Source organism: Podarcis vaucheri, assembly GCF_965113315.1.
Source record: "Podarcis vaucheri genome assembly, chromosome: 1".
Lineage (NCBI taxonomy): Eukaryota > Metazoa > Chordata > Lepidosauria > Squamata > Lacertidae > Podarcis > Podarcis vaucheri.
The window spans coordinates 92844110-92916198 of NC_138759.1; the positions used below are offsets into that span (position 1 = coordinate 92844110).

Sequence of the window (72089 nt, forward strand, 5' to 3'; positions counted from 1 at the left end):
ATTTTTCGCTCTATAACACGCACTCGACCATAACACCCACGTAGTTTTTAGAGGAGGAAAATCCATAGGCATGCCACCCGTAGGCATTCCCTCCATAACACGCACAGACATTTCCCCTTACTTTTTAGGAGGAAAAAAGTGAGTGTTATGGTGCAAAAAATACGGTAATTTATATCTTGCCCTACCTTCAAAAGGCACCTAGGGTGGCAAGCAACAGATGACAAAACAATACAAACATATCAAATACAATTCCTGTAGAGATGCAGACTGGGAAAGAGCTCAATTCCTGGAGACTCAGTTCCAAGATGGAGACTGCAGGCTGAATAAGTCTTTCCCATGTGCTACATATATCAAGTTATACACTCAGGATTCTGGGATAAAGAAGCAATGGCTGCTCCCCATATCAGATAAAATTAAGCTTGTAGCCAGATCTCTCTCAGACTCAAACAAAGCACATTTCTGGGGTAAACACAGAGCAGAGTGAGGATAAAGGCAACAGTCTTTAATTTAAACAAGCTGACTTCATTGTTACTGCACTGTATTGTCTTTTTCTGTTCACACATTAATTCATAATAATGTGTGTTTAAAAAAAGAAATCAAACTTTATTCTTGACAAGGCCTGAGAGCCTACACCAGGGGTCTGCAACCCGCGGCTCCGGAGCCGCATGTGGCAATTTTACAACTTTGCCGCGGCTCCGGGGCGGATACTAGCGAGGGGAGGAGGCGCATTGTGCGCCCCAACACTCCCCACTGTGGCGGGTGCTGTACTGGCTGTGACATCACATGAGGGCGTTGCGTGCGTTAGTCCCGACGTCACCTTCCCGCCCGCTGTCAGATCGCAGCTCTGGAGATATATTTGTTTTAAATGTCGCAATGGTTTTGCGGCTCCCAGGTTTTTTTTCCTTTGGAAACAGGTCCAAGTGGCTCTTTTTGTCTTAAAGGTTGCAGACCCCTGGCCTACACAGATAGTAATTAACTTCTCCAGTCAGGCCACACATCTCCAGGAACTGGCCTCCTGGGTTTTAGCTGTTCCTTTTAAAAGGGCCAAGCACCAGGTATTTATTTGCATAGACCACACACATCAATCTGATTTTGGAATTTAATTTTTTGCTCATCATCCCCTAATTCATGTACTGCCTTGCCTAATAAAAGAGTTCAAGAGAACTCTAAAGCTTGCCCCACTTCTGTGACATTTTGGTTGGTTCCAATAAAGCTTTGCCCAATCGGATTTTGGACGCTTTTAGAATTATGTACCAACAAAGCTTCTTTTTGATTCTTTAAATATAAAATATTGCATGTTCTTCAGTATGAACATAGGCCATTTTGGAGCTTTACCATTTTGGGACCAATTCCAAGCCCCTGCTTTGCTGCAGAAGTGAAGGCAGGACTCATCTGTTTGCCCCTCCAAAGTGCTTCCAAACCTCTCCCTACATTCCTTGTTTTGGAGCTAAATCCACTTTGATACCCACACCCTTTAAATGCTATTCGAACATCACTCTGGTGCCACATCAGTGGTGCTTGCAACTATCACTGCAAAGCCTTTCTGGCTCCCCCCCCCCATTGCATGGCTTCAGAGATGAACATTTCCATTACTGGACCTTATGCTTACTGAGATTACTTTGAAAAGTCATCAAAGATGCACGATAAGCTGATTTTTCTGAATAAACCCTTAAATGTGTGCAAGCTGGCCAAATGCATGTTGCTTACCATGACTGCAGTGTAAGAAAAACACTGGGGCCTCATTTGATTAGTAAAATGTATGGCATCTGGTGGGCGGGACTTTTGTGCTGTGCTCTGGAATCGGCCCCTCCCTTGGGGTGTTCAGTTAAATTCGGTCATTCTCGCCTCATGATGTTGTTTTTAGTTTCTCTCAGTATGTAATTACATTACAGTTTTCTGTACTGTTGAAGCTTTGTTTGGCATATACGTAAGATGCTTACTTTGCTGAAAGAAAAGAAACTCTGCTGAAGAATGGTGGGATATCCTAAACTGGGTGAGTGAGGAGATATTCCCAGTCTGACAGAAGGATTGTTTTCTTTAATCACCCCCACCCTCCACAACACACAGAAGACCCTAGCTCTGCACCTTAGTCAAGATCTGTCTAGCGATTAGTTTTAGGATAAGGAACAAAAATAAGGTGTGTTAGGATCCTATTGTGAGAGAGGTGGAAAGACAGGATGCAATTGTATTAAATATCTGAAATACAACTTAGTTGTGCATGGATCAAATCTCCTACAGAACATGTCTCTCAGAAATCCTAAATAGCTGGGGTTTTTTCAGCAGGTCCATCAAGCTATGTGCTGAGTAGTAAGCCTATTACAGAGGCTGCAATGGCTGATAAATGTAGACATAGACCAGTTCCATTTAATGGTTTGAATGAATCTCCCTGGTAATTAAAATCTGCTCGCTTGATTAAAAAGTGATTAAAAAGCCTGTGCCCCGTGAGCTTTTCCAAACATTTTCAGGTGTTGTCATATTTATTCATTTAAAGGAATGTGGAGTTACTATTGTTGCATATCACAAGGACCCTGCAGGATGATGGTGAGTGGTTCCCAAAAATTGCACTTGAGGAGTTTTTGGTTTTTTTAAAGCCCTGCAGTAGAGCTGAAAGATCTGAGCACAATGTTTGACATTGTTTCATGTCGCTGATGCGATCCCAGCTGCATCAAAGAGTCTTTGGAAAAGCAAAATAAAGTACTCTGTGTTGTTAGTCATTTACGTATAAATGGAACTGATGCACGGGAGAAGGAGTTGTGTGCTCTATCAAAGATCTTGAGCCATGTCCAAAATCTTGGATGTGTATAATAAGCACTTTAGGTGGAACAAATTCATGAGATACCCATTAATTGTTGGGAATGTGCTTGGAAATATGATGGACACACACACACACACACACACACACACGCACACGCACACACACACACACACACACTGAAATGATGAGCAGAATCTATCACTTTGCCTCCTATCCCCTATCAGTCACCACACTGTTTGCCTATAGCCCTGAACGGTGTGTATTTATTTTGCTTGTGCTATCACATTTCTGACTTCTGTATGTCTGCATTCATATTGACCTTTTCATTTCAGCGGAGGCTCAGTGGTAAAGCACCTGATTTTCATGCAGAATACCCCCTGTTCAATCTCTGGCATTTCCAAGCAGGGCTTGGAGAGTACCTAGTCCAAGAGTACCCTGGAGAGTGGCTGCAAGACAGTGTAGACAATATTGAGCTGACCCAGTATAAAGTAGCTTCCCATGTTCCATATCTTACATATGGAAATTATTGCCTCTTGCATACAGGTTCCTTTCAAGCATAGTTGTTTAAGTGGGCACTCATCACAGTGGAATGGCGATCTGTAAATACGAGACATAAATCATTGTTTCTCTGCTTCCGCCTCCAGATCATCTCAGCATATTGATTAGCAATCATGTTTTAACTGTTATAATTAATTATATTATGCTGTTGCTTTCACTGATCCTCAGGGGAGCAGGACACATAGCTGCCTAAGTGCTACAAAAATGGGGGGAAGCCAAGGCAAATATGAATAGGGGGTTTTATCTGAAGTGGGGCCAGTTGTTCACTATGCAGGCTTTTGAGAAAGCAGCTGCTTATCTGGGGCAAACTACGTGTGACGCTATCTGCTTTACACAGTGCAGCTGCAGAGGCTGTAAATTAAAGCAAAAGATGTGCGGCGGGGGAGGGGATTCTTAACCATTCCCGCTTTTTGCTTTTGTTGCTCTTAAATCTTACATTAAGGGGAAAAACATACCTGTTATCTTTCCCCCTTCTCAGTGTTCTTTGCCCATAAGGGTAAATCTTCCTCTTTCTGCAGAGCAATTTCATGACCCAAAAGGGTTAAGAACCCGCATCCTCGTCTTGCACATTGGTTTGCAGTCACTGTGCCTGAATAGTTGTGTAGTTGGCTGTAAGTACTGATAATCTTGCAAATGGCTGTGATAAGAGGCAATGGATTGGTACAAAATTTGAGAGATCCCATTTGAGGGTACATGAATGTATTTACATGTGTGACTGTAGTTGAAATACTGTCCTCAACACTGCTTGTAACTGGGCCGATAGGTCAATTAAAAGAAGAAGTTAGGACCACTAATCTCCAGCAGGAAACTAGGTGCATGTTTAGATTCTAACTAAATATGCAGTGCTTTCAAAAGAACCACTCCACTGCTTTCTGTTCATGTCTTTGGAAGCTAGATGGCAGAATGGTCACATGGGTAATGGTAGTTTAACACAATGTATTTTCACTGAGCAATTGAATCATCTTGTAGAAACTCCTTCAGAGTTTTGATTATAGATATGGGACAAAACATATTTGAAAAATATCTCCATTCCCTGAAAGCCCTGATGAGATGGGCCTTGCATATTTCGTCTAGTCATTTGTTTTGTTCTTACGTTCTCAATATTCATTATTCATTGTCTCTTACTTTATTCTAGGTGCTTTGCATTGCATGGCCTTGAACCCTAAGATAAGTTAGCTTAAGGCACCGTATTTTTCGCTCTGTAACACACACCCGACCATAACACGCACATAGTTTTTAGAGGAGGAAAATCCGTAGGCATGCCACCCGTAGGCATTCCCTCCATAACATGCACAGACATTTCCCCTTATTTTTTAGGAGGAAAAAAGTGAGTGTTATGGTGCAAAAATACGGTAGTTCATGGAAGGAAAGGTTCTCATAGCTTCCTTCTCCCTGCAGTCTCTGGCACCCCATTCTACATTGTTCAGGGATGCTTCTTTAGAAGCTCTTTAGAGAACCTGAATGGCTACAGGAGGTTGGAGGAGACTATTGATGCAATATTCAACACCATTCACAGCGCCACAAGCAGCCTCACTTCTCTGAGCATTTCCAGATGACCTGTTTGTTGAGCATTCATCCTTATTTGACAATGTTGGCTCTTTAACAAGCACACATTCTGATATTTTGTGTAGAGATTAGATGATGGGTGTGTTCAGACATGGAGTTAATTGCATTGCTTCCCCAGATTATAATGCTAGTGCTTCTGTCCTGTTTTCTAACGTTCCTTTCACAGTGCAGTACCTGTTGCATTATGAAACTGTGGCTTTTGGACCACCGTGTCACACTAAGATTTATTCACACTAGTGGATGTGATGTGGCACAACAGTGTACATCATTGGACATTTTGCCACTTATGTGCACACATCCTTCTGTTCCCCCATGATTCTATTGCAGATGTTAATATTGCACAGCATGAAGTGACTGGATGCATAAGAACGGACTCCTTTTGGATATAAAGCATTGTCCAAACCTATGAAAAATATTCCAATTTTACTTGCAGAGCTTTCTATTAAAATGTAATAGAAACATCAAAGATACATTCAAAACATCCATGCAGTGCTTCTGCTGTCTAACAAAGGCTCAGTATCTTAGAAATAAAAGATAATTCCAAAAATCTAAACTGTGTCTCTCTTTCAGAACCTGCATTCCAGCCTCCATTGGCCTTAGGCTATGCAGCTGTTGGAGAACCATTTACTTTACTTTGTTCCCTGTGGCGCTCAAAGAAAGACTAACAGCCACCACCCTTTCAAGATGGCCATTTTGCAACTCAATACCTTTGTCACTTGATCTAAGGTTACAACACCAACATGTTAGCTAGCAGGAAACAACAACGGTTATTTATCAACTAGTTAAGGCTCAGAGACAGCTCTTTTCGGAAGTCCCCATGTCACCTCTCTATCATCTATAATTGTTCAACTTGAATTTGTCCGCATGTGATTAACATCCCCCTCATAAAAAATAACAGCGGTCTGAAAGTGTCTTTTGAAAGTGAATGCAAATATAAATGAAAGGTGGGACAAAGAGAAGGGATGAGAGAATTTTAATTTTCTCAGCTGATGGGCAAGGCGTGTCTTCCATGCAGCTTGACAACAAGGATGAAGTGATCTCCCTGCCAGTCTGCAGGCAGCACACAGCTAGTATCAGCATAGTTTTCAGAATGCTAAAAGAATCATCAGGCTAGAGTTAGCTACGCTTGGCAGAGATTTTATTGTTCTCTAGTGACCCCCTGTGGATAAATCATATGCCTGATGTAATCCTTGAGACACAGCACCAAAAAGGGTGAATTCTTACCACATGTGATGAATAATACTGAACATGATATCTGGAAGGTTATTATAACCTTAAGAGTTTGAAAACAGGTGGTAGTTCTGTAACAGTCACTTGGTTTTTTGTGTAATCACAGTTTTAACCTTACCTCCCCCCTGCCCACCTTTCATTTTTATTTCGTCACAATTTCTGCATGTGAAACACTTGGTTTTGCAAATGAAATTGTTGTCAAAGGCTGACCAGATGTGCATGCTTGATTCTGCATTATGGAAAATGAGAAGCTGCTAAACATAGTAGGAGTCTGCAGTCTTACTACTTTATACCTGGTGCATCCTCAAATTGGATGGGATTCACCTAACAAACCCCGTCTGCCTCAAATTTCCCCACTGCCTCAAATTTCCCGTCACAGGCAAGTGCCCTGTTTGCCCTCCCATAAATATAACTCTGAATATCCTGGAAGATGATAAGATACCCACATAGCAGTAGAGCAAGAGACTTTTAATCTCGGGCTCATGGGTTTGAGCATCATGTTGAGCAAAAAGATTCCTGCATTGCAGGGAGCCGGACTAGATGACCCTCATGGTTCCTTCCAACTCTATGATCCTGTGACTAGTTGACAGCAGCCCTTGGAGCTGGGCCTTGGAGTTCCCTAACCTATTGGTATTGGGGGACTTCAACATCCATGTTGATGCCACTCCCTCCTCACAGGCTCTGGACCTGGTGTCTTCCATGGCGACACTAGGGCTCTCCCAGTTTGTTTCGGGCCCTACACATCAAGCAGGCCACACGCTGGATTTGATCTTTGGCATAGGTATAGATGTGATCATGTCTCCTTCGATGAAGGTGCCATAGTCTGATCACTACGCTCTGAAAGCCAGGATTGACTTTCCACCCCCACCCTGCTTAGGTGGCGAGCTGATTTGGGCTCACCCGCAGAAGCTGATGGACCCTGATAGATTCCGCCAAGCCTTGCGGGACCTTGCTCCCCCTGGCGACTCATTGACTGAGCTTGTTGAGGGCTGGAATATCCAGCTCCTGGCAGCCATTGATGAGATCACACCTAAGCGCCCTCTGCGACCCCACAGAAACCGGGCTCCCTGGTTTACCGAGGAGCTCCGGAAAATGAAGCGGAACCTCAGACGACTAGAGCAAGTATGGCGGGGTGCCCATGACGGAGCCTCAAGAACATCTTATAGGGCTTTTATGAAAACCTACGAGATGGCGGTGAAGGCTGCTAAGAAGTCTTACTTCTCGGCCTCCATTGCATCCGCTAGCTCTCGCCCAGTGCAATTATTTAGTATAATTAGGTCTTTAACGTCCCTTGAGGGACAGCCAAATTTAAATAACAATTTGACACACAGCTGTGAGGCATTTGCGAGCTTTTTTGCGGAGAAGGTCTTGTTGCTCCACCATGACCTCCCTGCCAATTTGGATACAATAAAGGAACTGGAGGCCCCTCAACTGTCCTCGGGTCCAGTATTGGACCGCTTTGACCGGATATCCCCAGCCGATGTGGACAGACTCCTCCAAGCTGGAAAACCCACCACCTGTCCTCTCGACCCGTGCCCGTCTTGGCTGATTAGAGCATGTCCAGATGAGGTGCAGACCCTCCTAGGGGATATCATCAATTTGTCCCTTGGCACGGGGACATTCCCAGGGGAACTGAAGGAGGCAGTGGTGCGCCCGCTCTTAAAGAAAACATCATTAGATCCCTTAGATCTAACCAATTACCGCCCAGTTTTGAATCTTCCGTTTCTGTGTAAGATGATTGAGAGAGCGGTTGCTGAACAGCTTGGTGGGTTTCTGGATGAAACATCGGCTCTGGATCCATTCCAGTCCGGCTTCCGCACTGGTCATGGGACCGAGACGGCTCTGGTTGCCCTAACAGATGATCTTCGTAGACAGCTGGATCGAGGCGGGTCGGGGCTGCTGATTCTTCTAGACCTGTCAGCAGCTTTCGACATGGTCGATCACGAACTCCTGGACCATTGCCTTCCCAACGTGGGGATCCAGGGCACAGTCCTTCAATGGCTGCGCTCGTTTCTTTCTAGCCGGGGACAGAGGGTGGCGCTTGGGGGGGGGAATTGTCATCGCGCCACTCCTTGGTGTGTGGAGTACCTCAGAGTGCGATACTCTCCCCGATGCTTTTCAACATCTTTATGCGCCCCCTCGCCCAGCTTGTCCGGAGTTTTGGGCTGGGTTGCCGTCAGTATGCTGATGACACCCAACTCTATCTGTTGATGGATGGCCATCCTGACTCGGCCCCAGACACACTGACCAGATGTTTGGAAGCTGTGGCTGGATGGTTACGTGGGAGCTGGTTGAAGTTAAATCCTTCGAAGACAGAAGTCCTGTGGCTAGGACGGGACGATACGGGATTGGGGGGGCAACTCCCATCTCTTGCGGGGGCGCAATTAGTGCCAGCACCGTCCGTTAAGAGTTTGGGTGTAATCTTCGGCACCTCCCTTTCCATGGAGGCGCAGATTGCAGCTATAACAAAGGCTGCATTTTCCCATCTCCTCCAAGCTAAGCAGTTGGCTCCTTACCTCTCTCGCCCTGACCTAGCCACTGTGATCCACGCGACGGTCACCTCCAGACTGGATTATTGTAACTCACTCTACGTGGGGCTGCCCTTGAGACTGACCCAGAAACTCCAGCGGGTGCAGAATGCTGCAGCGAGACTCCTTACGGGGTCCTCGCTGCGAGATCACATTCACCCGGTGCTATACCAGCTGCACTGGCTCCCGGTGGAGTACAGGATCAGGTTTAAGGTGCTGGTTTTAACCTTTAAAGCCCTATACAGCCTAGGACCCTCGTACCTACGGGACCACATCTCCTGGTTTGTCCCACAGAGAAACTTACGGTCTTCAAATAAAAACATCTTGAAGGTCCCAGGCCACAGAGAAGTTAGGCTGGACTCAACTAGAGCCAGGGCTTTTTCGGCTGTGGCTCTGATCTGGTGGAACACTCTGTCACAAGAGATTAGGGCCCTGCGGGACTTGACATCTTTCCGCAGGGCCTGCAAGACAGAGCTGTTCCACCAGGCTTTTGGCCAGGGCACAGCCTGACTCCCTCCTTCGGCAATCTTCGCGGAGCTCTGGCCCAGTGGTTGCCATTGGTTTGATTTGAATTTGTTATGTAGTGTAGTTTCACCCTGGGCCAACAGGGGGATACTGTATATAGTTTTCACTCAGGTCTGTAGATAGTTTTCACTCAGGTCCGCGTCCGTTATTTTAGGCGGGAACTCTGAGCTGTTATGGTTACAATGTTGACAGCCGGCTGACTATAAATACAGGCCGGCTGAGCTGTTCGCTGTCAGTTTATTTCCAGCTTACCAGAATAAAAGAGCTACTTGAAGAAATCGCTGTGCCGGCTGCTATGTCAACCCACAACCTAACACTGGCGACGAGGATGGGATTGGCACTTGTGGCTGGAGTGCAGAGGTTCCATGAATACCTCTATGGCAGGACTTTTGACCTCATCACTGACCACAAGCCGCTCCTGGGCCTCCTCGCCGGTGATTGTCCAACTCCACCGGTCCTCTCACCACGCATGCTGCGATGGACTGTTTTCCTGGCTGCCTACCACTACCGGCTCATCCATCGCCCGGGGAAATCGATGGGCCATGCCGACGCCCTCAGCTGTTGCCCTCTTCCAGCATTTGTGGAAGACCCGGCTCCAGCTTCATCGCTCCTTCTGATTGAGGATCTTCCGACAGCGCCTGTATCGGCTGCCACTGTGGCCTCCGCGTCTGCCCAGGATCGCATCATCAGCCGGGTGCTCAACTGGGTGTGGAGGGGGTGGCCACAAGGGCCTTTTGCATCGGAGTTCCAGCCCTTCGCAACCAGACAACATGAACTCTCAGCTCATCGCGGCTGTCTGCTGTGGGGAGACCGCGTCGTGATTCCCCAGGGACTCCGTCAGCGCGTCCTGGAGGCTCTGCACGTTGGCCACCCGGGAATTGTCAAAATGAAGGTGTTGGCTCGGTGTTACGTCTGGTGGCCTAATATGGACGATGCCATCACTGCCTGGGTGTCTGCCTGCCAAGCGTGCCAAGAGTCGAGGCCTGCACCACCGGCAGCTAAGGGACACACCTGGGAGACGCCAAAGACACCCTGGTCGAGGGTGCACATCGATCTGGCTGGCCCCTTTCACGGCCGGACCTTTATGGTAGTGGTGGACGCCTATTCCAAATGGCTGGAGGTCGCCCTGATGCCCTCCACCACTACCGAAGCTGTCATCCGGGTGCTGCGAGGCCTGTTTGCAACGCATGGGTGTCCTGATGTCCTGGTCTCTGACAACGGACCGCAGTTCACGTCAGGCACGTTTGAGCGGTATCTTTTGGGACTGGGCATCCGCCATGCCCTAACGGCACCTTTTCATCCATCCAGCAACGGGCAAGCAGAAAGAATGGTGCGCTCGACAAAAGAGGCACTGGCGCGCCTGGACCGGGGAGACTGGCATGAGCGGGTCGCCGAATACTTGTTCGTGCAACACATCACCCCTCATGCGGCCACAGGGAGGAGCCCTGCTGAACTGCTTATGGGCCGCCGCCTCAGGTCACCGCTCGACCGGCTACACCCAGACTTTGCCGTGGCTGAACCCCCAGGCTGTGCCAACGCACCACGGTCATTTGTCCCAGGAAACCAGGTCTTTGCCCGGAACTATGTGGGGGACATCCCTTGGGTGCCAGCCACAGTAGTGGGAGTCACTGGACCTCGCTCATACCAGGTGGCACTCGAAGACGGACGCTTGTGGCGACGGCACATAGACCAGCTTAGGCGCAGGGTTGGGGACTTGGACACTACCGAGGTGCCCCCAACTGTGCTTGCGGCTCTGGAAGAGACACGTACAGATGGCGAGGCCCCACCTACACCTCCCTCGCAAACTGCCAGCGTGGAGCTGAACCAAGCCGTTTCAGAACAGACTCAGACCACTCCACTTGTGGAGGCTCCACCCACAGCAGCGGATCCAGGGGAGTTGGTTCCAACGCCACCTAGGGTCGCACCACAGCCTCAGCGAGAACTCTGTGGCCCTCCGGACTTGGCTACCAGTCCCCGGCGGTCTGGCAGAGTTTCCAAGCGCCCAACTTATTTAAAGGACTATGTTGTTGGACAGGTATCACTGTTGGTCTAAGTAGGGGAAATGTAACCGATATGCTTTTGTGCCTAATTGAACCATTACGCGTAGTGCTGTATATAAGGAAACCATTACGATTGTAACTAACGCCTTATCTCGGTGGGGAGGGGTGTTATGTAGTGTAGTTTCACCCTGGGCCAACAGGGGGATACTGTATATAGTTTTCACTCAGGTCTGTAGATAGTTTTCACTCAGGTCCGCGTCCGTTATTTTAGGCGGGAACTCTGAGCTGTTATGGTTACAATGTTGACAGCCGGCTGACTATAAATACAGGCCGGCTGAGCTGTTCGCTGTCAGTTTATTTCCAGCTTACCAGAATAAAAGAGCTACTTGAAGAAATCGCTGTGCCGGCTGCTATGTCAACCCACAACCTAACAGAATTAATTTTATAATGAATGATTTTAGAGTGTTGTGTTGTGTTGTACTGCTGTACTGTTTTATTGTTGTTAGCCGCCCTGAGCCCGGCTTCGGCTGGGGAGGGCGGGATATAAATAAAATTTATTATTATTATTATTATTATTATTATTATTATTATTATTATTATCATCATCATCAGTCAAAAATCCACCGTTCCACAAGACAATTAGTACCACAGTGTGAAAGGAACATTAGAAAATGGGACAGAAGCACAAGCATTATAATCAGGAGAAGTAACATAATTTTCATGACGTTTGAATGTACCCTCAGTAAATAACGGCTCAAAAGTTCAAATTGTATGAGAGACGATTCACTCTTCCTGCTCAGTACGTCTGCACTAGCTCAGCCTCTCTAACACGTCCCCATGGCAGCCATTTCGTTTTATGCCACACCATGGCAGCCATTTTGTGACAGGCACCCACAGCACTTTCTCAAAATTCCAAATGTGCCCACTGACCCCCAAAGGTTGGCGACTGCTGCCCTAAGCCTGCCACTGCACCAGTCTTGATGAGATGCAGTCTTGCTATTTTGCCAAAGTGAGCATACATGCCACAAATCGTGCCTAATTTTGCTTGTGCTTATCATGAGATATATAAATTCGGAATGCTTGGCAGTCATTTAGCACCCATGCTTCTCCAAGGTAAACAAGAGACTTCACTTTTCAGCACAGTTCATTTTTTAACATCAATGCTAGCTAATGACTGCACTTTTGTTTTAATTGGAAGCGTATATAAACCCTGCAGCATTTACATTTTGGCAAAACGTCTCTGAAGAAGCCAATTTTGGTGGTTTCAGTGGTTCCTTTTCCAATGCCAGCCCCACTACTTTTCACTCCAAGGCAAATGAATTAACACAGAGATACCTGTAGTTGCATCCAATGTGCTGCAGGAGCCACTTAAAATGAAGGCCTTTTGATTTTGTCCAATTTCAGTGGAATAGACCACGTGTGAAAATCTCTCCCACTGAATGGAACTAGTAATTCAGTTGGGCTTGTTCATTCTGTGAGTGGGAAGAATACCCAGTGTGTCGCATGTTTCCTGCCTGTTATTGACTGGGCACATGAACAAGTGCAACACCTACATACATACCACTGTCTGTTTTGGGAGGCCTAGGTGTGCCTCCCATGTGTGCAGTTCCAGCAGCTCTGTTCTTCTCAAGGGTCAAACATACAAGTTATTCCCGCATAGGACACAAATAGCCTCTGTGTGCATCTCTAGGCCCAAGTTAGAAGATGACTGAATTTCTCTTTATGAGGAGCATATGGACTTCCCATAAAAGGTAATGGCTGATGCAGTGCACCCTGTATGCGCCTGGTTGAACACTCATGGGAAAGTGGTGTGCAGGAGATGATGGATTTCACTCATTGTTTGGTGTAATTTCTTCCGTAATTCTGCAAACAACAGGGCATTTTTCTTTTTTAATTTTCTGATGTTAGATCTTCCCATTCTACTCTAATACAGTAATACTAGATTTTTTGTGACAATACTCAATAGTATGGAGTAACTGCACCTCTTTTTTTGCTGCCTATGGCAGCCATTTTGTGTTGGCACCCCCAACACTTTCATTATTTTTACCATAAAAAGCACTTTGTGTATAAAAACAGCAAACAGCACTTTACAGAACCTTGCTCTGAATCACTTTTAGGATTCAGTTAAACACAAAAATAAAATATACTGTACGTGTTGCTGTGATTAACAAAACAGAATTGTTGTTGCTTTATTTATGTGGCAGAACATTTCAGCTTCTGTTTCCATCAGCTGTTCTGGTAAAAACGAAATGATGCTGTTTCCAAGGTGGCATTTCTAAAACTCTGAGGAGGGGATGCTCAGAAGGGCTTCATTCACTGATGCTAAGCAATGCTTAGGCTCACTGAACACATCCTTTTTCTTGATGTCCTCCTCACCACTGAGAACAGCAAAATAGCCACTGACCTCTATAAGAAATCCACTGATGCCCACAACTACCTATATTGGGAATCTTGCCATCTCAAACACATACAGAAAAGCAATGTCTACAGCTTGATTCTCATAATCAAATCCATTTGCAATAACAAAGATGAATACCAAAGAAGAATCAGTGAACTTTATAAAAAAAACCACCTTCCTCACAGAGGATATCCAGTATTAACCCATTCATTGAGTATCGGCTGCAAATTACAGATTGAGAGCAACCATCAGCCATTTTGGTTATTATAAAATTAATACCTGCTCTTTTAAAAAAAAGGTTCTTTGAAGATTCCCCCGCTCATGAAGAAGGGGATCCAAGAGGGTGTGGAATGTGTTGAGGTATCTTAGGTGTTGAGGAATGAATGGCAGACCCAACTGCATGCCATCTGCAATTAAGGTTTGAACTCGCCATGTATACTAATAAATCTCTCATCTGCGGGAACATTGGATGAATAAATCATATTTCGAGCCACTTTATTAATAACCTATCTTCCATGAGGTAGTAGTATTGGAATGTCAGTAATGAAACTTGCTGCTAGCAACTTTGGATAAAATAAAACAAAACATGAAATGAGAAGTGGCTCAATATATCAGCCAAAGATTTATGATGATAAAATAAAAACTTTGTGATAGAAGTTAACTGGTGAAGTTGACATATTTGTGCTGACTTTGGTGATACTTACAGGGTAGTTAGTGAGACAATGGGAACTGGTTTGAAAGAAAGTCAGGATAGAACAACCTTTGCCAACTTGGTGCCCTCTGGATGTCCTGAACTATGGCTTCTATCAGTGCCAACTTAAACAGGCAGTGGTGCACCCACTTCTTAAGAAGTCCAGCCTGGGCCCAATGGAGTGTGGTAACTACAGACCAGTAACCAACTGCCTTTTCTTGGCAAAGGTGGGAGAGAGGGTGGCTGTGGAGTAGGTATTCCTGGATAAGAGTGATTATCTGGATCCACTACAATCTTGGTTCTGACTCATTTTTTACAACTCAACCTGGTGGATGACCTATATTGTGAAAGAGGCAGGGAGCGTGCAGCCCTGTTACTTCTGCTAGATCTCTCAGCTGCTTTTGATACAATCAACCACGGTATCCTCCTGGACCTCCTCAGTGGGATAGGTATCAAAGGCATCGTATTACCTTCATGCCCATGTTCAGCAAATGCTGCTCTAAGCAGTCCGGGTTCCTGCTTCACACCAGGCTAGAAGGTCTTTTCGGAATTAGCTTCCAAATTGCCTCTCACACTCCTGAGCGTTTGGTTAGAATCACCAGCTCTTATAAACTCACTGAGCAGGGAAATTAACCTGGGAGCCTTTATCTGGCAGGGTGGCATGGGATATTTGCATATTCCCAACTTTTACAGTAAAGAAAATCTGGTGCCCTCCAGATATTGTTTGGTTCCAATATCCCCAGCCAGCAAGGCAGATGGCCATGGATGATGGGAATTGTAGTGCAGCAGCATTAGGAAGGTCCATAGCTGTCAACTTACAGATTTGAAAATAAGGGACCAGCAGCCTCAAAAATAAGGGATCAGCAGCAAAAATAAGGGATTTTAGACAACTAGTTGAAATGCGAAGTTAAAAGGGACCAGATAATTTTGGAGAGCAGCGCTGGTTTTTAGCTCTTCATTTCCAGAGGTTGCTGCTCAAGACACCAGCTGATGAAACACTCCAATTAAATAACTACAAGCAGCAACCACTTTTCGCGCAAAACGAAGTCCAAGCTACGAAGATGCTGCTGCAGTTCTGTATCTTTTCTCTCGCTCCATCTGCAGCTCTCAATTCCATCAAGTGGGGTGGGAGGAAGAGAGGGGGGCAGAAATAGCGCCCAAAGTAAACCCGCAGATCAGAACATCTGTGCTAGTCTACCACTACAAATCTATGGGAGAAGCGCTTTCTGTCCTTCCTCCGCTTTTCCTCTCTATGGTTAGCCCTTGGAACACCTGCCCTTGCCTCAGCCTCCTCCTCCTCTCTTTGAATTGCTTTCTCTATGGTTGCCCTTGCTCTCCTCTCAAGGCTCCTCAGCAATTCATAGGCCATGCCAGGCTTCCCATCTCATCCAGGTCCTTCGGCGGTGCAGCCGCAGTACGGCCTAGTGGGAGCGGCGGTGGTGGGCAAAGGGGAGGCCCCAGGCAGAGACGCTCAGTTCAGTGGCTGTGAGGAGGATGGCGGCGGAAGGGCTTGAAGCTCCCACCAGTCCCGGCGGGGAGGGGCTCCCGGGGGCCGAGGCTGGTGAGAGGAGGCCGGAGGGGGGGTGGGCCGGGCAGCCAAGCAACACAGTTGGAACCTCCCTCCTCCCTGGCCAGCAGGGAGGGAGGGAGAGGAGCTGCTTCCTTTGAAACTCGGGAAATTTAAGGGACATCATCAATAAGGGACAGCAGCGGGACATGGCGCTGGGATAAGGGAGTTTCCCACCAAATAAGGGACGGTTGACAGCTATGGGAAGGTCACAGGTTCCCCATCCCTGCTCTAAAATATGGGGAGAGAAATGCTTTTTATACCACATCTGAAATAACACCCATAATCAGGGAAGAAGCCTTCAATCACTTGCTTTCCAGTGTAAGAAATCCCTGAAGCTGAAATATGAACCTTCAGGAGACGTCTGTCCAGACATTGACCATTTCCCTTCTCTGATTATCATTCATTGCAGCAACACATTTCCACCTTCTCTTGAAGCATGCTTCCCTAATTAACTGTAAATACATTTCCCCATTGGTCACGAATCTGATCTTCTCTATTTCCGATTTAATTTTTTAAAGTCTTTTAGCATTTCAGTCTGCATTTAATGAATCAGGCAAGCATGACCCTGAATAAACTGAACACCAGGCAGCTTGAGATTGCATGTGCGAAGAAGGGGGGGAAATCCATACTTTCTCAGATTAGTATAGCACAGTGAGCAACCTAGGAAAGTGAAAGGGTGTTGGGGAGGAGGCGAGGAGAGGGGAAACACCAAGAGTGCAAAGAAATCATCCTGCTAATAGTTCGGCTTCTGTGCATATGCAGGAGATTTTGCCCTGAGGGAAAGTGTTGAAAATTCAGAGGAGGCTTGAAATTAGTCTTCTTTTTAAAGGGCACTTTCACATTTCAAAAGACCAAGTTGGGCCATTTCATACCTGGGAGAATCGGGTGCTGCTGCCAAATTAGAAAATGTGTGTGCTTTTTTGGGGGTGGGGGTGGGAATCTGAGAATAATTCCTTTCCAGATTAATGGAGGATATTTTTTCAGATCTGCAGGAGAGTGTGAATGTGAGTGTGTGTGGTGGAAGCTCAGAGTCAGAGGACAAGCTTGCAGGAAAAAGGCCCCAGGTTGAGTTGTCAGCATCTCCCCTTAAGCTTGGGAGTGTCCTCTGCCTGAAACCCTGGAGAGATGCTGTTAGTCTGTGTAGGCAGTACTGAGCTAGATGAGTCTGATTCAGTATAAAGCAACTTCCTATGTTCTTATGGAAAGCATAACCGGGGTGGGATCTGGTCTTAATTATTATCATCTTGGGGGTCTCAGTATTTAACCATTTATTTGTAATATGTTAACATACAACAAAGACCTATTAAGACCTATTAATGTTAATTAAGAAAATTAACATTCAGTTTATTTTTACACGTTTATTCTAATCAGAATATATCTACCACTGCTATAGCAGGCTCCAGAATTCCTCAGATTTATTTATTTTTTGCTGTATATTTGTTTGAATTGCCTCTTGGCCTTGTTGCTAATGCTGAATGACAACCTGTGAGGAGCTACAATGGGATGTAATGGAAGCATCAGGTCATCTGTTGAAATTCCACCCCTAGTAATCTAGAGAAAACTAGTTCACATAAACATGTTTCTACTATGACCTATTAAGAAATCGTTTTTCATAACCCTTTTTTCACTGCATCCTACAGATGTGTACCAAATCTCCTTATTCTGTTTCCAATCAACATTTTTTTAATTGTAAGACATCCATGCATCTGAGGTTGTGATCCTGTTACCCTTACGTGAGAAAAGGTCTTATGGAGGTCAATGGGAGTAGACATGCACTGGATCGTGCTGTTAAAACTCATGAGCTACATGTATATGTCTGAACACAATGATGATATCAGTAGGTTGTCTTGACAGTTATCGTATTTTTTGCTCTATAAGACTCACTTTTTCCCTCCTAAAAAGTAAGGGGAAATGTGTGTGCATCTTATGGAGCGAATGCAGGCTGCACAGCTATCCCAGAAGCCAGAACAGCAAGAGAGATTGCTGCTTTCACTATGCAGTGATCCCTCTTGCTGTTCTGGCTTCTGGGATTCAGAATATTTTTTTCCTTGTTTTTCTCCTCCAAAAACTAGGTGTGTCTTATGGTCTGGTGCGTCTTATAGAGCGAAAAATATGGTATATCTAAATGGTGTGCCAGGAGTGACTAGCTTCCAGCTCTGGTGATGGATCAGAGAACCCAAGCAATTTTATCTCCCCTGTTGCAGGCCACAAATTGCGGTGGCAGTGGCAAAAATGAGAGAAAAGAACAGATGCAAACTTAGGGTGGGCAGAGAAGTTTGAACTCTCAGTCCAACATCCTGATGGGGATGAAATCTCCCCTTCCCCAGTCATCAGACTGACCAAGGTGAACCAGGATTTTTTAAAGCAAAGACAGGACTAGAATTCCAGTCCTTTTCGAAAGAACCCATTTCTTTTTTCACAGGAGCATTGCTAGTGTTCCTTCTTGGCTTGCTCCAATGATATAAGCAAACACTTCCTGTATCTAGATATATTATAGACACCCTGCCCTCTGGCAACATAATTTGATGAATGTGTAAATCATGTGCTCCAACAGGAAAAAGATGTGCAAAAAAAATCTAACACTGTTAATGATGTGTCTAATTTATTAAATTGCTTATGTTTGCTTTTCTATCCTCTCCGTGATTTTATGGCCATAGATGCCTATCAACCTCTTTTCAACTTCCTCCTTGGCCAAGTTAATAAGAAAGTATGAACCCTAAGGGTACAGTGGTACCTCGGGTTACAAACACTTTGGGTTACAAACTCTACTAACCCGGTAGTAGTACCTCGGGTTACAAACTTTGCCCCAGAATGAGAACGGAAATTGTGTGCTGGCAGCACAGCAGCAGTGGGAGGCCCCATTAGCAAAAGTGCGCCTCAGGTTAAGAACGGTTTTGGGCTAAGAACAGACCTCCGGAACAAATTAAGTTTGTAACCCAAGGTACCACTGTATTGCGCTCAGATTCCCAATCTAGACTCAAGAACAAGGTGAAGAAGAGCCTTGCTGAATGGCCCATCTAGTCTAGCATCCTGTTCTCACAGTGGCCACCCAGATTCCTCTGGGAAACCCACCACAACCAGAACCTGAGTGCAACAGCGCTCTCCCCACTTGTGAGTCCCAGTAGCTGGTATTCCGAGGACATGCTGTCACTTGATTACTCATAAACTTGCTGTTTTATTCAACAGCATTGTCTGTGGATAGGGGGCTTGCTACATACGAAGGTGCAAATCTTCCACAGATGATTCAGAAAAGCAGGAAGAAGAACCAGCTATATTCAATTCTGTAGCCATATCAAGATCCATCCTTGGGCCACTAAAAATACCACAAAATAGTGTGAAAGCTTTTGAGTTCTCCAGAACTCTTCATCAGGCTGAGGGAACCTCAGGACCAGGGGTCAGATACGACCAAGTCTTCTCTGACTGGTCCTCAGAACTCTCCCCCCCCCCAGGCTACACCTACCTGCTCCACATTCTCCTTGAGTGCTCTTGCTTGGCTGGATTGTGTCCTTGAACTGTGATAATGTCTCTAACTTAATGGATGGAAAGAGAAAGAGAAGAAACCTCTGATTTTTGCATGGCTCAAATGTAGCTTATTGGATATATCCGTTGCTCCACCACCGGCTAGGTGGTAGGCAAAGCCAGGACAGGGAGAGGAAAAGGTAGCAAATGGCAAAGTCATGGGAGCTGCATCTGGTCATGGTTCCAAGATGGAATAGGGGAGGAAGTAGCAGAAGTTCAAATGAGGCTCTGTTAGGTTTCACATTGCACCAAGGGATGCTGGGAAGAAGGAACATGCAATCTAGTTGTTACCTAACTAAAGATGGGAGAGAAATTTGGTTTGGGCTGCATTTTGATGTGAACCTGTCCAATTCTTCAAAGTTTGTACTTCTTTGAATTTTGCAATGCAGGTCTCTCCCCAAATAAATCATGCAAAAAATGAATAGATGCATATACAGTATTGGAGAAAGGCTGCATAAAAATGCAAATATTGGTGAAAATGAAATACAAACATGCATTATACAGTGGGAATTTCTAGCAAAAATGTGTGTGTGTGTTGGGCACAATTGCAGACAAAAATGTCTGTATTAGGAGAACTATGCACCAAAATGCTGACAAATTTTCATGAGGACTAATAAAGAGAGAGAGAGAGAGAGAGAGAGAGAGAGAGAGAGAGAGAGAGAGAGAGAGATGCAAACAGATGCAGAAATGTGGAGGACTAAACATCCTCATTTTTCATTGGAAGAATGAGAAACTATGAGAAACCAAAATGGACAGGTTCGTCTTTTCCTATCCCTAACCCAGGTCAGTCTCAATGTCTGAGAGAATGAATTCAAAGCAAGGAAGCAACTTAAGAACCGTTCTACTGTGAAACAGACTCCCTTTCGGAAGGTGGTGGATTCTCCTTCAAAGGAGGTTTTAAAGCAGAGGTTGGATGGCCATCTGTCATGGATGGATTAGTTGAGATTCCTACTTCAGAGGCTTGGACTAGATGACCCTTGGGGATCCCTTTCAACGCTATGTTTCTGTGATTCTAACTTGGATTTTTGAAGCAAAGAAGAGCAGCTCATCTCTCAGAGATGAATCTTAAAGGACAAAAATTCCAGAGTCCTCTGGATAATATTATTAAGTGCTCTCACATGAATACAGGACCGGAATCTTGTTCATAAACACAGACCATAATTCAGAGGTAAATCTTCCAGAGTTCCATAAGGATTACTCCGAAATGAGTGTGGATAGGCTTAAAGCCATCCCATACCCTAGTATTTATGAAGACTCAAGTTAGATTTCAAGAGTACACAATATTAAAACCAAAACCTGAGCCTACTGGTCACTTTCAACCACAGTGACTCATCCATCTGATCAATATGTAAAAAAGTATCATGACATTGATTTATTTGGATTTTCATGTTGGGATATAAAATGCCAGCTTTTGTATTTGCTATATGAGCTGTAAATTAGATTACAGATGTGTATCTGCAGAAGCTGTTAATACTTGCAAATGGGGCGTCAAAAGGAAAAAAATGGGTGGGGGTGAAGATGGCAAGTCCTCAACTAGACTAGAAAATGAAATCATATTGAATGATATTAGAACCTGCAGCAGAAGTGATAATTTCCTAAGTGTATCAATATGTAACAGCAGCACAGCAAGGCAGCCAGCCACCTTCCCCTCATTTGTTCCTGACAAATCAGGTGCAATGTATGCTGATGTTAGAGGAAAATGAGAAGTTGGCAGGTTTCAGGAGGGGAAAATCTTCTTATGATAATATATTTTGAATCTTGCATGGTAAACCTGGCTACCCTTGCCCTGTTTCAACCAGTCCTAAACAGGTATTTGTTTCCATTGTGATTCCATTGAAATGTATGTGATGCACAGTGCAAGCCTAAGCATGTTTACTCAGCGGTAAGCCACTGAATTCTTTATGCCTAAGAGAGTGTACGTAGAAGTTCCTCCTTAGAGCAATATCTCTCTTTTTTTGTGCCCATGGTTTCTGCCTGCTTGCAATCAGTGGATGATCTTGTTTGCTACAAGCACTGAACCTTTGCACACACTGGGCAGGGGGCACTATCCATTAACATGGTGTGCATTTGTTTGTTTTTCCAAGTAAATATATTGAGCACCAAAGCATTAGCCTAGTTGGCTAATCTTGTTTGAGTGTGGGATGGCATCATGCTGTGAAGGATCCGAAACTTTTACCTCTGTGTGCAACACAGCAAGGAATGGAAGTTATATGGAAAGTCATAGAATGGTACAGTTGGAAGGGACAACCAGGGTCATCTAGTCCAACCCCCTGCAATACAGGAATCTTTTGCTCAACAAGGGCCTCCAACCCACGGCCCTGAGATTAAGAGTATCAAGCTCTACCAAGCAATGGACCAGTTTCAACACCACTAAACTACACTACTTATATAGACATTGGCCTCATGCATTTCTTATTTCTCCTCTGCTGTAACTGCAAAGAAGAGCTCAGAAACACTGGCCTCAGCTTTTAAGTTCTCTATTACATGTGAGCTCTGGTTAGGCTAGGCTTAGTGAACAAGCCAAGAGAACAAACCATGGTTTGATCCTGATTCACTGATTGTTTAATGATTGTTTAAGCTGATTGTTTAAACTGGCCAGAGTTTCCCCAAGTTCAGATGTAACAAGGAACTCAGATAAGTTTTAAAGCTGAAGTGAAACTTTCCAATCTCCTCACGGTGGTTCGAATCCGCGCAATGGGGTGAACTCCTGTTGCTCTGTCCCAGCTTCTGCCTACCTAGCAGTTCAAAAGCATGCCAGTGTAAGTAGATAAATAGGTACCGCTGTGTTGGGAAGGTAAACGGCGTTTCTGTGTGCTCTGGTGTACGTCACTGTGTTCCATTGCTCCAGAAGCGGTTTAGTCATGCTGGCCACATGACCCAAAAGGCTGTCTGTGGACAAACGCTGGCTCCCTTCGGCCTGAAAGCGAGATGATCACTGCACCCCATAGTTGCCTTTGACTGGACTTTACCATCTAGGGGTCCTTTACCTTTTTACCTAAACCATAACTTGGTGCTGTGTCTGAAACTGGCACAAGAGGACACAATGATGACAGCATATATCCAGCTAACCTACACTGGTTCTGTAGTGACTTCTCTCTGCTGAGCAGGTGGGGGATTAGTAGACCCATAGTCTCAAAGGGACTGTGTAGTCCTTGTTTCCTAGGTATAGGGAACAAGGCCAGCTATATGCACAAGAGGGCAGGCATCTTGCAAAAGAGGGAAACTCAGCATGACAAGCTACAGCTATTAAAGGTTTGGGAGCCTTGTGTCCACTTTTGTGGTAGAATGTTCAGCTTTCTTTTAAAAAAGTAAATATGTAGCCCTTTTATTTGTGAATGAGTAAGGAAATGTATGTATGCAGTATCCCGCCCTGGGAAGTAATACAACACTAGCACATATATTTGAAGGGGAAGGGTTGTAGCCCAGTGGTATAAGCATCTGCTTTGCATGCAGATGGTTGCTGGTTCAGTCCCTGGCATCCCCATGTAAGATTGAGAGAGGCCCTGGAGAGTCTTTTGCCAGTCAGTGTGGTCTGGACAATACAGAGCTAGATGAAGTGATTGACCAGGTACGAGGCAGTTTCCTACGTTCCTTTATTCACCTTACCTGTACACTCAAGCCGTTACGCAACTATTCCTCACCTTTTATGCCCTTTCATCACAAAATTGTTGGCTCCTGGCCAGGGAATAAGCAAGCCTGGAGGTTCTAGGAAGATGCCAACGATCTGGGCTTCATTGGTTACGCCTCTAACCCCTGTAAAAATGCCTTTGGTGTATACACCTAATAGTGTTTATATTTTTCATCTGTTTCTTTCTTGCAGTTTCAGACCCCAAACCTCAACGTATGCCAGGGGGTAGCAAGAGAGTGCTGAGCTTTCAAGGTGAGGAGGGGCAACGAGGGGCGGTCTGCTGAAATGTTGCTGTGGGCTGGAAGATAGTCTTAAGAAGCTTCTGATCAGATGTGATTTAATCTGTTTCTGTCAAGTGAGTAGAAATCTGATCTGGAGATTGGAGATTAACCCAGATTTCTGCTAGGAGGGTCATAGCACTTGACCCAATTACCTCATGCAGGTGGCACCTCTGGCACCATGACCATGAAGGAGGCTGGGAAGACCCAGTTTCACCTCTTCATCTTCCTTACATTTTGCTGTGTTGTTGGGGGCTTCCTGCTGAAGAAAGTCAATAATAATAATGTAATATGCATTGCAAGAAGCTTCCTAATGCAGGTTGCTGTCAGAGAGCACTTTTAGGAGTAAGTCCGTGGGACTTTTAAAACCCCTAAGTGGTGCTTCTAGTGAAATGACACAGAAAAGCATGGGAGAGGGATGGAAATGGCACCGGGCTGCCTCTGCATCAGGAGTAGCCAACATCTCTCCAGATGTTGCACTCCAGCTGCCACCATCCCAGACACATTGGCCATATTGGTTGCAGATCATGGGAGTTGTAGTCGGGAGAGCACCACCTTGGCGACGCAATCCAGAGGGTTATTAGATTGCACAATGAGCGCACGTGTGTTCACGCGCGTGCAACTTTATTATGAACATATCTGTTTGCCATCACACGCCTTGACGCGGCGCCGATGCTAACATAAAACTGCCCTAGAAGGAGAGGGAGAAAAGGCGCATTCAGACAGCTGGCCCATTTCCAGCTGTAAGCGACAGGCGGAGCCCTTTGCCTAAAGTTTCCATGCCAGAGGCTGCCTGCCGCCGCCGTGGTATCGCGAAGACGATCGCTCGCCTGCCTATGCCCGGCAGCGTCGCTTTCACCTGCTTTGTAAAGCAATCACCCCACCCGGGCCGAGGCTTGAGCCCCAAAGGGAAAAGGCGCCTGCCCTGCCCACAACAGCAGGTGAGCAAACTGCTGTTTCTACAAGCGCAGAGCCTTGGCATACTCTCTCCCCTGCCTCTCTTACCTAGCAGGTGTGATCGCAGCTCTGTCTGTGACGCAATATGTGCCCCTCCCCGCCAAGCCTGTCCCGGGAATGCCCTTTGAGTTATGGGCAACGTGTGTATGTGCGTGTGAGGAGAGAGAGAGTGTGTGTGGTATTTCTTCGGTGTCATCCTGCCTGTGCGTCCTTCCTGGTGCTTTGTGTTCTGTGGCGGCCTGTCCGAGGGAGGCGCTGCTGGTGATGCTGAGAACTGGAGCGCGCGCCAAACAGATCCAAGCGGCAAAATGAAATAGCCACGCGAGCGCTGCCTGACTCCGGATCAGCTGAAAGCCTCGAGACAATCCGAGGCATATTTACTTGGAAGTAAGTCCCCTCGAACTCAGTGGGGCTTGATTCTGAGTAAACGAGCTATGGGATTGCTCTGCAAGGCTCTTTCCCTAGGCACTGAACCCGGGAGAAAGCCCCATTGCGCTCAGTGGGCCCGTACTTCTGCGTTGACCCGTGGCATGGACTCCGTGGCATGTCTGCTTTAAATCACAATGGTGGGATCATTTCTGAAAGGCGCATAGACGGAGCCGAATGATAAAGAACGACCGTAAAAGTTCCAGCACTTTGGTTTAACTCACGTGCGTGGTTAGTTACAGGTAGCTTCCTCCGGCATGAGCGTAGCCAGGATTTTTGTGGGGGGGGGGCAGAACCTCAGGCTTGTATTAATTTGTATTGATGGGGGCAGCTGCTCCCTGCCCCTCCCCCGGCTATGCCCCCCGGTGCTAAATGTGGCGATTATAATATCAGCCACCCAACTTCACTCCCCTAGAGAGACGGATGCCAACCATTCTACTAGCCAGAGTTGCCATACTGCAGGGGAGGGGGAGCCTGTGCGTGCAATTGGTCTGATGTTGTGTTTAGGCTGTGCGCTCTTTTTGTTTTTATTGTGGCTCGTAAATGCTGCTTTGCCGGGAAGGACTTGGTGAGAGAAGCCCTGTTGGGGAAAGTAAACTGGAGGGGGAAGCGTGCTGAGGATGTGACGTTGCACCGTGTGTGTGTGTTCGTTTCTGGCCAGCGCTCTCTCTTCGCCTTCGGGGAGCGCTCGCCTTTGTGCGGTGTTTTGTGCGTGCTGGCTTCGTGCGCTCGCTGGGTGGGTGTTCGTTTCTTTTGGCTCGCTGTCGCCCGAGCTAAGGGCAAGATTCCCACTGGCGGTGCCAGGTGCAAGCGCAGCGCCGCCCCCCCTTCCCTGAGTTTCTCGGCCGCCCCCTCGGAGCTCGAGGCTGGCCATTAAGGATTCCGCTAGGCAAGCCAAAGGGACGCACAAGGCTGCACAGCCCAGCGCGCTGAGGCGGTGCCAGGCTGGGGGTGGGGTGCACAAGCAGGCCAACCCCTCCGCCCTCCGCATTAGATAGGGGGAGAAAAGGACCGGCGCTGGGTTCCAAGGAGGTGGGGGAAGCACGGCGGAGAGTTGAGAAAAGCCAGGGATTTCCCCGAGGAGAGAGGAGAGGCTCAAGAGGCAGCGGCGACTGAAGCGAGAATGTCCCCAGAATATCAACAAGCAGAAAAGGCGCGCAGGGCACCAGTCAGCCCCTCGCCTTCTCTTTCTCTTCTCCCATTCTCCAGTCTTCCTCTCCACTTTTAGGAGCCTAGCAGTGGTTCCTCCCCACGCTTTCTCGTTGCATCTGGATAGGTAGGGATATCATTCTCGAGGTCAATTCTGTGAGCAAAAGCGACCAGAAAAAACGGTCCTCTGCAGGGAAAAACAAAACTTTGGCGACCCCTTTGCCCAGTGCCAGACCTCCGAGTAGCGGAGGATTAATTCCCACCCTGCTATTTTCCCATAGAAAGAGGCGGTATATATAGATCTCATGCTGAGCGCATCCACCCACGTGCAGTTGCGCCTTGTTGCACTTCCTACATACAGGCAGCCTTTGCGCACCTGCGTGCAACGCATGGGCGAGGCCTTATTCGGACACTGGCGATGAGCTTTCCAGGCTTGTAATGCTCATCTCCAGTCAAGAAGGGTAGGGGACTGTTATTTCTATTTTGACATATGGGGAACAAGGCGGAGTGACGTGCTCCAGGCCACCCAAGCTGCCAGCCCCCGCACCCCGCTGCAATGGGATTTGCACCCAGGTCTCAGTCTCCACGTAACCATTGATAGCATGCCCGCGCCGACACACGGGTCCATAGACCGAAACATCATACTGAACATACTTCGGCTGGAACTGCACTTATCAGTATGGGGTGTGTGTGTGTGTGAGAGAGAGAGAGAGAGAGAGAGAGAGAGAGAGAGAGAGAGAGGAGAGAGAGAGAGATTGAGGGGCGGGCGGGCATGGATATGTTTGTTTAGAAGCAGGAATATACACTACATTTGAAACTGCTTTTGCCAAACATGCTCCAAAACAGACAAAAGCAGCGCTCCTAGAGAGAGGTCCCAGTCCTGAAAAACTCAAGGGGCAGCCGGATGATCCCCTCCAGATGTTTCTGGACATCTGCAATAAGCCCAATGCAGCATGGCCCACGAGATCAGGGGGCTTGTATACCATAAGAAACTGTTTTAAGTTCTGAAAGTGCCACGGACCTCTTCCACGTTTTAGCCACCCCTTTGGGCATTAGCTCAGCGATGGGAGCAATAAAACTGCTAGCACATTTGCAAAGCTAAGCAGCGTCCGGCATGGTTTCAAACTGGATGGGGAATCGCGTGTTGAGATTTCTTGGACTAGCTGACCCTCAGAGTCCCTTGCAACTCCACAATTACCTGATTCTATGATTTTGACAGCCCTGCAAGGTAGGCGAGTGCTGTTGCCATTCCCCATATCGCACAGAGAGGGCCCTGAAAGGGGAGGGCGAATGCGGCTTCCCCGAGACCACCTCGCTTCGACTGAGCTGGAGTTTCAGCCAGAGACATCGCAGCTCATGCTCTCAACCACCGCGCCATTCACCGGCTAATTAGTTTAATTGCGCTGCTGCTAACTTTATCCGGATTCCTCCTTTTCGCTGGCAATGAGTATTGGACAAATGAGTGTTCCACGTAATATCCTTCTCTCCCTCTCAGTATTGAATGGCTGTCGCGGGGTGGGTGGGGGCGTAGTTAAAGGAACAAGCATAGTTAATATTTCCACATCAGGAAGTTGCTGCTGCAGAAGCCTGCAGGCGAAAATGCTTAATCTCGACAGTGCAGAGCCTGTGGCGCCTAGTCTGTTATAGGTTGGAGATCCCACGTGGTTTTAACTTCTGTATAAAAGTTTCTGTAGAAAAGTGGCCCAATGTTGTGATTTGGCAGGTCAAAAAGAAAGAAAGAAAAGAAAAAGAAAGAAAGAAAGAAAGAAAGAAAGAAAGAAAGAAAGAAAGAAAGAAAGAAAGAAAGAAAGAAAGAAAGAAAGAAGGGGGGGGTTAAACCCGTCGCCAGGAGATTAGAGGCAGATAAGCGAGGAAGAACAAGGCGCTTCTCCATCCGAGACCTTCCACTTGGCGATCGGAGGCGGAACGTCAGGTTCAGGAGCTGGAGAGAGAGAGAGAGAGAGAATAAAACACAAGAAGGCACAGGCAAAGATCAACCGCTGCAGGAAAGCAGCGCGGTGGGTCTGCCTTTTTACTCACGAGAAGCCCAGTGCCAAATAACAAGAAGGGCGGGATTTGCTGAATGCGAAGGAAAGCCTGAACGGACGGCTACTTTTAAACAGGACCTGCTGACTTCGAATTCCAGTCGCTTCTGGAGCTTTTCTTGCCCGCTTGCTTCCGGGGCTTTAAACACTACTACTACTACTACCATTACTACTTGTATGGTTTTTTATTTAACTGTTTTAATGTGGACAGCTGCATGATCGCGGGATCTCCAGAAAGGGCCCCCATCGGCTGGGCTGGAGCCCCAACTTGACCCCCCTCCCGCAAAAGAGGGGAAAGTGTGGGGGAGAGGGAGTATCCGCCTTTGTGGATCGGACTGAGTGTCCCCCCCCCGCGCGCGCCGCCGCCGCCTTCCCCTCCCCTCCTCCTCCTCCTGCGCGCTGCCCGCTCTTGGCTTTCAGGTTAACTTCGCTTTGCCAGAGGCGGGCGAACCGAGGCTGCGGCGGCGGGCGCAGAAGGGAGAGCGAGCGAGCGAGCTAGGGAGGGCGCCGCTCCCCGCGCCGAAGGAGACGCAGCCGCGGAGCGCAACGAGGGACCGCTCGCTTCGCGCGGACGGGAGTTGGCTCGCTTCCCCTTCTCCCCCCCCCCCAGCCTTGTGGCAGAGGGACAGAGGGAGGCACCGCTGCCGGGAGTGCGCCCAGCTCGCCGCGATAAATTGGATTGACTCTCTCAAGCTGCCCAGTTGATCCTCCGCGCCACCCCTCCCCCCTCCCCTCTGGCCTTCCGATGACTCTGGACTAAAAAAGATCGCCCTCCTCCCCACCCACCCCCGGTGTCCGCACTCCCCCCACCCCTCTTTTTCCTTTTTGGCTGGACTCTGCGCGAGCTGGAGGCGAACAAACTGAAACCATGAAGCAGGAGCTGTCGGCTTCGGAGATGCCCGCTGGCAACTGACCGCCGGGAGGCCGCCGGGGGACTCGGGCTCTCCGGGATCGCACCCTCTCCGCCCGCCCTGCCGCTCTCGGCGGACCGGCTCCCAACTTGCCGCCTTGCCTCCCGCCGACCTGCTCCCTGGCTGGCCAGCCGAGGGGGACGCCCGGATCCGGCTCGCCGGCCTCCCCCCGTCCTCCCCAACATAGCGCCCCCTTGAGCGCCGCGCACCCCTCTCGGGCGCTCGCCGGCTCGGATCGCCGCGCCGGACCTGCCTGGAGCTCGGCATGGACGGGGCGGCTCGGAGGGGGGCCCTGGCCGCGCTGCTGCTGCTCCTGCTGCTGGCCGCCTGCTGGCTGGTGCTGGGCGCCGGTGCCTCGCCGACCCCTCCCGGAGCCGCCCCGCAGCAGGACACTTGCACCTCGTGCGGCTTCCGGCGGCCTCCCGAGGAGCGCGGGGCCGTGGACGGCGATTTCCTGGAGGCCGTCAAGCGGCACATCCTGAGCCGCCTGCAGATGCGAGAGCGGCCCAACATCACCCACGCCGTGCCCAAGGCGGCCATGGTCACGGCGCTGCGCAAGCTGCACGCCGGCAAGGTGCGCGACGACGGCCGCGTCGAGATCCCCAGCCTGGACGGCCAGGCCAGCGGCGGCCCCGCGGCGCACGAGCAGCTCTCCGAGATCATCAGCTTCGCCGAGACAGGTGGGCCGCCCGCGCGTCGACCTAGCCCGCTTTGACCTCTTTGCCCTCCGCACCCATCACCTACCCTCCTCGGCCTGTATGCCCTAAGCATCCAGTCTCCCACCCGCAGCAGTTTCTCGACCTCCAGCAAGCCCTTCTCGGCCTCCCACCCAGGCACATGTCCCCGCCCCGCCCCTTGCAACCTTGAAGTTAAACATTTCTGTTTGGGACGCAGTTTGTCCAATCCAGCACTGTCTACCCGCCCAACCTATCCTGTGCTATGCTATCCGTTTTCCTTCTTTTGCCGATTACTTTCTGTTAGCTCACTTCTTGTTGTTTAGTCGTGTCTGACGCTTCATGACCCCATGGACCAGAGCAGGCCAGGCACTCCTGACTCCCGCAGCTTGGTCAAACTCATGTTGGTAGCTTCAAGAACCAACCAGCTTCAAGATGTCCAGCCATCTCGTCCTCTGTCGTCCCCTTCTCCTTGTGCCCTCCATCTTTCCCAACATCAGGGTCTTTTCCAGGGAATCTTCTCTTCTCATCAGGTGGCCAAAGTATTGGAGCCTCAGTTTCAGGATCTGTCCTTCCAGTGAGCACTCAGGGCTGATTTCCTTCAGAATGGATAGGTCTGATCTTCTTGCAGTCCATGGGACTCCAGCACCATAATTCAAAAGCATCAATTCTTTGGCGATCAGCCTTCTTTATGGTCCAGCTCTCACTTCCATACATCACTACTGGGAAAACCCTAGCTTTAACTATACGGACCTTTGTTGGCAAGGTGATGTCTCTGCTTTGTTAGCTCACTAGCATCCCATTAATTTATTTGCCCTGCAGGCCGGATTCCTGCCTCACTGGTTTTTATGTAAATCTCATTCTTGCCTTTATCCCTTCATTTGTTAGCTTGTCATGCAGATCTAGTCATTGTCTCTTTGACGAGTACAGCACCCTTCTAGACCAGGGGCGCATCCCTCTCACTTACCTTGTTTATTCATCTGCATTAGCTGCTTCACTCTGTGCTCTCCTTCACTTTACTGGTCCTTATTCCAGCACATCTACTGTGCCAGCTCATTCACCCATCCAGCTAAGAAGAGCCTTTCCTTCCCCAGACTTATACATCCATGTAGGGTATTCTCAGGCACCTCTCCTATACTCACATGGGTATATCCTTCCCACGACCCATTCACTATCTCTCATGCCACCCATCTCTTCTTTTCCACCTCCTTATCTGTTCCTTATCCACACGCTTCATTTCTAGTGTCCTATGGGATAGTTACCCTTCCATCCCTAACATTGTGTGACTTCTTCTCTTCATCCAGTAATCCACCCTCATACCTTTTTGCATCCATCCATCCTTTTTGCATCCATCCATCCGTGGATTCATCTCCTATGCTCACTTTCAATACCAGTCAGGTACCTGTCACACATAGGCATCATTTTATATGCCTGTTCAGTACACCCACTTATTTACCTTTCTACTAACATCCCACTCATTCAGTCATCTCCTTCCTCATCTCACTCAACCTCAGGTATATTCTTCTCTTCCTCCTTGCCATTCAAATCCTCTGCTGCACATACCTGTCCAACCCATGTCATCTAATCCCCTTTGTTGACCTACACTCTCCATGTATTCTAAATTTTATGATCTTGCATACAGTACCCACTTGGTGATCCCATCCATCCATCCATCCATCCCACTATATATCATGTTGAGTTTTATATGCACCCCTCTATCCTTAAACCTATCACATACCTCTTTATTGTTTTCTATTTCCTTATTTCATACTCATCCATTCACACACACTTTCAAACCATGCATAGTAGTGAATTGGTACTGAACCAGCCTATTTATTTATTTCCCACAAATCTACTGTATACAGTCACCCCTGTTGTATTTTTCCATGCACTATAATTGCCACATATGACCCATTCATCAACAATATCTGTTCAACTTAATCTCAGTTTCCTGTAACATCCATTTTGCTACTTTTGGTACTATGCCTCTCCATGGTTCTTTAATGGTAATCTAGTTTTTATAGCATTGCCTCCATCCATCCACCATTCCTGGTTTAGTCAATCTAAGTTTGGTTCTGAAACAGTCAGGCTGATTTTCACTCATCTATCTAAAATGCCATAAGTATCTGCTCTCCATCTTCTTTATCCACCCATCCTATCAACTTGAGCAAGATGCTCTTGCTCAGTAACCTACCCTATACCATATCTCCTTTGGTATCCCTAACTACAGAAGTGTAGATTTTCTTTTTAATGTATGCTTCTTCAGTTAGGTACTACAGCTTGTTAGCTAGTCTACCAGAATGCTTTAGTTTCTCTCTGTCTACCTCTAAGCTTCTCCACCAATGCATACAACAGATTGTCATTTTCAAAGTGTTTTGCAGTATAACTTGAGGGTTCATTGGAAACTTATCAGGGAATCATCAGTGAAGTTCAGCAGTGGTGAAGAAGCTTTCATTCCTCACAGAATGCAGCCACAGTGTTTTAAGCTACACTCTCAGTTTGTCTAGGGCTGGGCTGGGAAAGCTTAGCTGGTCCAGAAGTTCCATCCTTTATGGCCCATCTGCTGAGAGTTGGTATCAAACAGCATCAGGAGGGCCACTGATTCCCCACCCCTAACTGTGCCCACACGAGCTGAGTTTGTGCAAGGCATGTGCCTCTAAATTCATTTCCACGTGCTAGGAGTCTATGGCAGATAGCCAGGAATCTTTTCAGCAGATCACGTGACATGGGAAAGGTTCCATTAAGGTAGAAAGTCCAAAAACCGCTGTAAGAGCTGCAGGTTCAGGGGAGGGGATAGCTGAATGGAAGAAGAGACGTGCTGCAAGAATAGATAGGTGGATGGTGGATGGCTCTATTAAACCTATTAGTTCTCTTTCTCTTTCTCCCTCTTTCACTTCATTTATTACTTTCTCTTTATCAACATCAAAAATACTTGGTTTGTGTGTTTTGCTTGTCCATTACTTGCTTACTATATTTACAAGTTTCCAAGCTGCAGGCAGGTCAAGAGCTACGCTTTGGATGCCTAGAGGACAAGGAAGGTGGCTTTCCAGAGGCTGTTCAGCTCCAACTCCCAGCTGCTCCAGCCAGCATGGCCAGGAGTCCGAGAAGATGGGAGTTAGAGTCCAACAGCACCTGAAAGGTCACTAGTTCCCTATCCCTGCTATAGGGTGTAGGAAGCCTAGTGGTGTGGCGCTGAGACACATACAATAATTCATATGGTGTACAAGGTGTTCTTTCTGCCCGGGTCCCAGAATGCACATGATAAGAATACATGCTCATTTGAAATGATAAAGTACTAGGAGAAGATCACAAGAACTCAATGATTAGGAGCAGCTGAAGCTGCCTTATACTGAGTCAGACTATTAACTCACTATTGTTGATACTGGCAGTGGCTGTCTAGAGCTCCATGCAGGGGACATTCCCAGCCCCACCTGGAGATGCTGAGGACTGGACCTGAGATCTTCTGTACGCAAAGTTCAACAACCCAGCTAATTGTGCCTTCCCTTTTGGACCAGATTTAAATGGCACTGTAACAAGGATTCAGTAGTTCTAGATGACAATGGCAGTGCTGAGGTTTCTATTTCTGGTATACTGGATGAAATGGAATTGAATGAAGAATATTGGGTGAAGCCATGATTGGACCAATCCTGTGCATGCCTATTTAGAAATCAGTCCTGCTGAGTTCAATGGCACTTTCCTAGGTAAGTGTGCATAGGATTATAACCACAGGGGTCAGAAAGGTTTAGGTTAAGAGATGTCAGTGACATGTTTGACAGCTCCTCCCATTTATTGTTCATATTATAAAAAATAAAAGTACAAATGAGAAGGTAGCAGCCAAATGCTGTAGCATTTGTTTTTTGGCTTTTCATAGAATTGCAGAGTTGGCAGGGACCATGAGTGTCATCTAGTCCAACTCCTTGCAATGCAGGAATATTTCACCCCATGTGGGGCTTGAACCCACAACCCTGAGATTAAGAGTCTCATGCTCTACTGACTGAGCTATTTCTTCCATGAAGAGATACCAGGCACAAGTCAGCATTGCTTAGCTCACTGAGCAATATTAGTGGGATTTATAGTAAGTCTTTATGCTTGGGGTGTACGCTTGGTACCTGTGGTAAACACACACACACACACACAACATTAACTTTTCCAGGAGCAGTAGAGGCTGGCCCATTAGTTGAATGGGGCACTGCACCAATAGCCTCTATCTTCCCTCAGGCAGTGCCCACTTGCCTGCCAGTCCATGGATGGCATTGCATGTCAACTTTCTGGCTGCTGCTAGCTGGTGGTGGGTGCCTAGAACCTGTCCCCTGACACCTAGTTATGTATGTTCATGAAGTATGTTTGTATGGTATAGCATATCTCCACCTGCAGTTCAGTACGGGGCAGTCCAGATAGACACTGATTTATACTTCAGCAGGGACGCGGACTTATAAAAAATATTGGGGGGGCCCCCGGGAAAGCTCATGAATAATAAATAAGCTCATGAATATGCAAATAAAGTGGCGCCGCCTCCTCGTGAGCGAATAGGGGAGAGCGTGCTGCGCCTATTAATCAGCTCCGAAGGAAATTGGGTGGAGCTTTTGCTCGGGAGGGAGGGCAGGAGGCATGCAGTCCGACCCTGTGCATTTTGGGCTGGGGGAGGGGCGACGATGGCGCTCTGCTGGAGGGGCGCCGGAGATTATTGGGGGGGCGGAGCCCCCCCAAACGAATTTTTGAGGGAGCTCGGGCCCCCTCAAGCCCCATGGAGTCGGCGCCTATGTACTTCAGTAAGAAGGTGGCCTAGTGGGACGCGGGTGGCGCTGTGGGTTAAACCACAGAGCCTAGGACTTGCCAATCAGAAGGTCGGTGGTTTGAATCCCCATGACGGGGTGAGCTCCCATTGCTCGGTCCCTGCTCCTGCCAACCTAGCAGTTCGAAAGCACATCAAAGTGCAAATAGATAAATAGGTACCGCTCCGGCGGGAAGGTAAACGGTCTTTCTGTGCGCTGCTCTGGTTCGCCAGAAGCGGCTTAGTCATGCTGGCCACATGACCCGGAAGCTGTACACCGGCTCCCTTGGCCAATAAAGCGAGATGAGCGGCGCAACCCCAGAGTTGGTCATGACTGAACTTAATGGTCAGGGGTCCCTTTACCTTTACCTAAGAAGGTGGCCTTAGTTAACTGGACTAGTAAAGAGCCTTTATTTCCCAAGGATCATGGGGCTGCTGGGTGAGATTACAGCACATCTAAACTGTAACCAAATCCTTTCTCTGCAAAATGTTCTCTGATTGTTAGCAACCTGTGCTTTCTGGGAAAATTATACACGAAGGCTGCCTTTGCCAGGCCAACACTTTAAAAAATGCCATTAATTAGCACTTATCCAGGTGCTCACAGAGTTCCTTTCATGGCTCTCAATCTCTCTGACCTTAATTGCTGATTTCTAAGGATCTGGTATTTTTTTCACCTATAGCCTGATTAGTTTCTCTCTGGGAACTCACTCAGCAATGGGTTTATAAATACTGACTCAGCCGCCAAGCTCACTTTGCAATTTACACTTATCCATTTACCTTTGGTCATTTTATTTATTTACATTATTATTACCTTTTTTGGCATTTAGTAATTTGCTGTGGATATTTCCTTTAAAAACAAAGCAAAGCAGCACACCTTTCTGAACTTAACGGCATTTCTTCCCCCTTGCATCTTAGATGACCTGGCTTCCTCTCGAGTGCGCCTCTATTTCTTCATTTCCAATGAAGGGAATCGGAACTTGTTTGTGGTTCAAGCCAACCTGTGGCTTTACTTGAAGCTGCTTCCATATGTCTTGGAGAAAGGCAGCCGGCGGAAAGTAAGAGTCAAAGTGTATTTCCAAGACCCGGACACTAGCAGCAAGTGGAATGTGGTTGAAAAGAAAGTTGATCTCAAAAGAAGTGGCTGGCACACATTTCCCATGACAGAACCAATCCAGGCTCTCTTTGAGAAAGGGGAAAGAAGACTGAACTTGGATGTTCAGTGCGAAGGCTGCGAAGAGTATTCAGTGCTGCCAATTTATGTGGACCCCGGGGACGAGTCTCACCGGCCTTTTTTAGTGGTGCAAGCCCGCTTGGCTGACAACAAGCACAGAATCCGGAAAAGAGGCCTGGAGTGTGATGGCAGGACCAATTTATGTTGCAGGCAACAGTTTTTCATTGACTTTAGACTCATTGGATGGAATGACTGGATCATAGCGCCACATGGTTACAATGGGAATTACTGTGAAGGGAGCTGCCCGGCCTATTTGGCTGGTGTCCCGGGCTCAGCTTCCTCTTTTCACACCGCAGTGGTGAATCAGTACCGCATGCGAGGGCTGAACCCAGGCACTGTGAACTCCTGTTGCATCCCGACCAAACTTAGCTCGATATCCATGCTGTACTTTGATGACGAATACAACATCGTGAAGAGGGACGTTCCCAATATGATTGTGGAAGAATGTGGTTGCGCCTGATTTGGGGAAGGGGTGTGTTTGACACGGGACAGGAGGTCTAGGACATTCCCATACAGAAATGGAATTAGAAGGGTGGTTTTTGCTGAATATTCTTCCAGGCATGGATGTTTTATATATATATATAAAATCACCGCAGAGAGGCAACAGCAGCAAGGAGCAGAGATTACAACAGCAGCAAAGATATGTGTATTGTTTCACTCTGTTGTCAGGGCCGTGGCAGTTCGTGGTTCTTGGACACTAAACTATGCTACCACTTATAGACTAATGCTATGAAGTACCTTAATCCCACCCACACACCCAAGGACACAAAGCACACACACACACGCAGAGAGAGAGAGCGCGATACACACAAACACACACGGTTGCATGATGCAGATTGGAGGACAGAAGCAAGTTTAAACAAAGAAAGGAAAGGGAGTTAAATGTCTGCCAGTGATTAAAAAACAATACAGTGGGCCAATAGCCATTTCATCTGTCAGCCAGCCAGGCATGTGTTTAGAATGAAACCACAGGGAAGCACAAAAAGAGAAAACAGTCTAATATATTCGCATACGCAGGTATTTAAGTGACCAAACGACCAACCTTCACCTCTAAGGTCTAAAAAAAAGGGAAGGAGTAGCAGGCTACCTGATTTACAGCATGATGAGCCCTTCCTCTTGAGGTTAAACATAATGTGTGTATATATATATTTTTAAAGAAATCACAAATGGCCTATAGCACTTCCAGAGTAGAATATTGCTACGAGAGAAATATACTTAAGCAAGTACCATGAGCTTAATATAATCACAGTTGCTGTATTCTTCTGAATGGTATGTTGGCATGATTTCATGCTTTTAACGGGCTATGAGATACTCCCATCCTCACCCCATGTGGGATCGGTATCCTGGCCGCATCATCTCAAAAAGGGCTTGGGTCCATCCTGTCCCCATTTTTTGTTCGCTATTCATCTCAACAGTCTTCACCTTCTCAGAACATCGGCGACATCAAAAGTTGCAGCTTGTCAGGGGAATCAGCAAGCGCAGGCTTGGAGCGGCTGGGGAGGAGTAACAGGGAGAAGAGGAAACGGACGGTGGTGGTGATGATTTATAGCCACACAGTGGATACATTTTGAGGGAGTGTATGCGGGTGTGGAAATGCAAGGCGTTTTGTAACGGTTGAGGAACATTGGAGAAGACTTACGGATGGGTGGGGGGGAACAAGAGTGGGGAGAGGGTTTTTTTAATTTAAAAAAAACCCCTTCCCAGAATATGTCAAGGATGGCTGCAGAGCTCAAACCCCACCCCCATGCTACAGCATAGCACTCGCAAACTGCTTGAATGCACATTATTATAGCACTTGCAGATTTCAATGCCTTGAATGGTTGGGACTTGATGGTGCACTTCTCTTTGCTCACTTATCTCTAGGTTAAAAACAAGTGCCGCATGAGCTATGCAATTTTTAAAAAAGTGTTGACCCGTACTAGACGAAACTGGACTGAAATGAGATGACTTTTTAATATTTTTTTTATACTTGAAATTAAATCTTTTGCTTCTTTTTTTTAAAAGCGAATGATTGCTTTTCATGTTTGCACTGATGTAGTTGCACGACTTAGTCAAGAGAAAACTGCCATTTGAAGAAGAAGAAAAAAGGTTATTTTTATAGCAGCAATAATAATGATGATGATGATGATGAACACAGTGAAATGTATTATACATAAGATTTTGGAACCAAAGAGGCCAACATATTAATTGTAATTTTTATCAGATGGCAAGGTCATCATATATCTATATATCATGTAATGATACTGAATACTCTGCTGTGAGGCCTACCAATTTTTTTTCAGGGTACAAGATTGATTCTGTGACATTTGGGTCAGTGTCTTTTCTATACCAACAACACATAGCAGACGAGATGTGCATCCTTTAAACAAGAAGAAAGAAAGAAAACCCCAGTTGTTGTTTATTTAATAAAGTCCCTTATAGGTTCTGTTCCATAATAATTTAAATACAAAACAACTTTCACTTAGATTTTGCTGTCAGAGTATTTTACATTTGTGTACAGTTTAAGTAAATAAAATGGAGCGAGAGAGAAAAAAAAGTTTGAGGGCTGCAGTTTTCCTGGACTGTTTCAGAAACCCCTTTGTAACAAAGTATATCCAAAGCTGGAGGGGACCAAAGCCTCATCGCTGAAGATGCTTACATGCCACTGAATGGGACCACGCATGCGTAACCGTTTGTTGGATAAGCCAAGGAGTGCAGGTGCAAGCCTCGTTCAATTCCACACATGATTAAGGTTAGGCGCACACAATCTGGGGGCAGGTGGGACACAGCCGAGGGCCAAGATTAACTGGGAAGGAGTTTGCTTTTTTGCTCTCACCCTCCCTTTCAGAATCTTCCTACAAATCATCTTGTACCAAGACAATGGCCTTCCTTTTTTTCTGCAGGGGGTGGAATAGCCCATATGAGCTGGGCTGGTGGTTTTCAAGCTGGTTACGTACAGGGAATGTGTTCCACCTTGGCTTGTTTGCTGTGGGATGAGTGTCACCCACAGGATCTCTGCAGGGGATGGTATGTGTGTAGTTTTAGAAAGCACAGTCCGTAGCTCAGCATGCTGGTCTCCCAATCACCTTGTGTAGCCTAAGTGAATGCTTGGTGACCTGACTAGGGTGGTCACTTACAGGTGAAAAAGAGGAAATGAATCCCCCCTCAAAAGAGGACAAAACAACCATCGCTACCACCCAGATTTGCAAAAAGAAATCCAAATTCAAAAGCTGCAAATGTATAAATAATTATGCTAATTTAAGCAGAAATGCAGCACATGTCACCATAGCAGGGAAGGCTGTGCCCAGGTTACCTTTATGCCTACCTAGTCTGATGCCCACCTGCTGATGGGCAGCCTTAGGGTATCTGCTCACCTCTTCTTACAGTTCTTCATCATGAAGCTTGACTTGGACCAGCTGGCATTCTGTTAAGTGGGACACAAGGCCACCCAAGACTCCTGCCATGATGCAAGTCAAGGTTGGTACGACTGATACACTGTCTTCTAGGGGTGGTTGTGTGATATTGCAGTTATTCTTCCTGAGTTAGTCCTGAACACATTCAGGTCAAGCCTGGGGTCCCCTGGAAAATCAGTGGCCTATGCAATTTGTAGCCTTGAGACAGCAGCTAGGATTTGTTCAGACATGTCATGTCTTACAGAGAGAGGGAGAGCTGAAGGGTATAGTGTCCATTTCCAGACTAGTACTGTACTAGCTATGGTGCAATCCAATGCAGGGCATTGGGGGTTTTCTCCTTAGTCACATGAATGCTATTACTTAGGGCTTGATCACCGAGCAAAATGTGACCTCTGTTTCTGTCTGCACTGCACAGTGTAGATAGTGGAACCGCTTGGCTTCTCCTCAGACTATACCAATAGCCATGGAAGTCTGGCCTTCAGAACAGGGTGTAATCTTGCAGTCGTTTCCTGTTTTGCATTATAACAACTGACTGTGATGCAGAGTAGGTAATTCTGTTGGTGCTATGCAGAATTAGGGCCTAACTGGACAAGGTAATGGGGACTCTTAATCTGGACCTCTCAGTTCTTTACAGTTTAGGAAACAGCCACATAAGTCAAACCCTCAGTTTGCATATGGGATCACAAAACGGGGGCGGGTGGGCGGGTATTCCTTCCCTCCAGTGATATTTTCCCAATGAAAATTGCTTCCCCACTTTGTCTAAGTATATGAGAGTTTCTCCTGGTGGGACAAAGAGCAGCCTTGAGGTAGGGAAGTTTCATTGGGGAAATAAGGGGTAAGCTATTCCCTGGAGTCATGGTCCTGATCTGAATCTGCTTTCCTTGACCCCACCAAACAGCTGTTTCCTAAAATTTAAAGAGAGAGGAAGTTCAGTGACAGATCTCCGTTGTCCCATCTACTTAGGCCAGTAGAATAATAATAGAACTTGAGGGTCATCTAGTCTAATACTCCTATCTCAACATGTAGTCCCCCATCCAATTTGAAACAATCCCAGATCCTCCTCAGCTTTGCAAATGTGCTGGCAGTTTTATTACTGTACATGGTATTGTTAAATATCACTGTTTGCGCCATCAGGGCCTCAGTGGTGCAGTTAGGCCATTTTAGGCTCTGGACTTAATTATCTTGGGATCCTCTCCCCATTTTTAGATGATCAGAAATAGTACTTTGCTTACTTCAAAATAGGCACTGCTGTGTTTGGGGCCCTTCTGCTTATTTTGCTGAGTGGATTTCTAACCCACAAATCTTGCCCTGATGGCACCACCGCCTTTAATTTGCATTTCCATTTATTTATTGCACTCATAGCCTCCTTTCCCCCAAAGAGCTCAAGGTGGTCACATGGTTCTCCCCATCTCATTTAATCCTCACAACATTCCTGTGAGGTAAGCTAGGCTGAGGGACAGTGACAGGCCCAAATTGACCCAGGGAGCTTCATGAAGGCTGAGTGGGGATTTGAACCCTGGTCTCTTGGGTCCTAGTCCGATACCCAGACCACTAGACCACACTGACTCTCTTTTAGTGCAGGCAGCTATTGAGTTAAGGCAGGTCTGCCTCCCACCACTCCTCTGCATCTGGCCAATCCATGACAATATAGCAGAAAACTTACAGGTCCTACAGTGCATTAGCAACCATTCAAAATATACATTGGCAGCTGCAGTGTGTGAAATGCCAGGTAGAGCACCGCAAGATGCCTTAGTGTTCATGTGCATGAATGTACATGAATATGTGCAAGGGATAGGATGTGCCCACACATTCAGATTTGAGACTTTGCGCAACAATGTTAACCAGGGGTGGAATTATAACTTAAGAGGATGATACTTCAGCTATTCACAGGCAATTATGTAGTGTTAAGGGCACAAAGAGGACAAAAAAAGTTTGAATTTCACATATACGTTCAAGGGGTCTGAAATGGTGCTGAGGGACCCAGAACAAGACCTTGGAGTCATAGTAAATAGCTCAATGAAGATGTTGAAACAGTGTACAGCAGCTGTGAAAAATAAATAAATTCAAATTCCATGCTAGGGATCATTAGGAAAGGGATAATTAAGAGGTGGCATGGTAGAGCAGGCTTCCTCAAACTCAGCCCTCCAGATGTTTTTGGCCCACAACTCCCATGATCCCTAGCTAGCAGGACCAGTGGTCAGGGATGATGGGAATTGTAGTCTCAAAACATCTGGAGGGCCGAGTTTGAGGAAGCCTGTGATTGAAATTCATCAAAGGATGCATGGAGAAAGTGGCTAGAGATAATTTTTTCTCCCTCTCTCATAACACTAGAACGAAGCTGAATGCTGGAAAAATCAGGACACATAAAAGAAAGTACTTCTTCATGGATCACATTGTTAAACCACAGAAGTTGCTGCTACGGGATGCAGTGATGGCCACTGACCTAGACGGCTGTAAAAGGGGATTGGACAAATTGACAGAGGAGAGGGCTCTCAATGCCTACTAGCTTTGATGGCTGTGCTCTGGCTCCACAGCTGGAGGCAGCAATTCTTCTGAATACCAGTTGCTGAAAACAACAGGAGGGGAGAGTTGCTGTTCTGTTCAAATCCTGTTTATTGCATGCATCTGTTTATCCACTGTGAGAGTAGGGTGCTGGTCTAGACGGGCCATTGGCCTGATCCACAGCTCTTCTTATGCTCTTATATGTTGTTGAGTTCCCAGCAGAGGTTTTTTTCCATGGGAAATCCTTTTTTCCCCTTTCCTTCCTTCTCCTCTGCTACTTTGCCCTCCACACTGATGTCCTCTGCTCCTCTGTACATGGGGGGTTGGGGAGGTCAGAATTGTGCTGCCTCCCATTTGTATTAAAAACAAACCCCTGTGTTGCAATGAGAACCAGTCACAGAAATATAGACACAACACGTAGGCTAATAACTGTTCAAGCATATATAACAGAATAATGATATCATTGAAAAAGTAGAAATAAACCTATTAGAGACTAGTGGCGCAGAACGTCAAGCCATGTGTTCAAGATAGGCGTCAAAGGTCAGTCTCACAATGGTTATTCAAAGGTTTCAACAGAAGACGTCTCAAAAGTCTAAAAAGTAAAGTTTTCTCAATAGTTTTTCAAAAGTTTCAATGGAAGACATCCCAAAAGTCTAAAGGACAGTGTTTCCGGAATGTTACTACTGTTTCATGATAGTCTTCATCAGCTGAAAAAACAATGCAAAGCATACAACCAATGAATGATAACAGAATTGAGCTACCTGCATACACATTTGTAACAGCCATTCAAAAAATTAACAAAGAGATGCCAAGTCATGCAAATTCTCCAACTCATGCTCCATAAAATGTTTATATTTTAATTTAAACACATTGTTTTTGTTTTATGAAACTACCTTAAGTAACTCTGGTTTCTTGCTCATGCAGTCATGGAAACCTCCCTAAGACATGCCAGCATTTTAATTTGCTCAAATGCTCTCTGTCCATTTCTGTCAACATGAAGACTCAGGGCCTAGAGATTTTCATGAAATATGAGATGCTGGGACAAACAGTAGTAAAGTGCTGCTTCCTTCATGACCTGCTTATAAGCTTACCAGACACTTCTGACTGGCCATTGTTGCAAACAGAAGGCTGGACTAGGTGGCTTCTTTGCTCTTGACTTGCACTTGGCAATGGAAGTGAAGAGACCTGACTGGGTGAAGAAGGAGACTGGCTTCAGCACATTTTGGGGTCCTTAAAAGTGAGGAAGGGGCAGCAGAAGGGAGAGGAAGACATACACACACAAAAATGAGTCAAAGGCCAAATAAAAGTCAAATTGGCAGGTCACACTTCTTTCACTAGTTTAGATCAACACTAGATAGCACAACAGACAAGAACAGTTATAATATCTATCCAAAGTTTTGATTGACCCAGTAGTGGTAGGAACATGGAAAGCTGCCTTATACACAGTCAGGCTGTTGGGCCATCTAGCTCAGTATTCCTACACTGACTGGCAGCTACTCTCCAGGGTTTCAGCAGTGAGTATTTTGCAGGTATTTGTAGAGGTGCCAGGGATAAAACTTGAGATATGTACATGTACTGTCCTGTTGAGCTGTGATGCTCCTTCCCATGGGTGTAGCCAGGATTTTTGTGAGGGAGAGCAGGCCTTTTGTTGGGGGAGGGGGAGAACCTCAGTTTGCTATGTATTTTTATTGATCTTTATTGGGGGGGCAGCTGCCCCTCCCTGCCTCCCCCTTGGCTACGCCCATATCCCCTCCTGAGCTACTTTCCATTTGATACCAGATGGAATTGGAAAGTGGTGATACTGTTGTCTCCATCACAGAAAAAATTCAGCCCCACTTCACCCCAGGCACACACTCCTTATCTTTCATCATTTTTATCACTGCTTCTCCAAGTCAGTAAATGCAAGCTCTGCAATTCAGCAGATGAGTTACAATGAATGCTATACCAGAGCCATTTCATTCACAATAGTGAATGATTGTTTTTAAAAAACAGAGAGTTTGGAATTAAAGTGGGGCATACGCCTCAAATTGCCTACGTACATTACTTTCTCCAATAGTTCTCACACTTGTCTCCACTTGCCCAACTCAAAAAATCCATATATCTAAAGCAAGTAGCCATCTATCTGATTCTAGTTAAGCCCCTCCTAGAAGTGTAAGCTGGGGCTCTGTGCATTCAGTTAATATGTGCACAAGGCTGGTTGTATGCACGTGGCTGAGTGGCCTTGGTACTTGCACAGGGCAGGGGCAGAACCTAAAGCTACTCCTTCCTCCCTGCCCTAAGGGCATTTCATGAGCAAACAAAGCCCTCAACTGCACTTCTGAAAGAGGCTGATCTATAACACATACAAATAGTATCACAATACCTAAGACTTATACAACAAAGAGTCTTGTGGCATCTTAAACATATGGCTGCCATCCTAACCCCAGCCAGGACGTCCAATGGGCCAGAGAAGATGGGAGTTGGAGTTGAACAATATCTGGATTCCCCACCCCATCTCCAGAGCTAGTGGGGTTCAGGAATGTATCTGATTCATTATCAATCTTCCCAGCAGCACCCAGTGAAGCCTCTTCTTTCTTCAGTGCCTTCTGTTTCAGCACTGTTGCAATATAACCTAGCCAGAAAGATACTTGCCCCTTATGAGATCAATGGGAAAACTCATATTAACGTCAGTCAGGCTGTGACTTCCTAAAAAGAATTTTAACAAGAATGTAACTAAATGTGATGACTGAGCCAAAGCAAACCAAAGCAGGCGGTTTTTCCCCCATGCCCTGGAGTGTGGAATGGGTGTCATGGCTGATGTGAGCCTGAGCCCTTGACTTGTGGAGGGGGGGGGGGGAGAGAGAAACGTGCTGTTTTTGCTCCCTCAGAACCAATATTTGAACATAGGACATTTTATTTTTGAGAGGTTCAGATCAATATATCGAAGAGGTGAAATGTCTGAAATGTCTGGCACATCCTGGAAGCAATGCTCTTCTTCTTTTTTTAATGCTTTGGGTCAGGGGCCTCATTTCAGATTTCAGTAGGAGAAAGACAAAGTGTATTGTATCAAAGGAGGGGGGCACCTACTGCAAGATCCAACACCTCCCCACCTTTCAGACATAAGCACATACAAAGGATGCATGGTTTGCCTGGCTGCAAAGCTGGCAATTGAATCTTATGTCTGAGTACATTGTTTGAATCACGCTTCCTGTATTGGGGCGAACATGCATTGACTGTTTAGAAGAGCAGCACTGTTTTCTACATATAGGCATTTACTCAACAGTGGACACCATTTTTTTCCTGCAAAGCACTATGGAATATTTAATTCTAACTTAATGGTTAAGATTTCTGGGTAAAGAGGGGATGCTATTCATACAGGCTGCCTTTTTGCCCCAGTTCAACGTTAGTATAATTCCATTGTTTTCAATGGCATCATTCCTGACTTGTACCAGTGTAGATAGGAGTAAAAAAAAACCACCAACAACAATCCATTTCTTTAATGTCATTCCAGCATAGATTTTGGAATAACTTCGTAAATGATTCTCTGTTTATGTAATTAGTATAATTACTCAAATTACATAATTGGGGCAATTATTTGGGATCACGTAACCACAGTGTGTAATATGCCATGGCAGAGAACTTTCTACTTGCCAAGCAAGCATGTATCCTGTGATCTGCTGCTCAGTTTCAAAATTATCCTACAATCCTCCCCACCTTCCCCAAAATAAGAAAATATCACAATCTGTGTGCAACCATTGCCACCTAATTATCTGATAGGTTTTGCCTTGGCTGTTCCTTAGAACAGGAGGATAAGGATTACTAGAGGGAAAAAATGGTTTATGGTAGGTTGTGAAATATTGCCCCCCCCAATAATTTATTCAGGTTGGCACCCCTGAAGGGCAGTGATATAAACTGCTTCCACACTGCCCAGGGTCCCTGCTTGTCACCAAGCAGCTTTGTGATTTATGAGGTGATACAAAGACAATTTGATATTATACCAATGTAATGTGTTTGGGCCACACACGTTATGTTCTTGTTGGAGAGTTACAATAAAGTTTTTGTCTAACTTTCTGCCTTCAGTGTTCTTAAAACCTTCCATGACAGGAAGACTGTTTCCGGAAATATTGATAAGCTGGAATCATTGCTTAATGTGACATAGAAGCCAACTCCTAGGGGCCGAGGTCCCTTCCCCCCTCCCAATAAAAATATTTGAGGGTGCTGAGCCCTGTCAAAGTTGATGGGCATTGCCATTCAAATGGTGTTTGTGTGCTGCATCTTGTGGTCAATTACGTGGGGCGAGGCTTACCTGTCCCCCATATTTTATTCAATTTGGCACCCCTGTGATTGGGGGGGGGGATAATTAGGTTTGGTGTGCATTTGCATGTGAACCTGCCTAATCCACAGAGTCCAAAGCAACACGCAAATTAAAGAACACAACCATCCTTCAAAATTTGCAATCCTCTGTAATTTGTGAGGCAGTTCATGGACCAAAAAGTGTGCATAAAAATGAACATATTGATATAATATTCATAATATACAAAGGTGCATAATATGAGGGGAAGTTGTTTGCCAAAATGGGCAGACAGGGGCCCACAGCCCAGCTCCCTAGCTGGCCAAGTGAGGCTCCCCAGCTCTGGGAGGAGGTGTGTGGTTCCTCAGCTGGAGTAGGATTGGAACAGGTGATGGTCACATGCCTCATCAAGCCCAGATGCTGCAATCAGCAGGCAGAGTACAAAAGGGAAGCAGAGCTGAAGGGCTTTGCTTAAGTGCTCATGTTGATGGACCTTGATGCTCTTGGACCTCTATGGTGCTGTGCTTTGGGTTTGACTCTGGACTGTTTCCTGACTGCTGGACTTCAGACTTGGCTACTTGGATAGACCCTGGATTGTGTTCCCTGACCTTTGGACTTTGCTTGTGGGGACTGGCATACCCACCCACCCCGGACTTTGAACTTTGGACTTGACTTACTGACTTGCCACCAGGTAGGCCAGAAGAGGGCAAGAATTATTTCAATTGCACATATTTTGGCTTAGGTACTGTGGGTCATTGGGAAAGGAAGTAGACATGAATGACTGTGTAACCTGTGTAGATTGTCTGGTAAACCAAAATAAATAAGATGCCTGTGTTTACAGAGTCAAATACGCTGGCATGATTTTGCTGCATAAATGTATTCTCCAAGGACTTGCTTACTACCTCTTCTGTTCTCTTCAGCTCTAATAAGGAAGTTTTGAAGCTCTCGCCAGGGCCAGTGCATTCGTAGAGCTGCACCAATTGAGTTTGCAGGGTTTGCTGTGAAATCAGGCAGGAGTACCTCATAAATAGGCCCTGTGCTAATCTTCCTTGAGGGAGAGAGAGGGAAGCATGTTGGCTTGCTGATTGGGCAGCACTAGTTGATTTGTGCACCTTTATATTCTGAGACTTGCCTCTTTGGAGAGTGGTGGATAAGCTTTGGGCTAGTGGCGTGCTCAGAGCAGATGGGACTTACCATGTACATAGCTCCTATAAGAGCCAACTCTTAGGGGCTGAGGTCCCTTTGGTTCCCTCAACAAAATATTTGAGGGGATTGCCCCCCCCCCAGGTTGATGGGCATTGGCATTCAAATGGTGTGTGTGTGTGAGCCAGCACTCCAGGCTCCCTCTCCTACCACCTGATAGCTTACTTGTGGCCCCACAAACCATCATGATCGAAGGAGAGGTGGCATGATGGATTTAAATGATAAGGAGGTTCGTCCTTTGGGGGTGAGTGGATCTGAAGGGAAATAAACATTTTGAGGGAAGGGGAAATTGAAGAGGGTTTTTTTTTTTTGCGGGGGGATTAATGTTGGTCTATCCTTGTGGGAAAAATGCTCCCTTGTTCCCAGCATCTGTATTGAGAGATATACTGCATCTGACCATGGAGGTTTCATTTAGGAATCCAGGTTGACAGGATAATCTTCAATGGGAGGAGCTGGCATAGAGCAAGTAAAAGTGACTTTGGGTTGGTGGAACTGATGAGGAAACATGTGACGGAGAGAGCAAGGCTCCAGGATTTATTCAGGGCAGGAGTGATGTCATATGCCCAAACAGTCAATGGACTGTCCTTGCTCTGGCAAGTGAATTAGGTGTTAACAAGGCTTTCGCATGTTGTTGTTTTTGGGGCCAGATTAGCACAGAAGTCAGAGGGTAAGAACATAATCAAGTAGAGGTTAGTATTTTCTTTGATGGTGTTCCTACTTCACACTAGCACTTTAAATGGTAACACTTCTTAGCATTTCAAACTAAAAGCTAAATGTTGCATTTCAGCTAGCTAAGGCGTAATACTTTTTACAGGCTGAACCTAATGTGGTCAGAAGTACGCATCGCTGAGCTCAATGAGGCTTTTCCCAGTAAACTATGCACAGGATTGCAGTCATTCTGGTCCTCATAAACTGGGCTATATGTTATGTACTGTTGCTCTTTGGTGTGTATGTACATATACATGTGTGGACACACAAGCATATGCATACATATGCACATTCTGTGATGAGAGTGGTTTGGCAGGATATATGGGACTTGTCATCACCCTCATTTCTGGAGTGCCCCAGTGATTTTATATAATTAAGATTCAGATACTGCCAGTGCTTTAGTACTTTTTTTGGTGATAACACTCACCAGCATGGAGTACTGTCACTTTTTTTTTTTGTTTCTCATGGCAGCCATTTTGTGGGGATGCCCTTGGTCCTTTTATCAAGAGAGGAGTCCTAGTGCCTCATTTGTCACCCATCCTGGAAGCACTGGATACTGCTTTCCTAGAGATCAGAACTGCTGTCGACATGAGCAAAGAGTCCTAGGATGTCTCAGCCACACATTCTTGCTGACGACTTTGACTCATTCATTGGTCTTTTCTCTTGAAGGCAGCAAAGATTCACCAGAAATAGCAACCTTGAGATGAAAACTTGGTGAGTCAAAATCCTTCATCTTGGAAGAGACAGCTGATTCTCTTTCATCTCACTCCCAGCTCTGAACCATCCCTGGATGTGGTAAATATATATATATGAGGCTGAAGGGAGTTCAGAGGTTTCAGTTCAGCATCACAGATCATGAAAATAGAATGGTTTAGTGTTAATATGGTTTAGCATTATTTGAATGAGACTCTCAGGCTCATCAGAACCTCCCCCACCCACCTCTGGCACACCTGTGAGAAGATTGAAAGCTTTCACCTCCACTTTGAAACTAACTAAAACTTATGGTTATGTTTGAATAAGAAACTGTGGTTAGTCTTAACTATGGTTCATTGAACCGAGCCAATTTCAAACCATGGTTTATGAAGCTGGCTTGTTTCCTTAAACCTTAGTTATGATTAACCACACTTCAAGCTTCAGGTGACTGGATGTAAACAATCAACTGCAGTTAAGTGAAAAGAGAAATGAAAGCTTCCAATCTCTTGTTTTCCCCTTTCCACACCGGAGGAGGAGTCAGAAGGAAGGAGATAGAAGCCCAAGGCGTGTGCATATCATGCTGAACTATAGTTTATCTTTATGTCTGAACCAGGCCATTGTGAAAGCAACAACCATTTGAGAAGACCATATAAAAGACAATTTCATTTGCTAGATACACTCAGACTGTGACAAACACCCTACCTGCTGTGCTGTAATGAGTACCCCTGGCACATGATACAAAGTGAGATGGTTCCTAGCTAAATCCTCCAAGAAGCCAAGAGGCCACAATAAAGGTGCTTGATTAAGACTCATTTGCCAAGATGTATTAAATAAAATAGCAATGCAGTTTGGGGAGGTGAGAAGGAGCTGATAGAGAAGTGTCATGAGCCAGCCTACATGTTGAGACACTCTCCAATTATATATTTATCCAACTTGGTGCTACACAGCTTGCGGGGGTGGGGGTGGGCAGGAAGATAATTAGAGGTTATGAAAATGTCTACGTAGTGATATCATGATACCTAAATATGGTGATTTTCTTTCTGAAGCATTTTGTGGTGTTTAAGATAGAACTGAAGATAAAATTTGATGCTGTTCATTCCTCAACACAATACCTGTTTCTTTGATACAAGGGTGGGTTGGATGTAATGAAGTGTAGCTCTGCTATAGCAATTTCTGATACGGTGCAGCTTGAAATCTCCCCTTTTCTGTGATTTTCTAGATTACACCACCAATAGCCAGTCAAATAGTACATGAGCTTCTCCACTCCATTTCCCAGTTCTAGGTTTTGGTGCAGAATGGCCGATAATCAGGGAAGACCACTGAGTTTTCTCTTACAAGCTTTTAAAGTACTATCGTGGTTGAAATTCCAAATACTCACATCACACTCCTTGCTCCTCCCCGCAAAATCCCCCAAACTGATAAAAAGAGGTATTATAAATGGAACCACATTTTGACATATTTTTCTGCTTCCCATCAAAATGAGATCCGACCTTGAAACTTAATTCCGAACTGTGTTTCAGATGACAGGAGATGGACACACAGCTAAGCTTGGTGTACCAAGTCAGTCACATCAATACCATCCATTTAGAAGACTTTTATAATACTTTAACAGTCTTGGCTCCCTTCCCCCGCCAAGAATACTGGGAACTGTCATTTGTTAAGGGTGCTGGGAACTGGAGCTCTCTGAGGGGTCTCCTAACAACCCCCAGAACCCTTAACGAACTACATTTCCAGCATTATTATTATTATTTTTTGAGGGAAGCCATGGCTGCTGATGGGTGCTTGAAATGTATGTGTGGATGTGTTTAATGAAAGGCAGGCAACCTATGAGGAAGTTCTCTTGTGAGGCTTGTCTTCATTTGAATGGAGAATGCCATGGCAGATTGCGACCATTGCTGGCCAAAGGAGATAGTTCATCCAGGGAAGATGCCTGGGTGCATGTATTAATTGCTGCTTGCAGGACAATTAGGTTAACTGAGGGCAGGACATTTGTCCAGATAACCAAGCTTATCTCTGAATTCCCTGGATTTTATGGGTTTCAGTCTGATTCTGAGCAGGCCTACAGGGTGTTTTCTGGGAGGATTAGCTGGACCTCCACTGGAACAATTCCATCCCTGGTACCAACTGGACAGGAGGCCTTTTAAATTATTATTCCCCGCCCCCTCCGTGTGCTTCTAATTCCTCTTATCTACTTGCCTCTGCTAAGCCAAATAGCTCTGAAATGGGAATTAGCATTGGGTACATGACAGGATGGGTGGAGAACATACTTCTTGGAGGGGATTTGAAAGGCTCATGGACATGTCATAAACTGACTTTGAAAACCACTCCTCAGAGTGTGCTCAGCAGAGGGATGGTTTGTGTCATCTCTCTCTTTCTCTCTCTCCACCCCTCAACTTCATTTTATCAGGGGTATTAGTTTGGGAAAACAGGAATGTACACAGGCCAGCATTAACAAGACAATGAACTTACATGACCTAATGTCCATGTTATCCATCTTAAAACCTGACTCTGTATATTGGTGTTCAACCTCCAGAACTCACCGGATTTGTACCGGCACAAGAGTACAACTTGTTCCTTCGTTCTGGTATCACCAGCTCCTGGCACTGCTACCCTCTCAGGTGCCTTGAATCAGGGCAATTTTGCCTAGCTTTCTTCCTTATGTGCTAAATTTTCTATGCACACACAGAGGGGTTTTCCTGTGGGGAACATTCCAGGATTTTATTCCTGCTCACACAGCATGAAGTGATGCAATTCAGGAACCGCTTCATCATTTTATTCTACAGACTCCTTACAACACACTGGTTCTGGAGAAAGGCCACTGCCGTACGCAGGGAGCCTGACTGCAAGAATTTGCAGAATGGTGTAGCACAAATGAAACAGCTGGCTCAAATTTAAAGCTTCCTGAAATGTCTGGGGCATTGGAAATGATTTCATTTGTTGCTGTCCTGTGACATTGTCTATGATAAATCCCATGCATGCCTGGTAAGGAGGATTTCAAGGTCTTCTGTTCTTGCTTCTGCAAAGCACCTGGCATTGTCTTCACCATAAAGGGGAGTGAGATGCCATCCCATTGATTTTTAGGGAAACCTAAAGTCATCCTACTTACGTTCAGCAGATGCAAAACCATACGGGAATGCTGCACGGAGCAGAGTTGCACCAGTAATGCAAAAAGTTGCTTGACTTAGGAGAGCTGAGAGGGGCAAGCAATTGCAAAGGCAGCTCCATCTTCCTCCAGCTACTGAAGCCATATTAAGCTTTGAAGGAAGAGGGAGCTGTCTATCCAAGTGCCTGCTTGCAGCCTCTCCAGCTCCTCAGCTCTGACCCAGTCAAGGATAGAAGATGGAAGTAGCCCTTGTAATGACACCCGAGCAGAGGTGCCGAACAATTCCGCAGGCTGTTTCTGTTAAATTCAATGGCCACCATCGTGGGTGGCTTATAGGGGCTCTGTCCCTGATCCCATCCATTCTCTTTGCTATTTGTAGACCTGCTTTATGCTTTCTGGTGCCTGGTAGGATTGGTGCTGCAGACGAACTGAATTTAGTAAGAGCCTTTTCAGGCATCTGTGTTTAACATGTGCCAAAGTGGGTGGCAAAGCACCATCTGGTGTTTCAGTAACATCACTAGTGGGCTGGGTTTTATTTTCTTGATGGGGTTTTCTGCTGATAGCTGCTTAGGTTTTCTTTTAGACTGTAACCTTTCACAGGGGATTGTTTTATGTATGTACGCAGGCACTTGTGAGGTGCAGCTGAATGCTCATTTCACTGCGGAACACAGGCTTCCTAAGATCTGTATACCACAGCAAGAACAGCAGCAACAGCAACAAAACAGATTTTAAAAATCACACTGCAAGTGTTACCAATGCCAGGATATCTGTGCTCTGTTTCTTGTGAATAGTTCCCAGCTCTTCTGCAGCTGTGAATACATCACCTGACTGTTACTGTTAAATGTTAAAGGTGTGCCTTTATTATTTTTTATTAAATTTGTATGCCATCCTATACTCATAGATCTCAGCTCCAGTTATCACTGACTGCAATTTTCATATCTCATTGCCATTTAGCTCCTACATTATAATTTCCTCTTCTATATGCTTCTAAATAGTTCATTTCATGCATCAAATGAAGTGGATGTAAGTGCACGAAAGCTTATGACACAATAAATTTGTTAGTCTTTAAGGTTCCATAAGACTCTTTGATTGTGTCTGCCGCAAGAGCTCAACGCAGCTCCCCGCTCTCCCCGAGGGTGGGGTGGGAATGAATAACATTGCATACTGTACATATTTTCTTCAGGGATTACCAGGTACACATGCTTATGCCCTGTTGAAAGCAGTCGGGGATCAACAAAGAAGCATAAATGAAATTAAGTGGTTTTTAGCTGTAATAATATAAGGGAATATGAAAAATGGATTACTAATAGGTAAAAATTTAAGGTCACAATATTTTAAGATTAAAGACTAGGATAAACAAAGAGGGGAAGGATTTGCTGAACCAACCAACAAACTGAACTGGAATACAAAAAAGGGAGGCGCGAGGAGGTCTGGGAAACAAGCTAATGGAAAATAAGTAATGGAAAGATTGAGATGTTTTTAACTATTTTACTTTGTATTTTTCTTTTTCTTTTTTCATTTTGTAATATTTTGAAAATTTTAATAAATATCTTTAAAACAAAAACAAAAACAAAGAAGCATAAATGGGCACTGACTGCAATAATGTAGCTTAATGTGATGCTAGCATAGTGATACTGCTACGTTCTACCTGCACAGGCTAAAAAACCTCCCTATAATTAGAAAGACCTGTAGCTCAGTGGCAGAGCACATGTTCTGAAAACACAGGACACAGACCTGGTCTTTGACACCACCAGTCTTTTCTAGACGTATTCTCCATGGATTTCTCTTTCCACCTTTTAAAATAATTCAAGCTAGCAGCCATCACTATATCTGATGGTAGTGCATCTCAAAGCTCAGCAACAAGCTATGTGAATAAATGTTCATGTTTGTTTGTCCTGGCTCTCCTGCCAGTTTCTCTGCAGTGCCTTCTAAGCTCTACAAGCATTTTTAAAAATACTTTTTTAAAGTAAATTTTATTGGTTTTATAGCTAGCTCTCACTCAGGTTTTCTCACACACACACACACACACACACACACACACTCCTCTGTAGCTAAGGGAGCCATCATAAAATGGAATTAGTGTTGGATGTAAGAATGTTGGGCACTTCTGCACATCCATTGTGGGAGTGTTACAGGAGTTGTTCTCCTGGTGGAGTGGAGCTGCAGCTCTCCCAGCAGCAGTGTTGTGTCTCCTTACCTGGAGGAAAGACTGGGGCCTATGGAGATGTACCAGTGGAAGCACCTGGTTGGCTCAGCCCATGCACCAGTGTAATGCCACCAAAAAACTTCCACCCTCCAAGGCACTTTCTAATCTGCACATTGGCTGCTCTTAAGAAATACGCAGTCAGTGGTGTCTGGGGCTCATAGGGCAGAAGGCAGGAAGATCAACTATGGGTGGAGCCAGAGCCAGTGATAGGTGGCGCCAAGTATTTCTAGTTTTGTCCCTCCCCCCTCTTGAGTTCCACAAAGGCAGTGCCATCTTCTAATCAAGATACAAGAGATGGGAGGAGGAGGAGGTCATGGAAAGAAGGTAATGGAAAGTGGAGAATTTGAAAAGGATGGTTTTATTTTTTAGTTTTCTTATGTTTTTGCTTTTTTCTCTTTTTTGTAATTTTGTCTTTTTTTCTTGTGTAATTTTAAAAAATTCTTTTGTTTTAATAAATATCATTTAAAAAAAAACAATTATGAGGAAGCTGGCAAGTGGTGCCACACCCTGGGCTGGATGTGAATAAAAAGGCAGTCAGGTGGGGGCTGGCTGAGGTCGGACTTGAGGTTGGAGGATCAACAACTCATGTGCCCAAATGGACCAGCCTCCACAATAAACAAAAATGCCACACTTCAAAAATAACTTGGGTGACTCACATGAAGATTTCCAGCTTTATTAGCAATCAGGTTGCTTGTTTGCATGGTTATCAAATTGCAAGTGAATGTGGAATCCAAGCTCAACCTGATGGTGGAGGGATGCATGATGATTTATCATTTTGGCCACATCCACACCATACATCTTAGGTACCTAAGAATTCTGGGAGCTGTTGTTTGTTAAAAGTGCGGAGACTTGATAGGAGGTCCCTTTCCCCCTCCCAGAGCTAAAATCCAAAGTGGTTGGACAGTCAAGCCCTCTCCACAGGGAACTCTGAAAGTTGTAGCTCTGGGTGGTGCTTTGGGATGTTCCAGCCCTGCCATTCCAAAGCTGAAATAATACTGAAGCTCAATCATATAGAGGCTTCTTGAAGGCATTCTCGAATAGGCATGAGAATTGCATGCCTAAGTGAGGGGCATGCAAGTACCTCTTAACGAGGTACTTTAAAATACAAAACCTGCTTGGGAGAGGCGAACAACAATGGACAGGGACCATCATTACCAACAGTTTCCTTCTGCTTTTCTGCCTTGCTTTACTATTTGGCTTTTCAAAGACACAAGAGAAGTTTTTAGGCATCTGTTGCCACAAAAATAAATGGGGAGTTTTCTCATTAGCTTCTAACAATCTCAGCAAATATGTGCAATTCTGAGGACATATTCAAGATGTCCTGCTGGTTACATTGAGACATTAGAGTCCCATGTTGCTGTCCCTTGTTTGAGTTCAGACACAATGCCACTAGTATGTTGGTTATCTTTGTTGTGTCTTGGCTGCTTCTGTTCTGGTTTGGACACAAGCTTTAGATCATCACTCCCCTCCCCCAAACTCTTAAACAACACTGAGTATTTTTTCTGATGGAAATAAGTAATAATTGTGGCTTTTAGTAGACTAACCAGCTGTGCATGTGTGAGTGTTTGAGGAACATAGAGCTGTCAGCTGTTTTCCTCAGCAGAAATCCGGCTAACCTTTATGAGCTCTGTGGTGGGGGAAAGAATGTGTCTTATCAGGTAGTCTTTGTCCTTGCTTTTACTCTATCCTCCTGTTCCCAGCAGCCCATCTTCTCCCTACGGAAGTGTGGAACTAGTTATAAACATATCACAGTTGGGTGAAGGTGCTCGGATGACAGTGTGGAATTGGAGTGGATGAATCCATCTAGTTTGAGTTCTCTCACTTCCTCATTTGCCCAATCTTAAGTGCAGTTGCCCACATTTCTAAATCAGTTTGTGATTTAGATTCTCATGAAAATTTGTCGGCATCTTAGTTCACATTTCTTCTAGTATATATATTTTATTGTACACAACTTTGCCCAATATAGATTCTACTATAACATAGATTCTAAGTGCCAAGTCAATGGTCTGAGGGGAAAACTCTGTGATAGGAGCTTCCCTGTCCTCCTGTCCTGGACACCTGTTCCGCTCCTAGTTGGGGGAAACAGTGCCTCCGCAGAGGGCATGGCAGCCATAAATGCCACTGTTACCAGATGTAACCTTAAAAACCTGTAACACAAAGAACTAGTGCTTCATCTTGTTTCCCCCTCCTCCCTCACATTCTTTTCCCCCTCATGTGTTAGGTCTTTTAGATTGTGAGCCTGAGGTCAAGGACCATCTTAGAACTGATTTTTGTAAGCTGAGAGCATTTTTGGCTATAGGACAGGGTATAAATAAGTGCTGAAAATAAACAGCTAAGTAATATAACACACGTTTGTATGCTATGTCCTCTTATATATACATTTTAATGCACACTTTCCTGAATAGATGAATTTCTGTACGCATTATTTGGTTGGAGGACTTCATTGCAAAATTCAGAAGAATGTGCATTTTGAAGGTAGGTGCATTTCAGTTTGTGTATTGCTTCAGGAACTTTGAGTTAGTTAGGTACGCATGAAAATGTGAACCAAACTGAATTTTGCAGTTAAGTTCTGTCGCACCGGAGGAAGCACCTTGGGTTAATGGGACGACTTCATTGGATGCTACCCAGTGACTCAGATTGACAAAAGGATCAGGAATGCAAAGTGAAAAATTAAACTTCCTTTAAATTTGAAAATATATCTAATGGTGGCATTGGACATTTCAAATATGACAGACAATAATGAATTCTCAATATTTGTTTTAAAAAGTCAAAATCTCAAGCAATTATCTGCACATTAAGTCCCAGTTTGATTAATGGGAATGTGAAGTCTCCCAGACACACAATCCAATGTGATAAAGATAATTTGGGAAAATACCTAAATACATCAGATGCTATTCCATAGAGTTGAAGTGGTATTCATAACTCAGCAGGGCAAGCTCATTTCTGAATAATGTTGTCTAAAGGTACTGTATGACATAAGATACCTGGGGTCGGTGGCAATGCATGCTGGGTCATAGATTAAGAGTAACTTGAGGTCAAGCTATGCAACTGGATAGTGATGACTGCTGAAATGTAGAGGACTATTTCCTCAGAAACTACAACTTGTCCCAAGGTGAAAGCCATCCTTTTTGTTTTGATTTTCATTCCGATGCATAATGCAAACATTTACTTGCACTGTACATTGTCAGGCCCTGCTGATTTCTTATCTGGGGGTTTTGTTGTCATAAGAAAACAAATGCCTTTTGTATTTTATTAATATCATGAGGTCCTCCTGTTAACAAGCCAGCCACGGGACGCAGCTGGAAACATGATGCTCTGCAAACCATGTGTTTTTAAGATGCCAATCACTCTAGAGGCTAATTGCTGTAAGCAAAGTTTGTCTATTTTCTGAGATTTCTAATGGACGACATTCCCGGTCTTTTACTCAGATAGTGTAAGAACATAAGAAGAGCCCTGCTGGATCAGACCAAAGGCCTATCTAAAATAGCATCCTGTCTTCCACAGTGACCAGCAAGATGCCAATGGGAAGCCGGCTTGCAGGAGATGAGTGTCATAATGCTCTCCTGCTGATGTCCCCCAGCAATTAGTATTAAGAGGCAAGCAGCCTTTGATCTTGGAGGTGGTAGCCATTCATAGTAGACTCTGAATGTCCCTAATCTCCATTTAAAGCTAAGCTGATAGCAAATCATTCTCTGCCTTAACCAGCCAGTATGCAAGCAGGGTATGGTTTTGTGCAACCACAAATGATGCTTATGTTATAGCATGTGCCATCGATATAGGCAGAAACCAGATCCTCAGTCAAATAATTCCTCTCTTCCTCCACACAGTGGGAATTTGTTTAATCAGAGGATGATAAATAGGATAAATTCATAGGCACTGTTATATTGTAACTTCTTTGTACTTCCAAATTATACTTGCATCTACTCCACTTTTTTTTTTTAAAGACTCCATACTTTTTGGCCAAAATTTGCTCAGCACAGATATAAAACTGATTGTTATCTAACTATGAAGCTAACATATTCAAATATGTTATATTGTTCTCCAGACTTCTTTGATCATGTCACTAAGAATAAGAAAACCAATCCCCAACATTCTGTTTGGAAATGTTAATCAAGCTGTAATTATTAGACAGATTATAGTTCCCAGTCTAAGGCCCAGATGGTGAAATAGTCCTATGATTGCTTCATTGGGCACCTAAGGCCTGACTTATTATTTAATGTCTTCATTTACTCTAATTCCATTCTCAATTTTCCTTGATGACAGAGAAATGAACAGTGATTACAGCAAATCCAGACTGCCTGTAGGAAAGGTGGTTACTGTAAAAACAACAGAGTCTTGGAGCAATTTAAAGACTGAGATTTATTGTGGCTGGGGACAGAGGATAAATTCAGTTCAGTTCTCATTGAAAGACAAACTTACCACTTCTCACTTCCCCAAACAATATGCGAGCCAAAGCACAGCGTCCTTTGAATTTGCACTTTTCCAAATTTTACAATGCAGTTCTCTAGTCGAGCAAGGTATATGAAAATGCATATTACTGAACAAGGTATACAAAAATACATAATATCAGGGGAAATAGCATACAGAAATGTATTATATTAGGGGAAATTGCTTGCAAAGATATATTTGGCAAAAATCTCACTCAAATGCTGATTAATTTTCATAGGTTTTTTTTTTTAAATCCAAACTGCTGCAGAAATTTGAGATTCATTTAGGAAAGGAAAACTTAGAAATGGAGAGAATCAGAAATTGACAGATTTGTCCATCCCTTATGCTGGCATATGTTTTTGTGGACTAGAGGACACAAAAGCTTATGTTACCATACATCAATTTGTCTTTAAGGTGCCATAAGACACTTTGGTTTTTTTGCTGCAACATAAGATGCTTCCCACCCTCTTGCAGCAAAATATTTGCTAGATGTTTGCATGTACATTTGCTATGTACTGTACTTGAGAAATTAATTTTGAATCCTCTACCAATTCCTTTACTTTTTTTCCAAAAAAAAGAGGGGGCGACACTTAGAATTGCAGATGGGTAGCCCAATTCTCCCATTGCAAAAATGGACTTTGGAAATCCTCTCCTGCCTTATACTAAGGCCATACTCATACCATACATTTAAAACACTGTGATGTCATTTTAAACAGTCATGGCTCCTCTCAAAGAGTTCTGGGAGCTGCAGTTTGTAAAGGTGTTGAGAGTTGCTAGGATATATTCCATTTGGAAGTAATTGTTTTGAATGAATGCAAAAGCAGAAGACCTGCCACTGCATCTGTCTGGTAGATAGAAGTGCAATCCACAAAGGACTACACCTGCCCCATTCTACCCACTCTTCCAGGAAGAACAAAAAAAATCAAAATTGAGATTGGTGTGTGAAAATTCAGGTATGAATCCTTGGCCCTTGGAGATGTAATTGCCACTTTATTTTACATCTTAATATTGTTTAGGACAGATTTCATTTTCCCCATGTAATCATGGCATTTATTTACTCACTTTTGACCTGATATGCTTTTCCTTATGTTTCCCTTCCATGAGATTGGTATGTGTATGAAGTGCTTTTGGTTTTCTTAAAATGTCCTGTGCCGTACCTGTCAAACAAAAATGCATTTCAGCAGTGTCACCTTTTAAATCCATCTAAGTTGGTGGCAATCACTGTGACTTGTGGAGTTGATTTCCATAGTTCAACACTGTGCTGTGTGAGCAAGGACTTTCACTTGATTCTTTGACCATTCAGCTTCACTAGATCTCCGGTTTTAAAATAACTTCTCCCTATCCGCATTTTCCACATTAGGCATAATTTTACACACCTCTAGCATGATGGCCGCCTTAATTGCCTTTTCCCCCAATGCAAAAGCCCCCTGAGCTGTAACCCTTCCTCACAGGGGAGTTGCTTGAGGCCCTTGTTCATTTTGACTACTCATTTCTGCACCTTCCCCAGCTCCACAATATCCTTTTATGAGATGCGGCTGCTGGAACTGACTGCAGCGCAAGTAGGGGTCGCACCACATCGACTTACAACACTGCTCAGAGGCCCTTCCAGAGAACGTGATGCAGCTTCTTCCTCCCACTACAGCCTCCTTGTCTCCGCACAAGACTGACGCAGGAAGATTTATGCCAGCCTGGAGGAATGGGCTGTTACTCAATTAATGTAAACAATGTAAGGCATATAATTTTCTTGTAATTAGAGCCCACAGAATACAAACTTCAAAAATGTGCATCTAAAAGTGCCATTGTTTCCAGCCTGGGCTGTTTTTTATTGTGCAATGCACTCCATGTGCACCTAACCCATGGCTTCTCTTGACTAGGAGAGAAGCATGTGACTTCTATTACAACAAGCGTATTTAAGACGGTAGTGGCAAAGCAGCTGCCCATGTATGTCTGAGTGTTTTATTGGTTGCAAGCAGGGCTTTTCCCCCATCCGGAACTTGATGGAACTCAGTTCCAGCACCTCTCAGGCCACTGCCATTCTAAGAGACTGAGGGAGGTGTTCGTGGTGCGTTCTGGCACCTCTTTTTCTAGAAAAACAGCACTTAAAGTAAACATAAGTTGTCATTTTGGCTGCAGATTTTCCCCATGTGTGTACCCATTAAACTTTCTAAAATGTTACAATAAACCATTAAAACTTCTCACCTCTTAAGGATAAAACAACATTCAGGTTCTTGCTGTGACATCTCCATGCCTATTCTCTGCAAGTACTACCAGCCACAACTTTTGATTCCTGTAAGTCAAAATGTTGCATTTCGGAAGTGAATTAACAAAATGGCTGTTTGTCCAGGGTTCACAGAGCAGCTTCCTTTCTTTGAGGGGTGTCTCGTGTGTGAGACAGAGATCTGGATGCACAAACTCTGAAGCTCTTTGATTCAAAAGAACCTATACCCAAAACATACATCTTTCATAAGCACATCACTCTCACAAATGGACACCTTCATCTGTTCCACCTGCAGCAAAACATGTCTTTCCTATATTGGTCTCTACAGCCAGAGCAGGCGCTGTAATTCTCCAAGGGTTTGACCTCACCCCTGAAGGTGCACTCTTCTTTTGTTTCCCGAAACAGATGCATGACAAGCAACCAACCAACTCCCTGCAGAGAATGCTGGGAACTGTAGCTCTGTGGCAGGCATACTACAGTTCCCAGGTTTCTCTGGGGAAAGCCATGTGCTTTAAATGTATGGGGTGTACACAGTTCACTACTGATATAAAGGGTTTTCACGTCCGGGTTCCCAATGCCTTCCCCCTAACCTAAAGATTTTTTGTGGCATTCAACTAAGTTTGGACCTGATTTAGTCATTTTTCACTGTGTGTACTCTAAATAAAACTTAGTTGAATATCACCCTCGGTTGCTCCCCCCCCCGGGGGGGGGCACACGGGAGGCAAGGGGTCCATGCACACTGAGGATTGAGCTTGCAGTGGTTTCAATGCAGTGTGCCCCCAGGTGTCTGGGTGGGCAGTCTTGCCAAATGAGAAGGGAACATCGTCCTAGCTGCTGCCCGTCACTGCTGTTGGCTGGCTGATTACAGCGGCATGAGAAATGGCTACATTCAGCTACAACACTGGGATAACAATGGCCTTTTTCAGACTCTGGACTTTTTAAGTCTCCCATGTGAAGTGGAGCAAGAAATTAGACAAAACAAAATACTAAAGAATAAACTGCGAGGTACAAAGTAGATGCCCCACTGGGTCTTTTCTATAGCTGCTTTCTGTAAGTCAGAGAAATCCAAGGCAGGAGGGAAAGGGGTACGTTCCGTTTAGAGATGAAAAGATTCAGGAGGAAAGCTAGAGCGGGCCACCAAATGCTGTAAAAGCTGCTAGAAGGAAGAGGGAAAACAAGCTTTTGCCAGGTCCACTGATGGAAGGGCAAGAAGCGATGAGTTCAAATTGCTGCAAAGCAGATTCTGGCTGGACATCAGAAAAAGCCTTCCTGGGCTAGAGCCAGGCTTGGGCTGTAATTCTAGCCACGTCCACTCAGAAGTCAGTCTTGTTGGACTAAGCCCCTCTCCTGCAACCGAAAGAAGGGTTTTCTAATGGAGCAGGAAAACCCGGGAAGTGCTAGCATCTTCAGAACGGACTTCCCCTGCCTTTGGTACATTGTCCTATTTTACACATTGCGGTGTTTTATACACCGTGCTGATATTTAGCTGTGATTCCTGCACTGCAGTGGGTTTGACTAGATGACCCTTGGGGTCCCTTCCAGCTTTATAATTCCATGGTTTTGTTTAGAACCTGTGTCACTCCAGATGTTCCCATAATATCTGGCCATTGGCCACGCTGGCTGTGGCTGATAGGTAAAGGAACCCCTGACCATTAGGTCCAGTCGTGACCGACTCTGGGGTTGTGGCGCTCATCTCGCTTTATTGGCTGAGGGAGCCGGCATACAGCTTCCGGGTCATGTGGCCAGCATGACTAAGCCGCTTCTGGCGAACCAGAGCTGCGCACAGAAACGCCGTTTACCTTCCCGCTGGAGTGGTACCTATTTATCTACTTGAACTTTGACGTGCTTTCAAACTGCTAGGTTGGCAGGAGCAGGGACCGAGCTACGGGAGCTCATCCCGTTGCGGGGATTCGAACCGCCGACCTTCTGATCAGCAAGTCCTAGCCTCTGGGGCTGATAGCTGTAGCAGGACACAGGTTTCCCACTCTTGGAGCATCTTATTAGCCATACTGTTCACCATAGAAAAACACCACCTTTTCAAAACTTTAAAAAGAGAGTTTCAGTCCTTCTTCCCAACCCTTGTCTTTTGCCACCTTGCCATGCCTCATTGAGGCTATTGCTGAAGGCTGAGAAGGATGTGGATTCAGGTATTGTTTTTTTAAATGTAACCCCAACCCGTTCCTCCAAGCTGAACATGCCCCCCCCAACCCTTCATCCCTGGGACTTAAAGTTCTATGCCCAGCTTTCACAGGGTGAGTGACTCTCTAGCTGCTTCTTCCTTCTCATGGCCTGAGTCACAGTGCTGAGTCCCACGCAGTTCCCAGTGAGAGCAGCACTCACGGCAAGGGCTTGAACTTTAATTCATAGCTCTCCCTGGAACAAACTTCAGTCATGCCCTGGACGAGCTGGAACAAAGGATTTCCAAAGGTGAACAATGTGGTTGTGGTGCCACTGTCTTCCTTGCCTCGCTGTCTTGCTGGTTCCAGCCAGGGAAGGTCTGTCAGGCTTTTAACAGGCCATGGAAAAAATATTTTTCACAGAACATAACTTTTACAGAACACATAATAGTGCTGGACCTAAAACCCAGCCTTTAGGGGACGGCAATTGGTGGAGGAATTTGCACCCTTAGAATTCAAATAAGAGGCTTGATTCAGGTCCCTTAAAAGCAATCCCGAAACAACATGCATGACCCATTTTTCCCAAGTGCCAGTTTCTAAGTTTTCTGAAGGCACTTCTATGCTCTGTGCTCCAAAAAAAAAAAAAAGTTTTCAATTTGGAGTGCTGACATTTAATGCATGGACAGATCCTGGCTATTTCATTCCATTTCATTATTACATTTGCATCCTGCTTCTGTAGAATTCAAGGCAACCCAGGCAGGAGTTCCCAGGCAGTCATGACAGGCTGTTTCCTTCCAGGTATTCTTAAAAAGCAGTATCAGAGTGACACAATCTTTCATTTGCCTGGATGAATTGAATCTCCTGTTGGGGAACTGAAGCAATGCAGTCATGCAGCACACCACACGAAGGAATTATGCACCTCATAGACCAGAGATTTACATAGGATTGCAACCGAACATTGTGGAACAATGAAGCATGGTGTTGTTTTGCACAAGCTCCCTCAAAAGTGGCATTGCTCCATGTAAGATATTAAGGAGCCATAAAGACTCTTTGACTTCAGGGATCATATTTAGCAATGGAAGTAATATTATTAGATGCAAACTCTTTGCTTATCTGTATATTTATTGTTGTTGTTTAGTCATGTCCAACTCTTCGTGACCCCATGGACCAGAGCATGCCAGGCACTCCTGTCTTTCACTGCCTCCCGCAGTTTAGTCAAACTCATGTCCGTAGCTTCAAGAACACTGTCCAACCATCTCGTCCTCTGTCGTCCCCTTCTCCTTGTGCCCTCCATCCTTCCCAACATCAGGGTCTTTTCCAGGGAGTCTTCTCTTCTCATGAGGTGGCCAAAGTATTGGAGCCTCAGCTACTACTTTAAACCATCATAGCTTCTTCCAAAGAATTCTGGGAGCTAAAGTTTGTTAAGCATGCTGAGAGTTGATAGGAGACCCCTATTTCACTCACAGATTTCTCTGAGAGACGTAGCTCTGTGAGGGGAATAGGGGCCAGAACAAAACAGAGTACTCTGAAGTCCAGTTGCACCATAGATTTGTATAATGGCATTATATAACTATATTACTCTTGAGCACTCACTAAGGGTTCCTGCACCTGCTAGCCACCAGCACCATCCAAGAGGCAAGCAAGGGGAGGCATTGGCTGTGCTGCCAAAGGTATAAACCATGTGCTTCACTACTCCATATAACACCAGTGAAAGAGAACACTTAACCCTTTCCTGCCAGCTCTGGGGATTACTTGCAGCCAATGCAGAAGAGCGAGCCCCAATTTGGCACCCTCTGGACCATTAGCAGTGGTGATCAAGGATACTTCAATAGTACGTGCCCCCTAAAGTAAATAGGCAAGTAGCAGATACTGCTGCTATTTCTACCAAGGCTGAAATATACAAAACTGGGTCATTTGACAGCTAATGTACAAAGCACGTTGGGCTTCATCTGAGAGCATAAGTTGTCTGGGATACAGGCTGTGGGTATAAAAGCTGCTTTCAGTGAACAGATGTAGGGCTCTGCTGGGGAGATTGTGAAATTTCTTTGAAGCCTGGTTTGCAGACGCAGTAGAGTCACCATCTCCCCATCACATGTGCTTCTCTTGGGGACATAAGTAAATATTGACATTTGTTCTTATCTGCAAAATTAAAGAATGATAAGAAATGAAATGTCTTCAGTCTAGGATGTAAACAGAAACATCTGAGTCTGGCATTAAGTCACCACTATGAAGCCCATGGATCATTGGAACCTAGGAATTGTTATTCTGATTCCATTCTTTTAATACATTGTTGACAAGCCAAAACTAAAGCAAAAGGGGGGGGGGTTCTGTATTTTAACTAAGAGTTAAGTTGGGTGGTTAATGTTTTTAATTTTCCATAACTGGCTATTCTATTCTAAAAAGACAGGAAGTTTAAAAGAAAAATTCAAAAGATTGTGCATCCATGACATCTTACTTCTTTGTCCTCCTAAAGCATCTCCCCCTTTTCCCACCTGAGCCAATGGGGGAAAAGATTCGAGCTCATCTAGAAGTATAGCAATGTTAACTATTTTAAATTATGAATTATGTTTCGCTATCAGTTAGCTGTCCTGTAATTAACTGTACAATATGGTGCTCAGAAGTTAGCTCCACTGAGTTCAATGAAAGATTCTCCTGGGTAAGTGGGTATAGGATTAGTAGTAGATGGCATGAAGCCATCAAAGTAGTGTACCTGGTGAAAACAGAATAAAACACCAAAACACAAGCTCCAAGAACAATAAAATCAATTCAACAAACTCTAAAACAATAAAACCACTCATACAAACTCTGAAAGCGACTAGTTCTCATCTTGCCTCCACCCTTTCTACCCTACCTACAAGGGCAAAACTGAGCCTAAAAGCGAGGAAGCTGATGGCCACTGCCAATCCCCTGCACTGATTGTTTAAGTAGAAGGCTGGCTGAGGTTGGCACTGCCCCCTAATGAGCCAGCCTCCACTGTTAGCAGCTGTTTATTTGCCCTGATGCAGGAAGTTCATTGAATCTCTTCCTCAGAGAGATCTACTTCTCAACTTTCCACATTTCCACTTTCCACATTCCACATTTTTTTGTGCTATCTTTTCTGGACTGGATGGAGCAGATGACACCATCTGATGGACCGCCAAGGGAATTGACAGACTCACTTAGGGTTTGTCACTGGGAAATGAATAACAAGGGTTTCAAGTTTGTTTGTGACAGACTAGCACAGAGAAAGAGAATGAGGGAAAGTTATCAGGCGGGGGTCGAATACTTTCCCCCCTTTTCTTCAATGGGGTTCCTACTTCACGTTTGCAGTTTCAATTGTAACAATTCTTTGTTAGATAATTTGAATTTTTTTTAATTCAAAGCTGAAAGCCTTTCAGCTGGCCAAAGATATATAATTAAAGCTTGGCGTGTTTCACTAGCCACAACGATGCAGTCGGAAGCAAACAGCCCTGTGTTCATTGGAGCTTAACCCCAGGAAACTATGCAGAGGATTGCAGTCATATTGATCCTAGTAATCTGGGTATTATGGGAAGTGCTACTGTTCTTTGCGTGTGTATACGGTATATAGAGCACTTCCAAAATGTACCCCTGCTTGTACCTGAATATGTAAGTGTATCCACTAGACAGCCAGAAGTACCAAACACAAGAAAGCAACAAAGTCACCCAGCAGGCTCTTTTTTTCTTGGGACCTCTACCACTGAAACAAGGCCTGTGGGCCATATTTCTTGCCAAGAGCTACGTATAGGGTGAATTTTATCCCTTAACCCCCTTGCCTTCTATGGAGGTCTATAGAGTTTCAGCTGTGTCCCCACTAAGGAAGATATCTCTTGTCCCATCCAGAACGGGGGTGTGAAATAGAACCCTAGAATTTTAGCTCTGTTTTCCTGATCTGTTTCCACACGTCTCACTCCAAGATAATTCATACTGTGCATGGTGACAGGGCTGAAGGGTTTGATTTGTTGGAGCAACAGAAGTATGTAACCTTCCACCCTGGAGAATTGTACACATTTGCTTCATATCCACGGACATCTCGGGTCTACCGAGCTCAGTAAGTTATATTTTTGCAAAGGTATTTTGCACCATATGTAACAGAAAATGGCAACCTGGACAATGGCAAAAGGGAATTAAGAACAGTTTTAAATGAAAAAAGAATCTGGGAATGGTCTCTGTGGGAAGAAACAATGCCTTTCCCAGGGACAGTTTGAGAGCCGCCAGCCTTGCAAAAAGGACCAAAGTTCTACAGCTAGCATGTTGTTGGATCAAAGGTACAACACACCTTTCAAGGGCCTTTTGTACCCCATGGAATGGGACCCTAGAGCTATAACCTCTGAGCAGAAGTCTTAATGAAATGTCATCTTCCCACCAGATGGAAGCAAGTGACAACTGCTATAAACCGTCAAGCTGGAGAAATAGACATACACATACAAAAGAAATCCATGACAACGCTGTGAGTGTGTCACACATACCCAGTCAACGGCTATCCCTTTAAAAACTCAGTTATATGCTACCATTCCCCAAGCACCAACTGATTTAAAAAACAAAACCATAGAGAGTTCAGTAAGATTTCATAGCCAATTCATATGGTGCCAAAGTGACTTTTCTTGGCAACACTGTTTTGCCAAGGTAGGGCTGGGAGAGATCCCTGTCTGAAATCCCGGAAAGTTGCTGCCAGTCAGTGTAGACAGTGCTGAGCTAGATGGACCAAAGATACACTGAGCCAACGTTGATGAGAGTGTTGGATTAGGACCTGGGAAACCAGGGTTCAAATGCCCACCCAATCATGAAGCTCATTGGGTAGCCTTAGGCCACTCACTATCATTCAGGAAAAGATGGGGAGAAGGAAACCATGTATGATGCCATCTCAAGCTCCTTGGAAGAAAGGAGGGATAAAATAAAACTAAAACTAAAAATGTATACCCAAGTTCTGGGATTGGCTAGTGGGTACCCTTCGAAATGCAGACTCAGGCAGGATGAGCTTCATAAATCTGGTTCTGTACCTGGTAGGTCACACTTCCAGATTTCGGACCAATTTCAATTTCATAACATTGTGCACAGAATTCTGAAACTCTTTAATATGCTCCAAAAATACGCAGGCCTGATAACAGCCAGAAAACAGGTATATCTTAGGGAAAGGTGAACTTATTAGTATTTTAGTAGTAAACTCTTCAAGCTAAGCAGACTCAACATTAGGAGCATAGCCATAATTTCCTGATAGTAGTGAACCTAGAGTGAGATGCCCCAAGGTTTTATTGATGATCGGCTGCACTGCAAATACTAATATGGAGCACTTTTCTTCTTAAGTTGCTTGTTTCGCCATGAATGTCTGGCCTGGCACATTGCAACCATCTTTTATATCTGTTGTGTTACAGCACTGGGACAGGTTTCAGCATCCATTGGCGCAAAACATCCAACGGTGCTGTAAAAGACTGGCTTTCTTTTCAGGAAACGGTCCAATATGTTTCAAGCTTTACAGCTCTTTTCCAAAAGTGTCTTTTTTCCATTTGCAACTCTCTCTTTCCACTCACCCCATTTACTCTTGCTCGATTGACCATCCTCTGGATGGGCATATCTATCAATCTTGGTTTGTCCCAGTTTTGTCACATTTCCAGTCTTCAGCCAAGTTCTCCGCATTTCCACATCATTGTGAATATTCGTTTATTTATTTCATAAAATTTATATACCTCTTGATTGTAGAAAAAAACCCCTCAAACCTCATCAAAATTCATCCACAAATTTCATTGAATATGTTTGCATTTAGTTTTGCCTTTCACACATTTTTCTAAAAAAACTTCCCCAAATCGAATGCATTTTTTGCATGTTGCTTTCACTAATATAAGCATTTGAATGCACACTTTACTCCAGGGGATGTATTTTTAAAAAGATTGCTGGAGATCTGCACAGCTAAATTCAGAGAAGTTCAAATTTTGAAGGACAAGTCAGCTTTGGTTTGTGCATTGTTTCAGAAAGTGCAAATTCAACAGGTTCATCTTTAAATGTGAACTGAATCAAACCTCTCCCCCAGCCCTACCTCAGTGAGCCATATGCCCAGAGAGATGTGCATAGACTTGCATCCTGAGGTCTTTTTCAACAAAAGGTAACTGAGGTCTATGCAGTCCGCTTAGGAACCCCTAATCACAGCTTCACATCTTCTGTCGCTTCCTTCACTTTAATAGCTGAGTTGCAACCACACCCAGCCCAGCAGCTGAAGCTTTCTTTGCCTTCAGTTTTCCTGCTGGAGCACCTTCCTCATCTATATTAACAATAGATAACTGGTAAAAAAAAAAACCAGAGGGGACTGCAACAGACAAAAAACAACAACCCACCCCTGAGATGAAACACCTCCTGCAGCTTCCAAGATGGTTTTTACAAATGCAGTATTTCATCCAGTGTTTGATCAGGAACATTATCAGTGCATGATCAAGTGAATACAAGTAAAAACCACATTCAGACCTCCCTTGCACAATATGGGACTGACTGGGAACAGAGATATTTGGGATGGGATTTATGCACACTTTGAGCATTTGCCTGTTCAAGTGTATGCATGAGCAGGCCTCAAGTGACAGCAATATTCTGACCTTTATATATTGATCTTTGGCTCTGGCTGTGTTTAAAAGACAAGGAAAAGTGAAAAGGTGGCAGTCTTATAGTCTCTGAACAAGACACAGCCCTGTCAGAATGCCTAAAATTTTTAAGGGTAGCCCAGTGGCTACTAGTATCTCAAATGAGAAAACCACATGGTGGATCTTGGGATAGTAACAATAAACCCTACAACCTCTCTGGGCTGCAAACCTAAGGAGCAGGTGCTTGTATATGTGTGCCGGTTTGTATAGCAAAACCAGGTGAACAGCAAATATCACAAGGAATTTCACTTTCTCGGGAGTCTCTTCTTGAGGCCTATCTGAGTCTCCATTAGAAAGATTGTTAAATCTGGATGTGTGGGATTGTACATGGAAGAGGACAGATTTATGGCCCTATGCTCAGGCAAGGTCAGAGCTTGTGTGCTGTTGGGAACAAAGGGACCGGGCAACCTTGGAATGAGTCACTGCACACCTGGTCAGCTAGAGGCCACGGCTTGCAATAATAATAATAATAATAATAATAATAATAATAATAATAATAATAATTTATTTGTACCCCGCCCATCTAGCTGGGTTTCCCCAGCCACTCTGGGCGGCTTCCAACAAAGATGAAAAATACACTAAAATGTCACATATTAAAAACTTCCCTGAACAGGGCTGCCTTCAGATGTCTTCTGAATGTCAGGTAGTTGTTTATCGCTTTGACATCTGATGGGAGGGCGTTCCACAGGGCGGGTGCCACTACCGAGAAGGCCCTCTGCCTGGTTCCCTGTAACTTGGCCTCTCGCAGTGAGGGAACCGCCAGAAGGCCCTCGGAGCTGGACCTTAGTGTCCGGGCAGAACGATGGGGGTGGAGACGCTCCTTCAGATATACTGGACCAAGGCTGTTTAGGGCTTTAAAGGTCAGCACCAACACTTTGAATTGTGCTCGGAAACATACTGGGAGCCAATGTAGGTCTTTTAAGACTAGTGTTATATGGTCTCGGCGGCCGCTCCCAGTCACCAGTCTAGCTGCCACATTCTGGATTAGTTGTAGTTTCTGGGTCACCTTCAAAGGTAGCCCCACGTAGAGCGCATTGCAATAGTCCAAGCGGGGGATAACCAGAGCATGCACCACTCTGGCGAGACAGTCTGCAGGCAAATAGGGTCTCAGCCTACGTACCAGATGGAGCTGGTAAACAGCTGCCCTGGATACAGATTTGACCTGTGCCTCCATGGACAGCTGTGAGTCCAAAATGACTCCCAGGCTGCGCACCTGGTCCTTCAGGGGCACAGTTACCCCATTCAGGACCAGGGAATCCTCCACACCTGCTCGCCTCCTGTCCCCCCAAAACAGTACTTCTGTCTTGTCAGGATTCAACCTCAATCTGTCCACAGCATCCCTGAAGAACTGTCTAGCCCTTTAGAGATGCAGAGATTTCTGGATACAATATACATTGGATCTAGCTTCCTATACAATGTGGCCAGCTTGGGATGGGCAGTGTATGAAAAACCATCCCCAAACAAACCATCTTCCTTCTGGGCAATCATTGAAGGTATTGAGAGTCCTGCTTTGTATTGAAGGTGGCAACAGCCAGGAAGATAAGTGGACCACACACAATTGTGTGACCAAGCTAACCACACATTTAATATGACAGAGCAGGAGGAATCTGTCATTTTTTTTCAAGCAGCCTATGTTCCTCTGCTTCTTCAAAGCAAGGCGTTGTGGATGAGTTGACCCTGGAGAGGAGCTGCACTGCTGCCACTTTCCAGTGGCAAATGCTCTTTGATGTTTCAGAGCTTAATAGTAGTAAGTGTGAAATTTCACCATCCCTCCCTCCTGCCAGTAGCACTCCTGGAGTCCTAAGCAATGGCCACCCGGTGGTGGAGCTTCATGCTCCGGCACCGGGGGGTGGAGAGCAGGCTGGGGCAGGGCTGGCGCACACCCCGCATTCCTCTTCCTCTGCCAGTGTGGCCACCAAGCCAAGGTGGCAGCTGATTGATTGATAGCCACTGCCATAATAGTAGCCAGCATGTGAAATGGTCATGGGGAACCTCTGTGGGCATTTCTATAGGTAGGCACAAACCCACCTGGAATAACAGCTCTCAATGTTGCATTAAGTCTTCACTTCATTTGAGCTTTTCCAATCCTCCTCCTCCTGTACATTTGAAAGACCCTTAGGGTGTATGCACCACCCTTGGCTGTTCTGGCTGAGCATTGCAGCAGTTCATTAGGCAAATGCAGTTGCTTAATTCTAGTATCCCATCTCCTTGCTTCCTCCTCCTTTTGTCTTCTGATCCTGTGTTCACTTCTTCTGCTTCCAAGTGGGGATCAGTATTCCTCATTCTTGAGTTATTACTCAAACAATTATAGCTGAGTTGCTACAGAGTAAACATTTTTGTTGGCTCGGTCCTTAACACAATGAAATGTTTCACAACCACCTCTTATTTTATATTTTAATTACCTCCGGTTGCTATCAAGTTTCAGTTCCTTCCTTAATAATGAGACATCTAAGTGCAGTTACCACAAACTCCTGTGGTAGAACGCTAGAAGCCATAACTCTGTTTGCTTTGTTAATCTGCCTCTTCTAAAATAAAAAAAACGGGTATTCTTATGTGAATTTGCCACACCTACAGAGATAACAATACTATTGTTCTTCATCCCTGTTTTTCATGGAAATGACCATTTTTCTTCTCTTGCAGTAACCAAATTTGTCACTCCCTTGGTTTTGGCTGATTATCAGAACTTCAGCAGAACAAGTTTCTTCTTGGAAGGACTTCCCATTGGAATCAGTGCTTCTGGGTAAATATCTAAGCTATCACCTCTGGAAAAGATTCTGTTGCTAATTAAATAAAATTCCGTAACTTTAAATCTCTAAATGCATACCTCCCCTTTTTTTGAGGATGTTGGCACAGGAAGGAAGGGCTCAGATTTTCTGAAGTTTGAACTTGTGGGCAGAAAGCTAAGAGCATTAGGTAGGGAGGGGAAAACCCTTCTTCAACATTTCCCTTTTCATTACTTTGGAAATATGGAATGTAAAGCAACCTCTTACTTGGATATTGTTACAGCAACGGACCAGAGCAAAAATGACTTTGGAATCGGATGAGCTCAAACGGTGAGGGAAGTGTAGATGGTTCAGATTTTGCCATAACATGCATTGCAATGAGCACTTGATTGCTGTAGAGCAAGAGTAGGGAATCTTTTCCAGACCATGAGTCACATACCTCTAAGGACAACCCTCCAGGGGCCAGAAGTGGGCAGGACAAGGGGCAAAATGCTAG

At 45.2% G+C, this 72089-nt stretch overlaps 1 protein-coding gene across 1 annotated transcript; it reads left to right on the plus strand.

Moving 5' to 3' along the window:
• Positions 1–24578: 24578 nt before the first annotated feature.
• Positions 24579–37874, plus strand: INHBB (inhibin subunit beta B). Its single transcript, XM_082242211.1, has 3 exons — positions 24579–24594; positions 27570–29414; positions 35095–37874. Exons 2-3 carry the CDS (start codon positions 29000–29002, stop codon positions 35868–35870), a joined length of 1191 nt encoding a protein of 396 aa, XP_082098337.1. The 5' UTR covers positions 24579–24594; positions 27570–28999; the 3' UTR covers positions 35871–37874.
• Positions 37875–72089: the final 34215 nt, after the last annotated feature.

What these genes read in the sequence shown, in the direction of transcription:
- INHBB (XM_082242211.1), top strand. Translation starts at nt 29,000, where the DNA reads ATGGACGGGGCGGCTCGGAGGGGGGCCCTGGCCGCGCTGCTGCTGCTC. An exon ending in CATCAGCTTCGCCGAGACAG is followed by an intron (nt 29,415 to 35,094) that starts GTGGGCCGCCCG and finishes CTTGCATCTTAG; the next exon opens with ATGACCTGGCTTCCTCTCGA.